Source organism: Kogia breviceps, chromosome 13, assembly GCF_026419965.1.
Source record: "Kogia breviceps isolate mKogBre1 chromosome 13, mKogBre1 haplotype 1, whole genome shotgun sequence".
In the NCBI taxonomy this organism is placed as follows: domain Eukaryota; kingdom Metazoa; phylum Chordata; class Mammalia; order Artiodactyla; family Physeteridae; genus Kogia; species Kogia breviceps.
The window spans coordinates 36,868,868-36,940,689 of record NC_081322.1 but is presented as its reverse complement, the minus strand read 5'-3'; the positions used below and the strand labels follow the sequence as shown (position 1 = coordinate 36,940,689).

Genomic DNA, 71,822 nt, shown 5'->3' with positions numbered 1-71,822 from the left:
TTCTAGCAACGGAAGCTTTTAGGGGGCTTTTCTGCTGGCCACTGAAGCATGGATACTGGGGACCTTTCTGGTGGAATCTTGTTGGGTAGAAGTGGGAGGGTGGATGGCAAGTGTCCACACGTGGATGAAATATGGCTCTTGATTCTCTTAGTTTGTGAGCTGGTTTTAGACTGTTCAGTTCTGGGGGCTTCCCTGGTGGCGCAGTGGTTGAGAGTCCGCCTGCCGATGCAGGGGACACGGGTTCGTGCCCCGGTCCGGGAGGATCCCACATGCTGCGGAGCGGCTGGGCCCGTGAGCCATGGCCGCTGAGCCTGCGCGTCCGGAGCCTGTGCTCCGCAGTGGGAGAGGCCACAGCAGTGAGAGTCCCGTGTACCGCAAAAAAAAAAAAAAAAAAAAAAGAATAGACTGTTCAGTTCTGTAGAGGCAACTTCTGAGTAAACTAGAACTGACAGACAGTAAACATGTGGCTATAGGGCTGTAGCAACAGAAATCGATGCATTTCAAGTTCCACTTAGAAGAAAACAGTTAAGATGTCTCAAGTCCTTTTTGAGTGATAAATGCAATTTACACAATAAGCAGGAAGCAGTGATTGGGAACAGATGGTGTAAGACCCCATCTAGGAGGTGGAAGAGAGGTGTCTGAGGGGGGTGATGTTGCTCACGTTAGGAACTGCCAGCAAAATTGGCTCTGGAAGCATCAGACACTTGTGAGTATAAGCCAAAAGGACAGGAAGAGCTTAGGTTCTGTGTGGCTCCACATCACCCGCATAATGGTGACAGGTCCTGGCCTGAGTGGTACAGCTGGTTGCTTGTTTTAAGCAGTACTGCCTTGCTGGTCTGAGAGAAGTGGAGCCAAACAACAGTTGTGTATAGACACAGAAAGACATTTTATGCAAGGACAGGCAAGATGAGCCCGTGTTTCCAGAGCGCCTTCCCCAGGCCACTGCCAAATCGTATACTATTTGCTATACGTAATCTGAATGGTGCATTCCATTGATGGGAGACTTTGTGGGGCACAAGATGAACTCACTGAAGTTTCATGAGGATATCTGTTATAGAATAGGCCTCCTGCGTCTCCCAACCTGTAAAGGTTGTGCATTTCAATAATCTCATTACAGGACCTTGGGAGTGAGGGACATGTCCCCTGGGGCCAGTTACCATTAGCAGAGGGGCTCTGAGCAGGATATCAAAACAGTGAAACCCTGCTTTCTCAAGGCTACTCTGTGACCCTGGGCAAGTTACCTAACCTCTGTGAAACTGGGTATCATCTGTTGCAAACGGGAATGAAGCTGTTCCCTACTTTAGAGCGCAGCTGTGAGCAGTCAGTAGGATGGATACTGCCTACGCAGTGGCGGTAGAGAGAGCCTGCATGTAATCAACACTCGATAGACGTCAGCTTTATAAAGTTACTTCTTGACTCTAAGCTTCGTTTCCTCAATCCTCGAATGGGGACAGTAAAACCCTCCCCGTGGAGTTGTTTGCGGAATTAGAGCTAGTGTAGGTGGAGAGTCGGGCTCACGCTGCATCCTTGGTGAATGGTCGCCATTATCCCTGAGCCCTGCAAAGCCAGTCAGAGGTTGGAGTTGCAGAGGATTCAGCAGTGCGATGGCTGATCCCATGAGACACACAAACCTGATAGAGATTAGTTAGGTTGATAGGATACGGTCTCTTTTCACTCTCATTACCGCATTCAATTAGGCTCATGGAGTTGTGCCCCCCTGGTTCACCAGGCTCCAGGTCAGGGCTCCAACCAGGCAGTGACTGGTCAGGATGTGCCTTGTTTCCTGCGTCCCAGGCCCAGTGGCTCCCCTAAACTACCTCCCTTTCTTGTTTAATGGCTAATAGCTAGAAAAAAGGTCTAGGGAAGGTGTCTCTACTCTTTCTTACCTGCTCCTCTCCCCTTTGTTGCATAAAAAAAGATTAAGAAGGTATGGTTTAAGGAAGTAAATCTAGTCTAGAATATTCCAGTGTTCCAGTTAACTGTTGGTTTGTAAAAAAAAAAAAAAAAAAAAAAAATGTGGCCTAAATGTAAAGACTCAGAACATCAGCAGCCGTTTTATCATCTCTGACAGTTTCTGATCAGGGATATGGGGAGGGCTCAGCTGGGCAGTCGTGACTCTGGGTCTCTCATGTGATCACATCAGACAGTGCCTGGAGCTGGAGCTGGAACTGGAACTGAGGAACCTAGAGTAGCTGGGTGCTGGCTGGGCACCTCTCTCTTCCTGTAGCCTCAGCACTTGTGGTCCCCCTGGTTGGGATAGTTTGGTTTCCTCACAGCATGGCGGCCTCAGGGTAATTTATAATGCTCATGTGGTGGCTTAGGGCTCTGGCATGCATGTTCGAGAAAACCAAGTACAAGTGCCTTTATGACCCAGGGTCAGAGGCAGGACTGTCTCTATAATTTGTGGGGCCTTGTGCAAAATGAAAATGTGGTGCCTTGTTCAAAAATTTCAAGAATGTCAAGATTGCAGTAGCAGAGCGTTAAACCAAGGGAGGGGCCCTTCTAAGCATGTGGCCCTCTATGACTTCATAGGTCCCACAACTGTGAAAGTCACGTAGTGTCACTCTCATCACACACTATTGGTGGACCCATCACTAAGGTCAACCCAGATTCAAGGGCAGGGAACATAGAAACCTGCCTTGTGATGACAGGAGTGTCAAAGAATTTGCAGACATGAATTAAAATGCTCACATCCAGATTCCTCTGATTCCACATTTTTTTGACTTTTCTGTGTTCTGCTCATCATTCTCTTCATTCTTGCTGCTTGTGTATTATCCTTTCCTTAGATCAGGGTCCTTAGTACTATTTGTAGATTTTTTTTTTCAGTTTTTATTTGAGGTTAGTCAAATATAGATTTTAAATTTAACAATTATATGGAATTACGACTCTCCAATTTACTTCATGAAATGCTTCTGGCCCACCTGGAGATGGCTTGTCAGAGTTTCCTGCCTTTCACTGAGCTCTGGGCTGTGTCCCTTTGTGCTCAGCATCTGCCAGGGCAGAGGGAGGGGTTGAATTCATTGAATTTCTCCAAGAGGAAGAAAAACTTCTTGAGTGGAGTTCAAGCTGAAAGGAAAAAATATATATGTCCCCTGCTCTCAATACACACATAAACATAGACACAGACACACACACATTGCCACTCTTTGTTTTGTTTTTTGTTTTTTTGCGGGCCTCTCACTGTTGTGGCCTCTCCCATTGCGGAGCACAGGCTCCGGACGCGCAGGCTCAGCGGCCATGGCTCACGGGCCCAGCCGCTCCGCGGCATGTGGGATCTTCCCGGACCGGGGCACGAACCCACTTCCCCTGCAGCGGCAGGCGGATTCTCAACCACTGCGCCACCAGGGAAGCCCACATTGCCACTCTTTGGACAAATATGTGAACAGTGCCCTCTACTTGGGCACATTGAACAGCTTTGCCTGCAGCCGTGGAGGGTTTTTCTATTTAATCCTCATTGTTGTGTGATCTTCATCAAGACTTTCCACATTATTGTCTTCTACTCAGGCCACTGAGTTTCTTAATTTTTAAACATTAATTTCATATTAACTAGCTTGTTTATGTTACTTTGTTTATATGGCACTGAATTCTTAGATATTTGTTAGATATTAACTAGCATGTTTATGTCACTTTGTTTACCTGTCACTTTCAATTTTATCATTACCCAATTGGAAACTCACAAGAAACCCCTACAGTATTTGTCCCTCCTGATAGTTGAGAAAACGGAGGTTCAAAATGTAAGTGCCTTTTTCCAGATCAGTCAGCTTTTAAGATATGGAGGTGGAAACTGAACCCAGGTCTTCTAACTCCAAATACTTGCTGTGCATTCGTACTGAATCATGCTATCTCCCATTGAACTTCAGACTTCACTGAATTCAGTGTTTGATGAACAATGAAAGATTATATATAGTCAGTTCTTCAGAGTAAAAATTTCTCCCATGTTTTCTTTTAGCAATTATAATGGTTTCATTTTGTATGTTGAAATCTTCTATCCATCCTTAATTTATTTCTGTGAAAGGTAAAAAGTAGAAATATATTTCTCCCCAGGTGGCTACTCAGTTGTTCTGACAACATTTATTGGACAATTCATCTTTTACCTACTGATTTAGAAGGACACTTTGATCATATCTTAAATGCCTGTATGTATTTGAGTCCATTTCAGACCTCTCTGTTCTGCTCTATTGTTCTGTACTTTCAGGCATAATACCATACTGCTTTAATTATTATAGCTTTATAGTATCTTTTCCTCTCTGGTTGGGCTTACCTTCTGATTACTGTCCTTTCTCAGAATATTCTTGAGTTTATTTTTTATTTACTTTAGGATTAGCTTGTTTCATTTCAAATATTCCTGTTGGTGTCTTTACTGGGGTAGCATTAAATGGCATCTTTAATTTAATACTGAGTCTTACAAGCTATTCATCTGAATTTTAAGGTGAGTTTTCTTTCTTTAAAAAAATAAGTTTATTTATTTACTTTTGGCTGCATTGGGTCTTTGTTGCTGCGCACGGGCTTTTCTCTAGTTGTGACAAGCAGGGGCTGCTCTTTGTTGCAGTTTGCGGGCTTCTCATTGTGGTGACTTCTTTTGTTGCAGAGCATGGGCTCTAGGCATGTGGGCTTCAGTAGTTGTGGCACATGGGCTCAGTAGTTGTGGCTTGTGGGCTCTAGAGTTCAGGCTCAGTAGTTGTGGCACATGGGCTTAGTTGCTCCATGGCATGTGGGATCTTCCTGGACCAGGGCTTGAACCCATGTCCTCTGCATTGGCAGGTGGATTCTCAACCACTGTGCCACCAGGGAAGTCCTAAGGTGAATTTTCTGAAGTTAACAAATTAATTAAGATAAGTATGAATAATATTCTCATTTTATAGAGGAAGCAGAGATCTTCTGAGAGGTTCCAAACATCCTCATTCCTCAAAGTCACAAAAATGACAAGTCTTGAAAAGAGCCTAGGACCAGATTTTCTCCCTTATACTGTTGATCTTTCTATCACAGTTCACTCTTTACACATCTAGTCAGTCTCATCTATCCCCTTATGACAGGGAGAGGCAGGTCCTGGATTACACCTGTCATGGCATACAACCATGCTCAGAAACACAGTATAGTAAAAATAGCTTTAGGGTGGGGAAGACTTCAGTTCCTCCATGACGTTTTTCTTTTTTTTTTTTTTTTTTTTGTAAATTAAAAAAAAATATTTATTTTTATTTATTTTTGGTTGCGTTGGGTCTTTGTTGCTGCGCGTGGGCTTTCCCTGGTTGTGGCGAGCAGGGGCTACTCTTCATTGTAGCACACGGGCTTCTCATCGCAGTGGCTTATCTTGTTGTGTTGCACAGGCTCTAGGCATGCGAGCATCAGTAGTTCAGGCACTCGGGCCCTAGAGTGTGTGGGCTTCAGTAGTTGTGACACGCAGGCTCAGCAGTTGTGGCTTGTGGTCTCTAGAGCACAGAGCCACAACTTTAGTAGTTGTGGCTCACGGGCTTAGTTGCTCTGTAGCGTGTGGGATCTTCCCGGACCAGGGATCAAACCCATGTCCCCCGCATTGGCAGGCAGATTCTCAACCACTGTGCCACCAGGGAGTCCCTCCTCCATGACTTTGCTATTTCCTCCCCTGTTCCTGGAGTGTACATTCTGTACATAGTGAAAAAAGTTTAAACTAGTTACTTGTCTTGAAAACTGAAACTAAAACTTATGAAAATAAGTTTCCTTATTGGAATAACATTAGCAGTAATTACAACTATAAACTTAAAATGAACAAGGAATTCATCAAGATTGATTCATTTTTGGTAAAAAAATTTTCTTCTAAGACAACTGTGTGATCATATATATGATATCATTTATTTCACATTTTTGCATCATGTACAAAAACATTTGACAGCTTTATCAGTTTGCCAAAGATTCTCTCTTAATCAGGTGGTATTTAAATAATTTTTTCTTTGCTGTACCCAGCTGTTATTATCCCTGCTGATTTTCTATATTTTTCAATTGTAAAGTGTTCTATCTCTGCTGAATTATGATTTGTCAATAGCTTTGCTCATAATTCCAGCAGTTCTCAATCATAACTTTTGTTGACTTAATGAATTCATTCATCTTTTGCGAGTCTGGCAATTTACTTTGTCTTGCATTGAATTTGTACTGAGTTTTTACACAGTTTGTGACATCTGATAGTGTGGATAGCCCCCTTCCCCACTCCCCCCACCAAGGGTGTCTGCATCCTAACCCACAGAACTTGTGAATGTCACCTTATATGGCAAAAGGGACTTTGCAGATATGATTAAGTTAAGGCTCTTGAGATAGGATCTTATCCTGGATTATTGGGGTGGGTCTGATGCAGTCACAAAGGTCATTATGAGAGAAAGGCAGGAGATGAGTGGGAGTAGTAACTGCTATGATGGAAGCAAGAGCTTCCCCTTGCCCTCCACCCCATGTGTCCTCAAATTCATTCTCTACATCTGTGTCTTTATTCTTGTCCTGGCCCTACGTTCATCAGAACCATAATTTTTTAGATTCCATATATATGTGTTAGCATACAGTATTTGTTTTCCTCTCTCTGACTTACTTCACTCTGTATGACAGACTCCAGGTCCATCCACCTCATTACAAATAACTCAATTTCGTTTCTTTTTACGGCTGAGTAATAGTCCATTGTGTATCTGTGCCACATCTTCTTTATCCATTCATCTGTCGATGGACACTTAGGTTGCTTCCATGTCCTGGCTATTGTAAATAGAGCTGCAGTGAACATTGTGGTACATGACCGTTTGTGAATTATGGTTTTCTCAGGGTATATGCCCAGTAGTAAAGCAATTCTACTCCAATAAAGATGTTAAAAAAAAAAAAAAAAAAAGAGAGAGAGAGATTGGCACGATGCAGCCACCAGCCAAGGAAAGCCTGCCTCCTTTTAGAAGTTAGAAGAGGCAAGGAACGGATTCTCCCCGGGAACCTCCAGAAGGAAGAAGCCCTGCTAACACTTTGTTGTTAGCCCCTCAAGACTCATTTCAGACTTCTGACCTCCAGATTTGTAAGAGAATATATGTGTGTTGTTTTAAGGGACTTAGTGTAGTAATAAGAAACGAATACAGCCAGATACCCCAAATCCTGACCTCAGAGAGCGTGGGAGTGATAGATGAAGTTGTGAGAAGTGTGGGATAAACAGTCAGTTCATTAGTAAATATTTTAATGACTTTAGCTTCTGCATATAGCCTGTGACTGTGGTGTATGAGAGTCTCTGTGTATCTCTACACCGAAAAATGAATATTCAAAATGTAATTTATATAAAACTTTTCCTTCTTCTGTCTTGTCAAGAAGCAAGATTCTTCCTTGTAGAACTACTGGATCTAGTTGGGGAAATGTTTGGAGATACAACCTGAAGAAGCTGCAGAAGATTGGTTGACTGAATGTAAGAAAGAGCCTGAAACTATCTGAGTAATAAAGGAAGGATGCTGACAGGTTAGTGAGAAGTAGAGCTTACTGATGCTGGAATATTTTAAGAGAGAGAATAAGAACAGGGGCAGCTGTTCCAAGAAGTAGGACTTAGGGGACAGGGATGAGCCAGGAGGATTTTTAGAGTGTTACTGTGTGTTGTATATTGTAATTTGTACCTCTGTGGCTCCCCAACCAGCTCCCCTTAATGAAAATCTTCAGAGTTAGGCTTTTGTTTGATTGTTTTAAAAATAGATCTCTAACGATGCTGGTCCTAAAGCAGGAGGAGGCACCCCTTTATTTGGGGTGTATGTTTTCAAAATAAACTCTATTTCTTACCTAAGGCTTCTAAGCCAGGTCTCTCTGATCTGTGATGTTCTAGGCCGGGACCAGGATGTCTGCAGCTTTCTGATCTTTAGCATTGCGGGTGAACCCTTCTTGTTGATTATCTTCTTAGAGGTGCCTTTGTGGCAGTTTGTGCTTTCTGAATAGCTCCTGTTGTGGGCAAGGCCTTCAGGAGAGAAAACTTTCCAAACTCAGCTTCATGCTTCTGTTTCTCATTTTCTTTGCTTTTTTGCACTTACGACAGTCAAACATCTGTAATGTTAGAATTCCTTCCTCTGGCTGCAGTTTCCTTGGCCTATCTTGTAACTGACTGTTTTGGATGAATACTCCTCTTTGGGTCAGCTCCTATACTGTTCTGATGAGCACACTTTGGGAATTTGAGAGTAAAGCCCATGAACTGTGTACATTTGCACACAAGTGCCCATGTCCTTGTACCACTTCATATGCCATCAACTAAAGTTCGGTTCTGATCAGTAACGAACATGATTACAACCGGATTCAGGGTTTGTGGTCCAAAGGACATGCAGGCTACCCAGCCATTTTCCACATTGTGCTTGGTGACTTTCAGCCTGAAGCCCTTGGAGGCTTCTGGGCAGTTTCAGTGAGGTGTCTCCTTTACTGTGTCCTCTGTCCTATCCCCAGAGAGAATCAAAGGCAGTCTTCAACTTTGAAATACCCTCTCCATGTTATCGGGCTCCTGGGTCCTGCATGAAATTATCCTATAATGTGCTATGAAAGTTGAGTTATTGTTATATTATTGTTATTTTCCCTCTCAATTTAAGTGTAGCTGAATGATTAACAGTTTTGCGGAGAGGTCACTCAGGGGGCACAGCTTACTGGGAATGTCACTACAGAGCCACATGTGTTCATGCTTCCCATTCCCAGCAGCGACCCCCTCATGGGAAAGAGAGGCTGTGTCCAAGTATTTATGACCTGAACTGATACATTCAGAGAGAACATAATAGGATTTATTTTCCTTTAGGCTCTGAAAGTCCTGTGTTGCAGTGCCCACATGGACTATCTTGTCTTGCCATTGCTGCATGAAACAGAGCCAGGTCCAAAGAACCAAGGCCTCCAACCGGCCTGTGTAACTGACAGGCAGGAACGTGGTCATGGCTAGTAGATGCATCTTTTCTGGCTCTGAGGGTATAATTAAGTCCTGAGTGATTACTGAGGAGAACTAAATAGCCCTGGAAGTGCAAGATGAGGCATGGAGTTCTTAGTACAAATGAGAAGCAAGCACTTGTGTCAGCAGATTTTTGACAAAGGTGGAATAAATGGACAAGCCTCAGTTGTCTTTTCTTCTTCTATGTGAATGTGGTGAGCAGAAAGAATCTGTTACAGACAGAAATCATTTACTAAACAAAGATGAAACTTTTTACATAAAAATCTATGTTTTGCCTGGTGCCTGGCATGCTAGGATTATTTTGACAAAAAGTAAACAGCAAGGTGATATTGAGATGTGAGAGCAAAAAATTTATATCAATCCGTATATTATTCCATGAAAAGATCCAATCAATTTTACTCCCATTGCCAGAGGAAGAAGTTACGCAGCCATGTTGGGTAAGGTTCACAAATTGCTCTCCACTCAGGAAGTAAATAATATCTAAACCCTGCAAATTGAATTTCTATTAAGAAATTTACCTCTGGCTACCCTGGGGTTTATTAAATCTTTTAGTGCTTGTGGAGGAAGGCAATATATCTCAATGTACAAACCCAGGCTGATTGGGGTGAAGAATTTTAATTTTTAGCGTCAGGGACATACCTCACCTTTTAAAACAGGTTTAATGAGAAGGGAGCAGACAAATGTTGCTTTAAAAGCCATTCTGATTCTCCGTGTGTTGTCCTTTATCCATATGACCACCCTGTTGCTAGTTTCGTGTACTTTACAAATTGGAATTAATGGATTTTTTGCATAAGAGTTTCAAGGTCAGAGTGTCATAAATTGAGTAAATAAATAAATCCCTCTCTATCATCGACTTGCTGTGTACTTAACATCTATATGTTCATTATTTTCTGCATTCATAAGATGCCAGTACTGCTATTAATAAAATTTGTATTTCCTTTACAGGGCTTGTTTAACTAGAAAATGTAAGTGGCAGTCCTTAACCTAACATTTTTCAAAGGAGAACAAGTGGAAATGTTTATTCTGCTCTTGCACTGCCCGTTTTCAGATTCTCTTCTATAAGAACAAGTAATAATAATAGCAGCTATTATTAATCTATATTGAAAATTTACTATGTAAAAGCTATTTTGCATGTAAGGTTCTCATTTAAGAAAGGTATTATTATCCCCATTTTTATGATGGAGGAAACTGAGGCTCAGAGAGTTTTAAGAACTTGCCTGTGTAGTCGAGGATAATAAGTATCAGAGCCAGATTTTGAATCTGGCCTGTCAGGATAGGCTGGATTAGGCTGGATTATGCCAAAATCTCGGTGGTTTAAGACGGCAAAGATTTATTTTTCTAACCCTTGGCATCACATGTCCATTTTGCCTCTAAGGGTCTCTGATTCATTGTTTATTCACTCAGAATCCAGGCTAGATAACTGGACAGGGTGACTGGGAGAGCGAACAGGCCAATCGGGCATGGGCTCTTATGGCCTTCTCCCTGAAAGTGATGAGCGCATGTCTTCTCTCATTTCATTGGCCAAAGCAATTCACTTGGCCCTGTCTCATTTCACTTGGGCAGGGAAATGTGTTATTACCATGTGTCAGGCAGGCAGGCAACAGGCAGTGTCAGTAGATAGCTTAATACCATGTGTATTCAAAAGAAACCTATATTGGTCTTTGTATATGTTAGCTTTAAAAAATTCCAATACATATTAGCTACAACTTAAAAAGGGCCCTAGATCTGTTCTGAGGTTCAGAAAAGATATGACCGCTCCAAAACTTGTTCGAATTCAGTTATCTGAATTAATGACTTTCTGGTAGAAGAATTCAATGGTTTTATGATTTGTTTCCCTAAAATGGCAGTATTTATAATGATTTGTTTGTTAGCTAGATTTTAAGGAATAGATAGATTTAAAAGTAACCAGCATGGATATCTTGAGAAAATAATTTAAAGGACAGAAAACATTTCCTAGTTCCTGTGAGGGTCCCCCTCAAGGATTCCCAAGTATATAATCCATAGCAGAGACTGAAAATCAGAATTTTAATTCAAATGGGATAAATCATCTGGTACCTTCTTCTGGGATTGTTTTTGTAAAATAGGAAGGTGTAAGTTAACTCTCAAGTGTCAATTTGAACAAGCCCGTGAAGCAAATGACAGGAAGATTGGTTAGAGAAATTTCTGCAGCAGAGAGGACAGTGTTGGTTGGGACTTGAGACAAGAGAAATCTTAGCTGTCCTAAAATAAAAATTCTGTGCCGTGATGGCAATTAATAGCCTGTCACACAAAAATAGAATGAGATCATCTGGAATTCTGTCTTGTAGTTTAGTCCAGAATTTGTGATTTTAACTTTGACAGTTAAATTTTGTGCTTCTTTCAACATTCAGCATAGCAACTCCATAAAGGCATAACATACCTACCAGAGCTCTTAGCTTCTGCCTTGCCATGCCGGCCGGGGCTCTTGCGTGCTCTGTGAAAGATGCCATCACACAATTAAAGTAATATTTTCCCTGAGGTTCCCTGGGGCAGACTGGTTCTGCAATTTTCCAGTAATTGTTTGGGAAAGACAGCCCTAGATTTAGTCTTTCTCTTTAATCTTTTCTCCCTCAATTCTCTGCACTGTGGCTCCTGGCTTCTCTTTTGCCAGCCTCACTTAAGTACTTGGGACTGGGGTGGAGTGGGCTGTGCCATTAATTACGGAATGGGGTTTAGTGCCTCCCTGAATGGGCTCCTACTCCAGAAATCCCCTCTATCCCTGCAGACCAGTGCCTAAAATATCTCTCCACAATTGTGATGACAAGGTTAAAGTATTCCTCGGCATCGGGACCTGTGGAAGGAAGAGCTGAGGTGACCTTTTGGGTTTAACGTACTTCTTTTGTTTTGAGTTCACAACGTGGGAAATGACTAATGTCTGTGCATATAGATTTTTTTCCTTTTACTTATCCGCTCCCACAACGAACCTGTGAGGTTGATGGGCCACAGGTGATTGGTATTGATTGTTTTTATTACTGTTTCCCTCCATTTCACTGGTAAGAAAATGGAAGCTCTGAGTTGTTGGCCAAGTCAAACAGAAAATGCTAGAATCTGGCTTTTCAGACTCCAGGTCCGATGCTCTTTTTTTTTTTTTTTTTTTGCGGTGCGTGGGCCTCTCACTGTTGTGGCCTCTGCCGTTGCGGAGCACAGGCTCCGGACGCGCAGGCTCAGCGGCCATGTCTCACGGGCCCAGCCGCTCCGCTGCACGTGGGATCTTCCCGGACCGGGGCACGAACCCGTGTCCCCTGCATCGGCAGGAGGACTCTCAACCACTGCACCACCAAGGGAAGTCCCCGATGCTCTTTTCTTATACAATGTTTACATTTTCTTGTTAGCATCTTGTTATGAGGAGTAATAACATGGAAGTAATTAATAATATTCCAATGTACTCCCTTTAGAATCCCTAGTAGTTACCCGGCAGTTACAGACCTGGACTTCCTATGGGAAGAGCTGCTTGGGGATGGAGTCCCTCTTGTGATGTGGTCTGCCGCCCTCTGCTGGCCAAGTAGCCCATTTTTCTCGTTGCTTGATTTCTTCTGGATTTAATCTTGATCTTCCTAGCGCAACATCTTTCAGCAGAGTGTGCAACTCTTATCTGAAGGTGAGAAACCATTCTGGTTGGCACTGCACTAAGGAAAATATCCGAGAAGATCAAAGAATTAGGATTTGATATTTCTTCAACCATATACTCCTGTGTGTGAAGGCTCCCTTTTCTCCTGCCATCTACTGAGGGACACTTTCATTATCCAGTTCCCAGAGTGGCCCTGGCCTCACCTTGGCTCTGGCATTCTCCTAATTCCCTTTAAAAGAGAATAAACTCTCTTCTCCAAGTCATGCCGAGGGAGGCAGCCAAGAGGACTGATGCCAGAGGTATATCACACATCTAGAAGCCTAGGAGACCAGGAAGGAATTGGGCCGAAACTCCTCAGGATGGAGAGGACCCATGACTAAGGTCAGAAAGGCAGGTTGGGTTCTGCAGGGTGGCAGTGGGGGTGTGGGTCTCTGGTGGGAAGAGGTAGGTCTTCGTGGAGTGGGTCCAAGTCCAATAGATGAACCAAGACTACAAGGCAGGCAATTGAAAATTAAGTGAAAGTGCTTACTTAGGGCAGGGACAGATGAGCAGCTTAGCTAGTTAAGAGTTGATTAATAGATAAAAGGCAGGAGTGCTCACATGCTAACTTGAGATTTTTGTTGCATGATCTTCTCTAGGACAGTAGAGAAGCAATTATATATGGTGGCCTTGACCACTGTCAAAAGGAATTGTCCATTTTCATCATCTGTAATATACTATCTGTGGGTTGTTAATTAGGATTCTTACTCTGATGAGTCTTGGAACAATTTATGTAATTACCATACGTGTCACAACATTATCTGGTGCAAATGCCAGAAGTAAGGTGGCAAATTATCTTATATCGGTGGTTCTCAAAGTGTGGTCTCTGGATTAGCAGCATCGGCATCACCTGATGGAAATTCATTAGAAATGCAAATTCTTGGGCCCCATCCCAGACCCACTGAATCAGAAACTGGGGGTAGGGCCCAGCAAGCTGTCTTTTAACAAGCCCTCCAGATGATTGTGATGTATGCTCAAGTTTGAGCAGCACTGCCTTGGATTATAAGTATAAATGACTAACATTAGATTGTTTCCACTAAGGGAGGACTATAAATGATTTGTTGGCTGAAGAGGGAAAGGTTGCAGAAAGACAAGGCAAAGATTGAAAAGACACATGTCTCTGCTGTGTTCAGAATGGCTAAGATTGCTTGATGTTTGACCACTGGATAAATGGGGGCAATAACAGTATCATACAGCTTAAGGCTGGATTGCCAAGGTCACAAAAGGGCAAGGTGGAGAGTCAAAGAAATGGTGACAGCCAGGATTGATCAAGCACACTCTGTGATTGTTCTGGGACATGGTCGTGAAGCGTTGCCCTGTGTTCTGAGTCTGTGACTGACCTTCTTTGATATAGATGCAGTAAAATGATACCTTCCTGGAAAGGGCAAGACCAAAATTATTTCAAAGAAATTAATTTTCGCAGATAAAAGGAATTGACAGTGTCCTCTGAGAATTTTATTTTAAAATATTTATTCAATTTGGGGAATAATAAATGTTAAAAGCCTCAGAAAGCTTCTTCTTTAATCCTTTATTAAAAGTATGATTCAAAAGTCTTCAGTTAAAAAAAAAAAACACAGAAGGGCCATAAGCATCATCCTAGTATTCACTTTCTTGTTATTTCTTTCTTGAAAAACCAGCGTTTGAAAAAACATGGTGTTATGTAATAAAGTGTTTCTGGAGAATTTAGTCCTTATGGCTGGAATTCCTGAAACTGCAAAATAAGTCACTGGTTGTCATCTTGTGCCAGGGAGATGAAGGGAAACCTGTTCTCAATTACTGGGCAGCTGGTATGTTTTAATTGTTTGCTTTTTATAAGCAGTAAAATAAAAGTAGTCCTTAAGTATCCTAATATACTGTTAATGCTGTGCTTCCCACAATTCTCGTGCATCACAATCCCCAGGGAACTTGTTAAAAATGCAGATTGCCCACCCCTCGAGATTATGATTTAGTAGGGATATGATTTTTTTTTTTTTTTTTTTTTTTTTGCGGTATGCGGGCCTCTCACTGTTGTGGCGTCTCCCGCTGCGGAGCACAGGCTCCGGACGTGCAGGCTCAGCGGCTATGGCTCACGGGCTCAGTTGCTCCGCGGCATGTGGGATCTTCCCGGACCGGGGCACGAACCCGTGTCCCCTGCATCGGCAGGCGGATTCTCAACCACTGCGCCACCAGGGAAGCCCGGGATATGATTTTTAACAAGCATCCAAATGATTTTGGTGCAGGTGGTTTGAAGACCACACTTTTCGAAACCCTGCCCAGGGTCTACCCATAATTTATGTGCTCATTATTTGAGCATTTCTGAAAGTGACTGACAATTCACAAAAAGCCAGTTTAGTGTATGTAGGTAAAGACTTAACAGTGAGCAACACATGCTTACTCTAATAGAGCTACGTTATTTGGCATTTGGGGCAAATGAGTATTACACACACACACACACACAATTTTAAAAATTAACAGCCTTTATTTTTTAAAGCAGTTTAGGTTTGCAGAAAATTGAGCAGGTAGTACAGAGTTCCCTCTCTGCCCTGCTCAGAGTTTCCCCTCTTGTTAACATCTTGCATTAGTGTGGTACACTTGTTACAACTGAACCAATATTGGTACATTATTATTAACTAAAGTCTATAGTTTACATTAGGGTTCATTCTTTGTGTCATACAGTTCTATGGGTTTTGACAAATGCATCATGTCTCGTGTCCATTATTACAGTATCCTGCAGAATAGCTTCACTGCTGTAAAAACTTCTCCGTGCTCCACCTATTCATCCCTTTCCCACCCCCTTCTCTGAACTCTTGGCAACCACTGAGCTTTTCATTGTCACTATAGTTTTGGCTTTTCCGGAGTGTCATATAGTTGTAATCATATAGTGTGTAGACTCTTCAGACTGGTTCTTTTCACTAAGCAATATGCATTTAAGATTCCTTTATGCCTTTTAGTGGTTTGATAGCTTATTCCTTTTTATTGCTGAATAATATTCCATTGTATGGATGTCCCACAGCTTGTTTATCCATTCACTTTTTGGAGGCTGTCTTGTTTGCTTCCAGTTTGGGGCAATTATGAATAAAGCTGCTGTAAACATTTGTGCGCAGGTTTTTGTCTGGATGTGACTTTCAGCTCATTTGACTAAATACTTAGGAGTGATTGCTGGATTGTATGGTAAAGCTATAGTTAACTTTGTAAGGATATGCCAAACTGTTTTTATAAAGTGGCTGTATCATTTTGCATTCCCATCAGCAATGAATGAGAATTCCTATTGTTCCACATCCATGCCAGCATTTGATATTGTTCATTTTTTTTTGATTTTTGCCACTTTAATAGGCATGTAGTGGTATCCAATGGATGTTTTATAATAATTTGCAATTATCTAATGACATATGATGTTGAACGTCTTTTTATATGCCCATTTGCCATTTGTATATCTTCTTTTTTTTTTTTTTTTTTTTTTTTTTTTTTGCGGTATGCGGGCCTCTCACTGTTGTGGCCTCTCCCGTTGCGGAGCACAGGCTCCGGACGCGCAGGCCTAGCGGCCATGGCTCACGGGCTTAGTTGCTCCACGGCATGTGGGATCTTCCCGGACCAGGGCACGAACCCGTGTCTCCTGCATCGGCAGGCGGATTCTCAACCACTGCGCCACCAGGGAAGCCCCTGTATATCTTCTTTAATGAGGTATCTGGTTGGATCTTTTTCCTGTTTTGTGATTGGGATTTTTAAAATTTATTTTAAACATTTAAAAAATTATTTATTTATTTATTTTTGGCTGCATTGGGTCTTTGTTGCTGTGTGCAGGCTTGCTCTAGTTGCAGTGAGCGGGGACTACTCTTCGTTGCAGTGCACGGTCTTCTTATTGGGGTGGCTTCTCTTGTTGTGGAACATGGGCTCTAGGCTTGTGGGCTTCAGTAGTTGTGGCTTGTGGGCTGAGTAGTTGTGGCGCATGGGCTTAGTTGCTCTGCGGCATGTGGGGTTTTCCTGGACCAGGGCTTGAACCTGTGTCCCCTGCATTGACAGGCAGATTCTTAACCACTTTGCCACCAGGGAAGTCCCTGGGTTGTTTTCTTATTGTTGCTTTTTTTTTTTTTTTCTCCAGTATGCGGGCCTCTCACTGTTGTGGCCTCTCCCGTTGCGGAGCACAGGCTCCGGACGCGCAGGCTCAGCGGCCATGGCTCACGGGCCCAGCCGCTCCGCGGCACGTGGGATCTTCCCGGACCAGGACACGAACCCGTGTCCCCTGCATCGTCAGGCGGACTCTCAACCACTGCGCCACCAGGGAAGCCTCTTATTGTTGCATTTTAAGAGTTCTTTGAATACTTTGGATACAAGTCCTTCATCAGATATATTTTATAAATATTTTATCTCAGTCTTTGGCTTGTCTTTTTATTTCCTTAACAGTCTCTTTTGTGTAACAGAAGGTTTTGATTTTCTTGCAGTCCAGCTTACCAATTTTTTCCTTCATAGATTGTGCTTTAGGTGTTCTATATAAAAACTCATCGCCAAACCTGAAGTCACCTAGATTTTCTCCAGCGTTATCTTCTAGAAGTTTTATAGTTTTGCATTTTACATTTAGGCCTATTATCCATTTTAGTGTTTTTGCAACATGTGTAAGGCCCGTGTCTAGATTCTTTTTTGCGTGTGGATGTCCATTGTTACACCATTTGTTGAAAAGACTGTCATTTCTCCACTGAATTTCCCTTGTTTCTTTGTCAAAGATTAGTTGACTATATTTGTGTGGGTCTATATTTTGGGTCTCTATTCTGTTCTATTGATCTGTTTGTCAGTTCTGTCACCAATACCACACTATCTTGGTAATTACTGTAGTTTAACGTATGTCTTGAAGTCAGGTAATGTCAGTCCTCAGACTTTGTCTTCAGTATTGTGTTGGTTATGCTGGATCTTTTGTCTTTTCATAGAAGCTTTAATTTATATTTTTGTCCTCACAAAATAACTTGCTAGGATTTTGACTGGGATTGTATTGAATCTATAGGTCAAGTTGGCAAGAATTGATATCTTAAGAATATTGACTCTTCCTAACAAGGGAAATAAATTTTTTGATATGTAAACATTTCTCTGTAAGCTTTAAAACTTTACATAATAAAATACTTTCACAATAATATTTATAAAGTGTAATGTTAATTTCTCTAACTTTCTAAATGTATATGAAATAAAATTTGACATTTTCCTTATGGCTTGGGGTGATCATTTTGAGTTTGTGCACTGGTTACTAACACAGTTATTTCTACTGCTTCATATTCTTTCTCTGTATCAGGTATCTTAGTTATCATTATGGCTAATTGTTTGCATATCTTTGTCACTAGCTGGATTGTGGGCTTCTTCAGGGCCAGGATCGTATTGTGGCCATTGCTGTCTCCCAAATCTGGTAGACTGTTTATAAATGTTTGTCAAGTGGATCGTGATTGTCTCTAGTATCCATTTCTCTCTCTTTTAACGTTTGCTTCTAGTCTGTTATATTAAAGAAAAACAGAAAAGTCAACTTCGTTAAGAACTGCCTGCTTAAAAAGGGTCGATAAGGCTCTTAACAAAGTCCTTAGTACAATTTTTGTGGAAGCTATTGTGGCTTTTGGTGAAGTACAGGGCTACTGCGTATTTTTTTCTTTTTCTTTTTTTTGGATGCTCCACACGGCTTACGGGATCTTAGTTCTATGACCAGGGATCGAACCCTCGGCAATGAAAGTGCAGAGCTCTAACTGGTGGACCACCAGGGAATTCCTGACTACTGTGTATATTTAAACATACAGAAAATTTGAATTCCCATGTGCTCTCCACTTAAATAATTGTTAACATTTTGCCATAATTTCTTTATCTCGCCCACTCAGTGTAGTAACACACACATATATTAACACATACAAACACATATCCTGTACCATTTGAAAATTTGTAATAAGTTCAAAAGTTATAAATACTTCAACATGTATCATCTAAGAATAAAGACAATGGAAATACTTTATTATACTTAAGGAAGTTAATAGTAATCATAAACATTATTTAGCAGCCATTCCATATTTAAATTTCTCTAGTTGTTACAAAAATGTCTTTTTATAAGCCAGTCTAGGTTCCCACATTGCAGTTGGCTGGTGTGTTGTGTTTTGTGATGTGATATGTTAGGTTGTACTGTGTGGCTTTGGGTAAGTTCCTTTACATCCCTGTGTAGTGTAGGATTATCTATAATATTGTTTTGAGCTCTGAGAGTCTATAATTATGGGCCATTTTAGGTCGATAATTTTGCATTTTATTTTTAAGGAACCAAAAAAATAGAAATGTTATGAAGGAATTTGACAGGAACTGATAAGCCACCAAATAGAAGAGCAGTGTATTTAAGTGCTCAGGTGAAGTCCATGGAGTTTTTTTTCCAGTTTTATTGAAAAATAATTGACATATGTTACATGGAGCTTTTAAATTATTTCTTCTATGTAGAACTCAGCTGTGTGAAAGTAAAAATCTATCTATGGAGATTGATGTCTTTAAATACTACTGAGAACCAGGATAGGAATTGAGGCCATGGATCACTTATTGAAGCTTTTTCCAGCATAATAATCTTCTTAACTATTGTGACCCTGCTCAGAAAATAAACATTTTAGACAACTGAATTAATTTCTCATGCCAAATAGTAATAATTTTAAAATATTTTAAAACCTATCATTTAGTAATAATTTTAGACTTTTTGAAAAATTACTGAAAATAAGAACTCTGCATATCCTCCACTCGGATCCCCCAGATGTTTATATCTTCCTTAGCTAAAGTACAATTCTCAAAATTCCTTCAAACTTTCCTTAAAAAAAAGGGTTTCTTTTTTGGCTTAAGGAGTATCTTCATTCACTTTCATATTAGACTATCCACTATGCTTGAACTTTAAAAATCCCACACCCACTTTACAGACTGGATAAGATCATTCTTTACCACATCCTCACATTTACTTTTAAAATTTCTAAGCTCATCTCCAGTATTTTTCCTTATAAGGAGCTAGAGACCCACTACAAATATGGTAGGGTGGGTTCTGAATAATTTGTCTTTGGTTTAAACTTAAGGCTTTATTCCGGAGAATGCCTTTTAGAACACAAGTATGAAAAAAAATATTAGTAAAGCACTTGTATGACAAAGCTGGCTGCAAAATCCAGAAATGAATGTTGGCATTTTAGCTTCCTTCCAGTTACAATTTTAAAAAATTGTCATTGCCCTGAAGTGCTTAAGAGATTATGGCCTTTACATTTTTTTTAATTTTAAAGGTAAAGTCCTGAGAATAATTTACGGTCAAACTGCTTATTTTTGTTATTTTTGAGATTAATATGTAATGTTTAAATAGTGCTACGTAGTGTTTCCTCTCTCTACCCTGCAGCTGTACTATACTATTATATATTTTATATCAATATATAAGCATTTCATTTAAAAACTATGTTCCAGACTAAATAAGCTTAGCGTCCTCAAGCAAAATATTTAAAATCTAATTGTAATTAACCTTGACTTTTGTTATGATTTATTTTTAGCATAGGCCTTTCAGTTGCTTTGGTTGATTTTATGAATATTGACACTTGTCTTAATAAAGCTCACGTAGAGAGACATTTGGAAGTGGTATTGGTGAAAAGATGGCTTAAAATTCAGGAATTTGGGCAGGAAGTTATGTAAATTCATATTTTATTTTTATGTGTACAATTTAATCATTTAAAAATTTAATAGAATATTTCTTACATGAAGTTCACCATTATGTTCATCTTTCTTAGAGGATTAGTGAGATTAAGGGAATAATATTAACTCAAAGCCGAGAAATTAAACTGTGAAAGCCAGAGTCAGGCTTTAAGGAGTTGCTGTAATGAAAGTCTATCAAAAAAAGAAAATTGGGGGCTTCCCTGGTGGCACAGTGGTTGAGAGTCCGCTTGCGGATGCAGGGGACATGGGTTCGTGCCCCAGTCCAGGAAGATCCTACATGCCGTGGAGCGGCTGGGCCCTTGAGCCATGGCCCCCGAGCCTGCGCGTCCGGAGCCTGTGCTCCGCAACGGGAGACGCCACGACAGTGAGAGGCCCACGTACCGAAACAAAAAAAAAAAAAGAAAAAGAAAATTGGGTTAAGAACTAGAAATCTTCCACATATAATTCAGTTTTTTCGTTTCTTTTTTTTCTTTTTTTTTTTTTTAATAGGGAAAAGAGTCTTTAGCCAAAAGGGATATGTTAGGCTATCAAAACACATTGTAGCCTCATACTGCTACTTCCATGACCTTAAGAATATTATTAGTGCCCCATGGGTATGGTAACCAGATATCTTTGATAAGATCAGTTTCTTAAACTAGATTGCCAAGGTAAAGTTTAAAACATGAGGAGAAATTTAAATTTATCACCGAAGAAAGTTAAATCTACCTGTGTCAAAATGTCAATACCAATTAAATTATGTTAAGAATGGTGGCTGGGTGGAGGAAGAAAGGGATAACAGAGAGAACTAATCTATATGGACCAGTTTGGATGTGTTTAATCTGCTAAATAACCGAAAACCCTGACTCAAAAGGGCTTGCATATGATTATCTCCCATAGCATGAAGTCCACATGTGAATGCTCCAGATTGTCGATTGATTCAAAGGTTGATTCAGTTGCTCAACAGAGCAGGAATATAAGTTCTCTGTATCTTTCTGTTCTCCCCTCTTGGACCTGTTGACTTAGCTCCCCGCATGGTTGCAGGATGGCTGCCACAGCTCCAGGAATGGTCACGAACACAATGACATTGGGCACAGGGGATGTTTATCCCCAACTAACTTTTTTGTCAGTAAGGGGAGAGAGCCTTTCCCAGATTTCCCACACATCATAGTATCCAGAATTATACCTCATGCCTGTGTCTAAACTAATCCTTGATAATAAGAACAGGAAACCAGGCAGTGTGGAGTGGGCCCCCCCCCCTCTTCTGAGCACCAGGATGTACAGAGGAGAGGAGACACCCAAACAACGTAAGCATCTTTTTAGCAAAAGGGGAAGAGAGGACTGGATTTTGGTCTCTTCTACTATGAGTAGCATCATTTTTCCATCTCTAATCAAATTTCAATATTTAGTATCAAGGGATTGGGAGGAGCTATCAGATGAATTTACCATATATGGGTCCATGTGTTAATGAACCAATGTGCCAAAACAAACTCAGCTTAAAGACATTGAGGGAAAGAAAGTGGTAACTAACTCAGTCAATGAGTAAAAGTTCAGCTGTGCTCTGAGGGCTGAAGCACATCAGTGCTGTGACCCACAAAAGAGCAGTTAACCTTCTTCATCTCAAATCTTTTTTAGCTATCTATAGAAGAGAATTTCTATTTTAAACTGAAGAGACTTCTGCAAAATATCTGGTTGTGGAGTTTATGAAAAGGATTCTGAAAAAAGGATGCATTTTGTGTTATCTTAACAATATGTCTTATCCTGAGGCTTGTTTGAAGTTGGTAAATAGAAGCATGTAGTTCCAAAAGAGATTTTGGTGTATATACCTATACGAGACATGTGGAAATTTTAAATACTTTTGAAATGTAAAAATAAAATTTGTAGCTTATCAAAGTATATGGTAGATAAGAAATGTGACTGATTATTCTAATCCTTTACTTTGAAGCTATGTTGCATGGCTTGGTCCATAACTTCCTGCTCTTCCACTTAATATAACAATAAAACCTTATAAATAATAATTTAAAAAACCCCTTAGAACCCTTTACTTCATGACCCATGTATGTGTAATGGATTATGTAATTCTGGTTAACTGCTTGTCTATCCCCACAAGACTCTAAGCTCTCCTGATGGTTTCTGAATTTTTATATAGATGGCTTTGGGACTGCACTCTCTTTGAAGGGCAAGAATGTATGGAGGGCTTGAAGTTTTGTTTTCCCAGTACTAAAATCATCATGAACAATCAGAAGAATTGTAGTGAGGGTAAGCATGGGGGTGCTGGTTGAGATGGTGGGGCCTCAGGCACCCCTCGAGCCACTCCTTGGTTTACGGTGACCAACTCAAAACTATGTCTATAGTTCATTGTCATCTCCCTAGCACAAAACAATGTGATTCCAAACACTAGTTGAATGACCGAATAACCAGAATCTATTCCCGTTTGCCAAAAGCAGAAACTAAGTTACTTGTCACATGAAGTAATGGGTGTTGCCTTTTTCTTTGTTTTCCTAATTGTAAAGCTTGCAGGAAGTGGAATGACAGAATTTTTTTTTAACTCTAATGGTCCAATTGTGCAGAGATGTGTATTCCCCCTTTCTGAAATAAATCTTCATGTGATTTTTTGTGAAAGGCTACAAAGGAAATAAAACTTATAGGTATATACACCAAAATCTCTTTTGGAACTACATGTTTCTATTTACCAACTTCAAACAAGCCTCAGAATAAGACTTTTTTTTTTTTTTTTTTGCGGTACGCGGGCCTCTCACTGTTGTGGCCTCACCCGTTGCGGAGCACAGGCTCCGGACGCGCAGGCTCAGCGGCCATGGCTCACGGGCCCAGCCGCTCCGCGGCATGTGGGATCCTCCCGGACCGGGGCACGAACCCGTGTCCCTTGCATTGGCAGGCGGACTCTCAACCACTGCGCCACCAGGGAAGCCCAGACATTTTATTAAGATAGCACAAAATGCATCCTTTTTTCTCAGTCCTTTTAATATCTGAAAATCTCTCTATCTCACCTTACATTTGAAGGGATGCTTGTGTGTTGAATTTTAGTCAATATTCTCTGCTCTCAGAGTCTGTGGCCATTGCTTTGCTACCTTCTAGCATTTATTGCAACTGGTATATAAAGTGTTGGTCTTGGAAATTGTCTTCAGTCAAAGGAGCTACCCTGGAATTCAAATAAACATCTCTCAGAGCTGATATAGTCGATAGAGAAAATGGAGTCTGCAAGTTGCTAGTTCAGAATCATAGGATGAGTACAGGCAGTGAGGTTTAGTGGTTTTAAGCATGAACTTTGAAGTCAGACAGTCCTGAGTTTAAGCCATGGCTCCCCTTCCTTCTTATTTGATGCGTTACTGTGGAAAATTACTTAACCTCTTAAGTCTTAGTTTCCTTGTGCATAATATAAAGGAGATAATAGTGTCTATAACATGATTGTTGTGATGATTCAATCGGAGTGCTCACTAAACCTTTAAGCACATAAAATGTCCTCAGTAAAATATATTTATTATTCATTATTATTGTTAGAATCAGTCATAATAATACTTATATAAATGTCTTGATAAGAGTTTATGGGGTAGCCCATTTGTACAAGAAGCACATTTTAAAAAATTATTAAAAAAAGTAAGAACATTGAAGTGGAAATTCAAATAGCATAAATGTGGATAAAACAAAAATGAAGAGACTTATTTGCGCTACAGCCTAACTTTACTTCCCAGAGGAAACCACTGAGAAATGTTTAAAAATTAATTTTTCCTTTCGGCCGGAGCTGCCATCTTCCAGTAATTTGCCAACATGACCAACACAAAGGGAAAGAGGAGGGGCACCTGCTACATTGTTCTCTAGGCCTTTTAGAAAACATGGAGTTGTTCCTTTGGCCACATACATGCGAATCTACGAGAAAGGTGAGACTGTAGATATCGAGGGAATGGGTGCTATTCAAAAAGAAATGCCGCACAAACGTTACCATGGCAAAACTGAGAGAGTCTACAGTGTTACCCAGCATGCTGTTGGCATCCTTGTAAACAAACAAGTTAAGGGCAAGATTCTTGCCAAGAGAATTAATGTGCATATCGATCATATTAAGCACTCTAAGAGCCGAGATAGCTTCCTGAAACGGGTGAAGAAGGAAAAAGAAGGAAGCCAAAGAGAAAGGTACTTGGGTTCAGCTGAAGCGCCAGCCTGCTCCACCCAGAGAAGCACACTTCGTGAGAACCAATGGAAAGGAGCGTGAACTGTTGGAGCCCATTCCCTATGAATTCATGGCATGATGGGTGTAAAGAAAATAAAAGACCTGGACGGTATAAATGTTTCTCTTAATTGAGTAGAAGTGTGTGTTGCCCTCCCCCAAACAAACATTTAAAGCACACACACACACAAAATAAAAAAATAAAAAAATAATAATTTTTATGTAAAATATTTCCCAAACACTCATTAAGGTGGTCTATCAACTTTGAACAGTGTCAGTTGACCCCATGCCATAAAAATTGGTGAATGTAGGTCTGTTTTCACATTTTCTTTCTACCTCCGCCACACTAATTTCATTTGGGTTAATTACCTTTTGGTTTTTCTATTGATTACTTTTATAACTTTAGATTATACACCTAAGCCCTATTTCTTGATCTGATTTAGACAAAATCATGCTCCCTGTGATTGACATGAGGAAAGTAGCACTCCTATCCTTTCCAATTCCCCTTCCCATATAACCAACTCCCAACTATCATCACATATATTACTTTTACATTGCCAAGATATATTTATATTGTTTGGTAATATATATTTATATCTTACATGTTGGTCTGTAGGTCGATTCTGAAAATGGAAAATAGAGTTTTTATAATATTATGATTATATAAATATTTTCTTTGCAAAGTCAAATTGTATGATTGGACTTGTGGAGAAGATATGATCTTAATGTCACAAAATTAGTGTTGTTCATAAAGAATGTTCTAAGCACAAAGCTCAGATGGACTTTCTTTTTTAACACTGTCAATTTTTCAAGATCATGCCACTGTTTATTTAGACCTCATTCTTTTCCACATTTGTTTCTCCTGACACTTTATTTTTCTTTTTTATGCAAGAAAGCATCATATCTTAAGATTGTCCAGCTGCTTAACCGTAATTTTTCTTTTATATAGATTAACCATATTAGGTGCAAGGGTACCATATTAGGGTACAAGGGAAATAAACTTTCTCATTTTTTTACATCGCAAACTATATCTATCTTACCCTCATATTTGATAGATTCTTGGGTATTGAATTTCAGGTTCAATATTACTTCCTCTGAATTTGAGACCATTGTTTGGCTGTCTTTTAACGTTTAGTGTGACTGATGATAAATCTGTTGCCATTCTGTTTCTCATTCCTATGTATGAAACTTTTGTTGGTTTGTTTCATCCTCAGGAAGGTCTTTTGGAACCTTCTCTTTATCCTTGGGATTCTTGAATTTCACAAGGATTTGTTCATGTTTTCTGCTTGGCTTTCACTGGGACTACCATATGAAGGCTCATGTCTGTCTTCAGTTCTGGGAGATTTTTTTCAGTCATATATTTCATTATTTTATCTCTATTTCTTTTTTCTTTCTGGAACTTTTATGAGATAAATATGTGTTCTTGAGGATTTATCCTCTATGAATCAACTTTTCTTTCATATTTTCTCTTTTGATTGTATGATGTGTGTGATCTTTTTATATTTCTCAGTCATATTTTTAGTTTCCAAGAACAATTTGGTTTCTATTTCCTTTCTTTTTTGGAGGGAGAAGGTTATAATACCATCTCAAATATCTCTGGGAGTACTAAGTAGCTTTCTTTTGTATCAGGTCAGTTGTTTTCTTGGCTCGTCTTGGTCCTTCTCGTGGATTCTTGCTGTTCCTCAGATACTGTTAATGCTTGATTGTCTACTCAGATTTGTGAAAAAAGAACAAAGTTCATTGATAAAGGTAGCTGCTGTGGATTTTCTTTGTGTCATTGTAGTGAGGCACTGATTTTTAAAAGATTTTTTTGATTGAAAAATTAATGCATACCAAGACTAAAAATTAAAAACAAAAAAAAGGTATACACTGAAAACCATCAACCTCTCAGAAACCCTCCCAACTGTTAATCACTGTTACTAGTTTCCTTAGTCTCCTTCTATATAGAAAGTATATACAGGAATGTTTATATTTATATATTCTCTATTTTCACAAAAAAATGGTAGTAAGCTCTTCACTTTGCTTTAAAAAAACAATTTATTTTGCAGAGTATTTTGCATGTGGATATATTATTCTTTTTCATGGCTGCAGAGTTTTACATTGAATGGAAGTGCTGGAATTTATTGAACCATTCTCCTCTTGATGGAAAGGAAGTTAGATTCCATCTAATCATTTGTATTACAAATGTTACTGCACCAAATACCCTTGTATAGACTTCTTGGGGCTTATTTGTAAATTTTTTTTTTTTTTTTTTTTTTTTTTTTTTTTTTTGCGGTATGCGGGCCTCTCACTGTTGTGGCCTCTCCCGTTGCGGAGCACAGGCTCCGGACGCGCAGGCCTGGCGGCCATGGCTCACGGGCTTAGTTGCTCCGCGGCATGTGGGATCTTCCCGGACCAGGGCACGAACCCGTGTCTCCTGCATCGGCAGGCGGATTCTCAACCACTGCGCCACCAGGGAAGCCCTGTAAATATTTTTAAAGGAGTTATTTCTGGGTTACAGAGTATGTGTATTTGAAGCATGGATTAAAATTTTTTTTGTTTAATTATTTAATTTCTTATATAGGTTATAGGTGTTCAATTGGACAAAAATCCAAAGGTACAAAAGGATATAGTAAAAATTATATCTCTTTCAACACTTCCTTGTCATCCTCTGACACCCTTCTCAATCTCAACCAAGATTTTTATCACATATAGGTGTGTGTGCGTGTGTGTGTTGAGATGATCACATATGGTGTGTGTTTGTGTGTATGTGTGTGTGTTTCCTTCTTAGGTAAATTCCTAGAAGTGGGATAGCTGAGTCAAAGATATGGGAGGCATTTCTTTTTAAAAGTGAGTAAAATATTTTTCTGTGAAAAATATTCATATTTGATTACTTTTAAATGGAGCCATTTGAGTCCTCGCCGCATTTTCCATGAGTCAGGCCCTGGGAGTTCATCCCATGCCTCCTTCACTCACTTCTGTTCCCAACCCCACATTCCATCTGGATGCCAAGGGTTTTTCCAGGGATGCATATTTATCTTCACCAGTATTAGAACAGAGTAGATTCTTGCAGTTTTATATATAATCTCTGCTCCTTTCTTTGAGTGTTAGAGTCCATGGCAAATGACAATAAAGAAATAGCATTTGGCTCGTTTGGTCTCTCTTCAGCACTATAGAAGGTAAATGGTGCAATTAGATGTTTGCATGACAACATAAAGAGGCCAGTGTTTGATGCTGGGCGGCTTTCTGTGCAGAACAGTGTAATTGCTGAAATGCTGTTTGTCTTCCTACCTTTTCATTACTATCATTTTTGTTCAATTCCAGTGCTTTTTACAAGCTTTCATTTCTCTGTCTGTGGCCAGTCTTGGGGTTTCTAATGACACTGATCTGCAGAGAGCCATATACCCCTTATTATAGCACTAAAAGAATCAGAACAGTGTCAAGAAAGCATAGCTTTTGCACTGAAATTCTCAAAGGTAAGTAGTTTGTTTTATTAATTTTCATTGTGAGTTTAGGTGAACATTGTGGGGATTTACATTGGTAAATAAAGCAAGACTGGGTAGTAGAATGTTAATGAGATTTTACAATCAGGAGATGTGGGATTGGAAACCATCTGTGCCTCCCAGAAATTGTGTGACCTTGGGAAAATCAAAGTAATATCTCTGTGTCTCCATTTTGTCATCTGTAAATATTCACAGGATTGTTGTGAGGATTAAAGAGATAATGTAAGCAAAGTGCTTTTTCAAGTGCTATCAAGTGTTATGTAAAATTATATTCGTGATGTTAAAGCGAGACATGGACAGAACTTATTAAAATCAACAAGATTAGTTTTCATTATAATTTCCAACATTGCACATTATGCTAGAGTGTTAGCTTCAGATATGTTGTGTTTTCTTAGCTTAATGGAAAATATGGAAGGCCATAGGTTTTTGGATGGGGCATCTCATGATTCACATACTTCTTGGCTTTAATGAATGTTGCCAGCAGCCTAATAGGACCAGAGCCCAGATGTAGTGGGAGACAAGGCCAGAAGGACTGGTGATGATGGACTGGGAAGGGCATGGAATGCCGGCGCCAAGGAGAATGGATCTTAATTGTTGAGTATTGGAAATCTGGGGGGCTGTCACTTTGGGAGGGTGATGTGGAATACAGAAAGATACCAATAGACACAATAAGAGGATGAAAAGTTCTTCAGTGGCAAAAGATCCAGAAACATCCCTACTTGGAAGTAACTACCTAAGGCAGGAGACTGTTTGGCATGGTCCCAAGTGGAGGCATAGGTCTCCCAAAGTTCCTATAGAGGGCACTGTGCTGCTGACTCTACTTCTGTGGGTGACCATTTGGCCAGGAGTGAGAAGTTCACCTTTGCGTTCTTGGCAGGATTTATAGCCTCCTGGCTACCTGCCTGACTGTGCTGTAGACTCTGGCTTGCGTCTGCCTGCTCACCAAGTGCAAGTAACTGTTCCAAATCAAGCTCAGCACATCTCTGAGTCTTCGCCCAAGAGATTGGGTGGTGGAGTGACACAGTTCAGCAGACCCAGGCTGTAGGCCTGTCTTAGTTTATTCCTGCAGAGTGCAACAAGGGTTTGTAAGAAGGAGGAAACACAATCGTAGAGTACAACAGATTGGTTAAGGACGAGGCTGGGAGCAGGGAGAGCGCTGAGGACCATTGCCATTGGCCAGGCATGGAGTAGCCATGTCTTAAGTTGGAAGGTGTAGTGGGAATGGAGAGGCATAGCCAGATGGCAGAAGCAGTGTGAGAGAAGAATCAATATTAGATGAACTAGAAGAATGACTATTAGAAGGGAGAAGCTAGAGGGAGGAGTCCAGGACCATGTCGAGATTTCACACTCCAGCGGGTGGGGGAGCGCGGAAACATCATAATGGGAAATGGGCAGGAGGAGAAGATGTGGGTAGTGGGGAGAAGAGAAGTGGTAATGTCCACCAGGTGGTTGGAAATGCAGAATTTAAGAGGGTATTCAGAATTAGAGCCATAGAGAACAAATTTGGAAGGTTTCCATTTATAAGCCACAGGAATAGCCTTGCTGTAATAGAAGGTTCTACAAATTATATTCCAATGAAACAAAGAGTTTACTTTCACAGAAGAGTCTACTCAGGTCATACAAGGTCTAACCTGAGAGAGGATGTTCGGCACCCATGCTGGCTCAGCCTTCCATTGCCTTCCTTTAGGCCCATGGCGCAGAACACACCTTGGCAGTCAGAAATCATGGCTGAATGAGTCTGTGGATCCGCAATGTCTGGCAGACCCTGAAAGCAGCAGTATGCACAAGGTGAGACCCACCAATTTTGAGTTATGACCCACTTACTTAGTCATCATGTATACCAGTGGTGCTCAACTTTGCTGTGCATAAGACTCACCTGTTGAGCTTTTAAAATATCCTGAGGCCAGGCTACAACCCAGATGAAATACATTCCTCTGCTCCAGGGGATTTTAATATGCATTCAAGGATCAGAAACACAGCCAAATATGCCCTCTGAGTGGGAAGCACTGTTGCTGCTCAAACAATATCATCCTGTTGAAAACTGCCCTGTGGGACTTCCCTGGTGGAGCAGTGGTTGAGAGTCTGCCTGCCAATGCAGGGACACGGGTTCGAGCCCTGGTCCAGGAAGATCCCACATGCCATGGAGCAACTAAGCCGTTGCGCCACAACTACTGAGCCTGCATGCCACAACTACCGAAGCCCATGCACCTAGAGCCCGTGCTCTGCAACAAGAGAAGCCACCGCAATGAGAAGCCCACACACCGCAACAAAGAGTAGCCCCCACTCGTCACAACTAGAGAAAGCCCGTGTGCGGCAACGAAGACCCAACGCAGCCAAAAATAAAAATAATAAATAAATAAATTTACATTAAAAAAGAAAACTGCCCTTGTGGAGTTTATGGTTCAGGCATTCTGTCCAAGTGAACCTCCCCACGCTATACTGCAAGGCAGTATAGAGGGACTGGGGAAGAAGTCAGAGAGGGAAGGGGAACCAGGAAAACACCACGGCAAGGTCACCAAGAGAGGGAACTTCAGAAGTGTGAGTTGGTCATCAGTATCTGTCACTGGCGTCAAATGCCATGACAGTTTAGGGATCGTGGGGACCCAGAAGAAGCCAGAGTGTTGCACTGAGTTTCAGCATGTGGTGTTTGGAAACCAGACTGTGAAACAAGTAAGGAGTAGGCCCCTGAGGACATGGAGGTGTGTAGACAGAGGCAATAAAGTGGGGGTGCACGTGCCTCACAAATGTCCTTTGGTTGGCCTTCACACTGTTGTCCTCCATAGCATTCAGAGACTTAAAAAAATAGTTTTCAACATTTATAAATTGGGAGGTTTCATATGAAACATAATTTTTGTCTTCTGTTGAAAAACTGGGAGATCTGACACTGCGGGTTCACTTCCTCTTGGCAACAATTGGTTGTCCGCCTTAGAAATACCGTGCTCTCCCGGTTCACCACATGGGCCTGTCCCTGATGCTTATCCTTTCCACCCAGCTCATTTCTCTCATTTGCATGACCTCCCTGGCCTCTGTAGGGAAGTGAATTTGGGACTTGTAGGGATGCAGATGTCTGTTAGGTGGTTTGAAAGGGAGAGGAGGAGCCCAGAGCACCATTGTAGGTGTTAAAGAGAAAACCAAAAGCCCCAAATGGTATCCCTTGTGCTAAAGCCCATACCAAACCTAGATTTAGCACGACCTACTGGCAGTTTCAACTTCCACAGGAAAGAAATCACTCAGCCAGTCTGGAATATTCTGGTCAGCACCAACAAGGTAATCTGTCTCGTGGGCCCTCTCCGTTTCCTACACCTGCCCCCCGCCCCCACAAAGGAAGAAGAGATAATCTGCATGATAGACCTTCACTTTTCCCCAAAAAGAAGGTGACCTGGCCTAAAACAATCCTTTCTTTTCTTTCACTAATAGCCTCCTTGCCCCACCACCCTGCCTCTAAAAACCTGCCGTTTTTGTACTGCCTTTCAGAGTGCTCTTCTGTTTAGGAGATGGGATGCTTCCAATTCATGAATGGTTGAATAAAGCCGATTAGATCTGCAAATTTACTTGGTTGACTGTTTTTTTTAACACAGGTGAGGGGGAGAAGTCTGTGTTGAGGCTGTCATCGGGGCGGGCAGCAGGGAATCGGAACAGGTAGAGGGGAAGGTGGAATAAGGGAAGAGCTTCTTGGGGTTAGTCTGGAATAGCAAGAACACAGAAATGGGGAGGAAGAAGATGTGTGAAGATAGAGAATTTGGGGAGGAGAGGAGAGAAGAGGAGAGCCTGTTAGTCTCAGTATCATAAGCTCATCACCGTGAGTTAGGTGGAGGACACAGCATTGGGTCTAAGCAATATGGAGAAGATTTGGAGCAATCATAATAGGAATAATGAGAAGAAACTTAAACTCAGGGTGGGGAGTGGGAAACTGGCCCTGAAAAGTACTCTCAGTGCGTAAGGATTTCTGATGACTTACTTAGAAACAGCTTTTCCTTATTGATCTGGAGACAACCGTTTTAAAATAGAAAATTATATTTTGTAGCTTTTGGAGTCATGTTATTTTAAAACTCATCTTTTTGTAATTTATAATTTCAAGGGCAGTAAGGGATAAGTTCCATAGACCATTAGCATAATAAAGCTTATTTACATTTTATGGTAACTCGATTGTACATTGCAAAGTTTTCCATTCTGATACTTTTCCAGTGGTAGCGCCATTTTTATTAAATCATGTAAAGGAATGGTTTAAAAGCACTTCTGCCAAAATATTCAAATGTTGTGGTTCAACGCCAATATTTCTGTTTGACTGAACCCTTTCAGATAACATAAAAGCAATTTGTTTTTATTGAATAGAACAAATGTTTGTTTCTTAGGGAAATTTCTTTTTTGTTATTTAGGTCTGCTTATTTTTAGAGATGGAAGGGATTATATAAGCTGAAATAATGTTGCATCAAAATTATCCTTCATCAATTTGTTTTACACCACTTATTTTTAATTGATGCTGGCAGCTCCTAGGTTACTCATGGGTAAATTTGTTTTGCTGATTTAAGTATTTGGAGATTGTTGCATGGAGTCTGGAGAGCATTACAAATCCTGAGCTTGTATTTGAGGAGGTCATGGCTTATAGAAAAACAGGAGGGTAAAAATTCATAGTGTTTTATTGAAGACTTTATAAGTTAGGCAGAAAATCAATTTTCATATTAAGAGTTTACATATCTATATTTTTTATACTCCACAGAATTGTGTTACATAACTTTTTGAACCATTTAATTTTCTTCACAAGGAGGGAAAAATTTCTGTGTTTTACAAGGAAGTCTCATAAATAGTTAACTAAATTATGTAACTTGAGAGATGTTGGGTGTTGGGGTTTGAAGGGGCCAGTCAGTTCATTCCATCTCCCATGTGAGTTTTGAACCAACCAATTTTTTGACCATGAAACCCTGGACAGCAGAAACCTTGACCATAGGATGGAGAAATGTGTTTCCCAAAGTCAGTTTCCCTATTTGTAACTGTCATTGTATACTTCAGGGAGGGTTACACCCTGAATTGTGAGTAAAGAAAGTGACATCTGACTAGTGTGTAGGTCCTGGGACCCCTACCCAGGAGTCCAAATTGTTTTCCCTACCACACAGGATGGGCTTTGGAAAGAGTGGGTGACCAAGACCGGTATCTTGAGCAGCACAGAGTCGGGCATGCAAGTCGCTGGGTGAGATACATGGGGATCCTTCCTCCATGTCACATTTCGAGCTATTCTTCAGCTTTATAGAATGTATTCTTGGGATTCCCTGGTGGCGCAGTGGTTGAGAGCCCGCCTGCCGATGCAGGGGACGTGGGTTTGTGCCCCGGTCCGGGAAGATCCCACATGCCGCGGAGTGGCTGGTTCCGTGAGCCATGGCCGCTGAGCCTGCGCATCCGGAGCCTGTGCTCTGCAACGGGAGAGGCCACAACAGTGAGAGGCCCACGTACCGCAAAAAAAAAAAAAAAAAAAATAGAATGTATTCTGTATATCTGTGTTCACTATTTTATTTTTTTTACATTAACCTATCAATTAATAATTGACACATTAGTAAATGGATGGTGAGGCAAAGCAGGGCCTGATCCTAATGGAGAAACTGAAGGCCAGTTCCTTTGGTCTGAGGAGGATGAAGAGCTGCCCCTAGAACAGTCTTTCATTCATTTTGTGGAACTTTCATGTGCCCTATACTCAGAGCTGTCTCATCCAACGCGTCACCCAGATACACTTTGAACTGCCTTTAGTTCAGTGCTACCCATTAAAAAAAAAAAAAAAAAAATTATTTATTTATTTTTGGCTGCGTTGGGTCTTTGTTGCTGCGAGTGGGCTTTCTCTAGTTGTGGCGAGCGGGGGCTACTCTTCATTGCAGTGCACGGGCTTCTCATTGCAGTGGCTTCTCTTGTTGTGGAGCTCGGGCTCTAGGCACATGGGCTTCAGTAGTTGTGGTTCGCGAGCTTAATTGCTCCGCAGCATGTGGGATCTTTGCGGACCAGGGCTTGAACCCGTGTCCCCTGGATTGGCAGGTGGATTCTTAACCACTGCGCCACCACGGAAGCCCCTGCTACCCATTTTTTTTTTTTTTTTTTTTTTTTTTTTTTGCGGTACGCGGGCCTCCCACCGCTGCGGCCTCTCCCGTTGCGGAGCACAGGCTCCGGACGCGCAGGCTCAGCGGCCACGGCCCACGGGCCCAGCCTCTCAGCGGCATGTGGGATCTTCCCGGACCGGGGCACAAACCCGCGTCCCGTGCATCAGCAGGCGGACTCCCAACCACCGCGCCACCAGGGAAGCTCCCTGCTACCCATTTTTATACCCTTTACTAAGATCTTAAATGTTTTATGATGTTCCTCCAATATTATTTCTACCCCAGGTGACGATGTTTGTGGCAGTGACTTGTGTCGTTGGGTTATGTCTTAGTGCACCTCCTCTTCGACCCTCTGCAGTGGCCTACGAAGTGCGCCTCAGGTGCAGTGAGTCAGGGGAGCGTTATCAGCAGAGAATTGAAAAACAATAATAAAACCAGATAGGTCTGCTTTCCATTGTTATCATGCTCCAGTGATTTTAAACAATACAGTGTAATAAAAATACTCCTATCTGCAGAGGCAGGTGCCACCCCTAACCAATGCTCTAGATTAAAAACTTGTGTTGAAAAAACTAAGCATACTTTATTTTTACATGTTATGCTTTCCCCTCCTAATCTGTTTTAAGGACAATTTAATCTCTCTTAGTTGGCAAAATGGAATTATTTAAAATTAGGAATCTTACCCAGAAACATTTCAAACCAGTTTCTCATTAAGTTGCTTCTTCGTGATTACTTTACTGAAAGAAAAAATGCCTATGTAAGAAAAAGTGCTAGGCTTAAAATACATTAAATCCTAGGCTTTTATTTGTTTTAAGAGAGGAAGCATTATATTGATGCTCTTGATGCAGAGCCCTTGCTTGTAGTGGTGGCTCTGAAACTGCATAACCATTGAGACCTGACATAGAGTCAACTCTCCAGGCCTCAGTTTCCCTCTTTTAAAGTCAGGTTGGTGCTCCTAAAAGTCATGAATGAAGAAACTAGGAAGATAACTCAACAACATGGTCATTTCAACTAAGTATGCCAAAGTAAAATGGTTTTTAAAAATCTGGATTAAAGGAATAATAATTGATTATACAGCCATCACAGCCTTGCTCATTTTTAGAAAAATGAATATGTAAGGTTTACCAACTCTCAAATACTAAACTCTGGGCATTTAAAGATATTCTCTCAAACTTCTAGAACTCTTAAAATGGGAAGGGAAGAAATTCCTTTATGACCCAGAAATTCTGTTGCAGACAATAGGAGGTGAAAACAAAATCCAGAAAGGCATAATGTCTGCAGATGGCATATACTTTATAATCAGACTGAAATTACCCCGCTATGAGGATTTTGGTACTCCTCCTGCCTCGTTGCCTTGCCTCATTGTTTTCTTTAAAGTTTCTTCCAGGTGTCTTCCCTATCTTGGAACCCTCCAGAGTATACAAAAGCATTCAGTATCCACGGTGGACATAAGTTAATTTTTTCGGTCTTTACCTGGGAAATGGGTATTTTAGACATGGTTCCCAAATATCTGTGAATGTCGGCTGCTTTTTCCAATGATCGAAAAGACTGGTTTTACTTCATTTGTTTATGCATTTATTAAAAAAAATGATTCCTTGCGTAGTCTGTGCTAACACCATTGTAGGGGCTGAGATTGAGCAGGGAGTGAGTTCTCTGCCTTCAAGGAACTTGCCGTCTCCTCATGGGATGGGGGTAGGAGAAAACAGATGGAGTCAAGATGTGCAGATGTAGTTTTCTGATTCATGTAGAGTCCTTGCATAGTAATTCTTTTATTCTAAACATTGAGCCCAGCAATGTGAGAGTAATGCATTTTGGGGGTGTCAAAAGTTCCTACAAATATTTCCAGATGTCAGTTAGACCTTATAGTTTTGACTTAGACTAGCAGTCTGCCTGTCTTTCAGGGAGGCTAAACTCTCCCTAGGCCTGGCCCTGGTCACATTTCCTAAGCCAGTGCAGTCAGCGACTTTCATTTCATCTTCTATAACTTCCAAATCTGGCTGTGCCTCAGAATCACATAGAAAATCACTTAAGGTACGAGTTGAAAAAAAATCCATTCTCTTAGGTATAGTCTGTATTTCTAGGAATGAAGGCATGCGGGACATGGGATCTGTATTAGTCCTAAAGTGCCTCAGGTGATACTAATTAAGCCAGCTGGCACCATTTTTCAAACCAGATTTTACAAACTGCTACCAGATTAGTCTTTCTAATGCGGGGACTTCTTCAACATTTTTCTTCTGAACACTCAGGACTTCACAGTGTAAAGTATAAGGTAATTGAGGAGTCAGTCAAACCCACCTACTTTCTCCTTGATGCCATCCGCACTCCTGCTTCCACTTCTCTGTGCCTTTCCTCACAGCCTCAAGGTCCAATTCCCTCCTCTCCAGGTGTCCATTCTTTCAAAGCCCGGCTCAAGTCCCACGTCTGACATGACAACGTCCCCACCCTGCCGACCTCACGGCTCTCCGTTTTAGACTGTCTTAGATTTATCATTTGGGTCACTCATTTGTCAACTCTTGGAAAGGTTTCTAAGTGACTGGGACACCTGGTATGTCATTGATAGTATTCATTAATGATAAACAAGTAAAGAACATTCACCAACGCTCTTTAGAAACTAATGCTGCTACTTTGTATTTCAGAAGACATTTTGTATAATAAATTCAGTGAAGGCGTGAGCCTGTCTTTATCACTAAAACCATGCTCAGTGCCTGGCACAAAAAAGTCTATAATTATTTGTTGAACAAAGTTAGGAAAAAGCCTATATTATTGTCTCAAATCCTTTGGTGTAGCTTTTTGTTAACTGTGTGGTGCCTGCTGTAATGAGGGTTTGAAGCTTTGCTTTTCACTCCTGTGTTCTCATTATTTCCTTTTTAGCACACGGCGGGAGTTTAAGCAGCCCACTTGACACCATGCCTGGTTCCTGTCCCAGGATGAAGCTCTTTACCATGACTTCAGAAGGCAAGTAGAGTAACCTGAATTACCCTGTTATTAAAGTAATGTGTAAACCTAGAGGCTACTCCACGGTGAACATTCTGTCAGCTCAAAAACTCTCTCTGCTCCATGAAAGTGATTTTGTTGGCTCTCTGGGCTTGTTTATTGTTGTGGAGTTTAGGGCAACTCTGACCCTAGTTCACTAGAGAAATTTCTATGTTACATTCTTTCTAAGCGCACTAACTTCAATCTTTCTGATTTTAATTGTGTTCATGCTTCATAATATACTTCATCTTCATTGCATATGATCTTTCTGATAGCTATCAGAAATAGCCCTTGTTATGCCTGGAAGTAGACCTTCCATCAGTTCTCATAGTAAATCTTCAAGGAAAAAAAGAAAACAATTGATAAAGCAGTAGCCTATACACATCTGGATTTAGAAAGCATCTTTTGCTGTCAACTCTGCAGTTGTAAATAATCTTTGGTAACACAAATACTTTGTGTGAATGGCAGCCAAACTTTGCTTATTTTGGTGTAGATATTTATACTAGAAGCTGAAAAATGGTTCCTTGACATATTTTCACTAAACTACACAGTGAATACAGTTGATTCTAAATGGGCCCTTGAGATTCAGGCTGTTTTACCCTGAGCTGAAAGCAGAAACCTGGATGTTTCTACTGGCAGCAAGCAAAGGCTTCATTCATTCATTTATTCAGTAATTATTTATTGAGCATCTTTTATAGGTCAGATACCACAGGGGGACCTGGGGTACAAAGATGAATAAGACAAGTACATCCTTGTTCCATGGAAATCGTAGTTTATTCAGATGGATGGACATTAAGTGGAGGATTAAATAGTAATGATTTAGTTACTGTTGTGACAGTGGTATAAAGTAAAAACCTAGTGTATAATGAAAAGATGTAATTACAGCCCCCAACCTCATCTGAGGTGGTGAGTTGGGGGGGGAGGAGTGGAAGAGGGAAATGTTCAGAAAAGCCTTCCTCAATGGGTATTATTTAATAAAAGTTCTAAAAAGAAAAGTGGGAATTAACAAGGCAGAGACAAGAGTTACTAACTCCACAAATATAAGAATAATGAATGCTTATAGCAATGACATTCTTATGATAAAATCTCAGTTATACACATCTAATCCTATTTCATACTTGTCCAAACACTGATACTAGGTAAGAAGGATTGTATGATCTGTAAAACCAGTTAAAATAACTATATTATGAAGGAATAGAATGCTATTAAGGAAACTTTGAAGGTCAGGAGTTGAGAAAGATTGTAAAGGTTCTCAAGGAGAAAATGCCTGTTTGAAGCATCACGTGAGGTTTCTAGCCCATTCTACTAATCGTTTACACTAAGCGGAAGAAAACTTTTCTTTGATATGTTTCTTGACATATGTGAATTATAACATATTTTAGCATACTAGATAAAAGTGTGCCTGATTTATTATCTAGCTATAAGAAAATACTAAGCATTTTGGGTGTTTAATAAAGTAACTACTGCTTTCTCCATTTGTTGAAGATAATATAGGGAAAGAAAGAAAGAAGATAAATCAGACAGAAAATAAGCTCAATGGGTAAATTTAACACACATTATTTTATGAAAAATATGTTTAAAATTAAGTAACTTAATTTTTCGTTCTCCTTCAGAAAGTTAAATGCTCATTTAAGAACTGGAATCATTCTATATTGACAAGAGCAATAGATAAACATGTTGACTGGAAAATGGTATTGAATTTTCTCTGTCCCTCACTTTGGAGCCCCTGGTATTTTAGGTGAATCTAAAATGCAGATCTTTCGTGAAATTCACTTGTGTTTCCTTTCAATATTGGATGCTGTACTAGGTTTAAGGGCTAAAAGAGAGAAAAGGAAACTAGCACTGCAGTTGCAGGCCGAGGTCGGCTGGGGTAGCAGTCATCTGAGCTAGTCACTTGACTGGTGCTACTGAATTTAATTCTAAGAGCAACTTTTTTTTTACACATGGGAAAGCTAAGACTTGGAGAGCCTAACTAATTTGCTGAAGTATTTGAACCAGGATTCAAATGCAGTCCAAAGCCCATTTTATTTCTTCTCAATTAAAGAAAAAAAGTTTTTTCCCCCCCTAGAGAAAAATGCCTGATTTTCTTTATTATTCTGGAGTGGTGGTTGTCTACAAAATGCTGAAAGATCTCATAAAGGTAAACTTATAGCTGGTGTATGGGTCAAAGATAAGGTGATCATATGTGCGTGGGTTTATCTCTGGGCTTTCTATCCTGGTCCATTGATATATATTTCTGTTTTTGTGCCAGTACCATATTGTCTTGATTACTGTAGCTTTGTAGTACGGTCTGAAATCCAGGAGCCTGATTCCTCCTGCTCCGTTTTTATTTCTCAAGATTGCTTTGGCTATTCTTAGCTAGATGGTAAAATGTTCCTTGAAAGGGCTGAGTGTAGAAATAGAAGTTGGATTGCTAATGACTTTCTTGTTCATATTTACTTTAAAGTTTTACTTTCTTTTCTTACAAATGTAGAGATGTTTATTCTAGAAAGATGGAAATACTTAAGAGCATAAAGAAAAAAATCCGAACATGCCACCAAAGACAACTATTTTATTAACATTACCGTTTTCTGCTAGTCTATTTCCTATGAATGTGTATTCCCAGCCATGTATTCATACTAAATATAAAATTTTGTGTCATTTTTCACTTAAAACTATAGTATAAGACTTTTTATCTCTTAACCAAAAACTATTCATAAAGCTGATTTTAATAGATGCATATTATTCCATTGTGTAACTTAGAAGCAACCAAGTGAAATATTCATGTTACAAATCAATTATTATGACTCATGTTTAGAACTATTGAGGGAAATATAAGGTGCAATAAGATTTAATATTTTCTTTCTGTGAAAACTCTTCTAAAAACCAATTAACTTGCTTCAGGTTAAGACATTTGCCAAGCAGGATAAATTCACAGTAAACTTTGTAGGTCAGGTTGTGTATCTTTTATCTAGACTTTTGGAGAAAATTTTGATCCAATTCCTTAAACTTTACTGTAATATGGGACAAAGCATTTCCTCCTATTTCCTGTGTCTGAAGGTGTGTTTGGTAGGAAGGCTTTTTATTCTTTGCGTTTTGGTTGGATAAAGCAAATAATTCAGTAGTTATAGAAAATAAGCACATTCCTTTTCTTCACTTTTAATCAGTAACTATTTTTATCCCAGAAAACCTGAAGCATTAAGATCCACTTCATACACATAATCCTACCCATAGTCTGACGTTTCCTTACCTGGCTACTGAGTTAAGAGCGTAGATTCTTAAATTATATATCCTGAAGTCAAATTCTGATTCTAGTACCTAGGCATTGTGCAGTTTGGAGCAAGTTACTCAACCTTTGACCTCATTTTTCTCACCTATAATGTGGGCATAATAAACATTACCTACCTCAGAGGGCTCCTTGTGAGGATTAAATGGGTCCATACATGTAAGGCATTTAGAATAGTGCCTGGTGCACTGCAAGTGCTGAATAAATGTCATCTATTATTATTGTTGTTATTATGCCCTCATCTCTAGTTTGGTAACAAAGATTTTGTTAACAAGATCTTTGATTAACATGCCATTTTCACAGTAAAGCCTGATCCCTTCTGTAATGCCTTTGAGGGCATAGAATCTAGATCCCTCAGGAAGGCTACCTGTAGTTTTAGCTCATTACGGGTCAGGAGTCTATTTCTAGATGTTTATTTCTGAGATTACTCTTTCATTCAGTTGCTAATTTGATTATTGATAATATAATTTGGGACTTTGGAACTCACTGTATGGTGCTGGAAAAATCCCTCAAGTAACAGAGCTGATTCTGCCACTACCTCCATCAGAATTTCTGCCTGCTCCAAGCTGTGCTGGGAGGGAAAGAGGAAAGCACGAACCGAGGACAGCGATTGTGCTCATCTCGTTGGAGTGAAGGCTTTGTTATGGGGCAGGTGGGATACAAGTTGGTGAATGTAGGTTGGCATTTAGATTACAGAAGGCCTCGAATGCTTGGATTCTCTTCTGTAGGTTATCGGGCGTGATAGGTTGAAAGAAGGACATCTTTCCAAGGAAGCCACAGTATGAGCCACCAATCTGTTTATGCCACAAATCCCCCAATTTCTGTGTTCTTAAATTTAATTCATTTCTTAATTAGAGGATGTCAGAGGGCATCGTTTTTACATTCCCACTAATAACCAAGTAGCCTAATCACGGAGGAAGATATTTTTTAGGGTAGATAGTTTTTCTGCAATCCTCAAGTCATCACATGCACATGACTGCCTCTTCTGTTCCTGCAGAGCTGGCCCGGGGCCCCAAAGATTTTGTGTGACATTTTTATCCTTTGGGAGCTAGAAAAATTGAGATTCAACTGGTTTAGAAGCATGATTGTGAGGATTATTGTTCTTTAATCCCTTAACTATAATAAAATTTTATTCTTATGAATTGTTATTTGCTAGGCTATGTACATACTCATACAAAATCGATGCTCTGTGTTTCCTAAGTGATCAAAATTCCTGAGTGTTGTGTCCAGCAGTAAGTGGCTGCCTTAGTCTAAAAGGTTAATTCTTTTATCAGTTAAAGAAGTTCTCAAGCATCTTCCAGAACACAATTGTCTATGTAACAAAGTTGCTGGATAATGAGGGGAAACATTTCCATTAATAATATGGTGCAGGAACTGTGAGGCAATTTCAGTGAGGTTAATGGATAAGAACAAAATGCCAGGAGGAATTTGTTAATTGAAAGGCTAATTTTTATTGTGTTTTGCAACACATTATGTGGAGATTTTAGATGCCACCCCTGGACACCAATTAATTATACCCAGCTCTGCTTTCCACAATTTATTCTGTTGTAATTAATCAGTTTATATCTGTCATCCCCACTAGACTGCTGATCCTTGACATCAGGGATGGGCCACTTATTCTCCAGCAGCTGATGTAGGCATGGTAGGTAGTACATGCTCAATAAATGCTTGATTCTTGTTGAGTGACAATCTGTGTTGAGAAAAGTCAGGCTAAGCAATAGACAACTGCCCCCATCAGCAGCAGCTTAAAAGAAAACAAACCTCATTACAGAGTCAGGCTTAGAAACAGTATTCTACCGGGACATGTCAGCATCTATAGATACTAAAACAGACACTTGATCTATTCTCTATGACCGAGAAGATCTACCAGATAATGTTTACAAGTTATGATATGCAGCATTTTTGGTGAAAAGTAGGTATAATTAACATAAAAGATTGATAGATGCCTTTACAGTTGATCTCTGACATAGACCTAGGAGTGGATCTTAAGATCAGGGCTGATGTTTTTTGGCAGGTGGCAAAGAGGCAGCAGTGGGAAAAGAACAGCTTTGGCCTTGTCCCATTTCTAGAGTCCCCTGGGTCCTCAGAACTCCTGAGTGACAGGGTGGCTCTCTGCTCTGGCTGGGCTGGTGTTGGTCTATGGAGTCCATGTGAAAACTCGCCTTCAAGAGTGCTTGCTGCAGAGGACGTTCAAGATGGCGGAGGAGTAAGACATGGAGATCACCTTCCTCCCCACAAATACATCAGAAATACATCTACATGTGGAACAACTCCTACAGAACACCTACTGAACGCTGGCAGAAGACCTCAGACTTCCCAAAACGGAAGAAACTCCCCACGTACCTGAGTACGGCAAAAGAAAAAAGAAAAAACAGAGACAAAAGAACAGGGGTGGGACCTGCACCTCTGGGAGGGAGCTGTGAAGGAGGAAAGGTTTCCACACACTAGAAAGCCCCTTCACTGGCATAGTTGGGGGGTGGTGGTGCGGGGGAAGCTTTGGACCATGGAGGAGAGCACAGCAACAGGTGCAGAGGGCAAAGTGGAGAGATTCCCGCACAGAGGATCGGTGCCGACCAACACTCACCAGCCCGAAAGGCTTGTCTGCTCACCCGCCGGGGCGGGCGGGGGCTGGGAGCTGAGGCTCAGGCTTCAGAGGTCGTATCCCAGGGAGAGGACTGGGATTGGTGGAGTGAACACAGCCTGAAGGGGGCTAGTGCGCCACGGCTAGCGTGGGGGGGAGTCTGGGAAAAAGTCTGGACCTGCCTAAGAAGCATGAGACCATTGTTTCGGGGTTCAAGGAGAGGGGATTCAGAGCACCGCCTAAACGAGCTCCAGAGACGGGCGCAAGCCATGGCTATCAGCACAGACACCAGAGACAGGCATGAAACACTAAGGCTGCTGCTGCAGCCACCAAGAAACCTGTGTGCAAACACAGGTCACCATCCACACTTCCCCTCCTGGGAGCCTGTGCAGCCCGCCACTGCCAGAGTCCCGTGATCCAGGGACAACTTCCTTGGGAGAACACAGGGTGCGCCTCAGGCTGGTGCAACGTCATGCTGGCCTCTGCTGCCACAGGCTCGCCCTGCATTCCGTACCCCTCCCTACCCCGAGCCTGAGTGAGCCAGAGCCCCATAATCAGCCGCTCCTTTAACCCTGTCCTGTCTGGGTGGGGAACAGATGCCCTCAGGCGACCTACACACAGAGGCAGGGCCAAATCCAAAGCTGAACCCCAGGAGCTGTCGGAACAAAGAAGAGAAAGGGAAATCTCTCCCAGCAGCCTCAGGAGCAGAGGATTAAATCTCCACAATCAATTTGATGTACCCTGCATCTGTGGAATACCTGAATAGACAACAAATCATCCCAAAATTGAGGTGGTGGACTTTGGGGGCAACTGTAGACTTGTGGTTTGCTTTCTGCATCTAATTTGTTTCTGGTTTTATGTTTATCTTAGTTTACTATTTAGAGTTTATTATCATTGGTAGATTTGTTTATTGATTTGGTTGCTCTCTTCCTTTTTTTTTTTTTTTTTTCGGTACGCGGGCCTCTCACTGTTGTGGCCTCTCCCGTTGCAGAGCACAGGCTCCGGACGCGCAGGCCTAGCGGCCATGGCTCATGGGCTTAGTTGCTCCGCAGCATGTGGGATCTTCCTGGACCAGGGCACGAACCCGTGTCTCCTGCATCAGCAGGCGGATTCTCAACCACTGCGCCACCAGGGAAGCCCCTCTTCCTATTTGTTTTACATATATATATTTTTTCCCGTTTTCTCTTTCTGTGAGTGTGTATGTGTATGCTTCTTTGTGTGATTTTGTCTGTATACCTGTGCTTTTACTATTTGTTCTAGGGTTCTGTCTGTCCATACTTTTTTTCTTTTTTTTATTACTATAAAATTTTTTAAATTTTTAATAATTGTTTTAATTTTTTATTTTAGTAACTTTATTTTATTATTTTCTTTCTTTCCTTCCCTTCCCCTTCCTTTCCTTTCCTTTCCTTCCTTTCCCTTCACTTCCCTTCCTTCCCCTCCCCTCCCCTCCCTTCCCCTCCCCTTCCCTTCCCTTCCCTTCCCTTTCTTTTTTTCTCCCTTTTCTTCTGAGCCTTGTGGCTGACAGGGTCTTGGTGCTCCGGCCGGGTGTCAGGCCTGTACCTCTGAGGTGGGAGAGCCGAGTTCAGGACATTGGTCCACCAGAGACCTCCCGGCTCCACATAATATCAAATAGTGAAAGATCTCCCAGAGATCTCCATCTCAGTGCTAAGACGCAGCTCCACTGAATGGCCAAGACACATATTAATCAAACTATCAAAAGTTAAATATAAAGAAAAAATATTAACAGCAGCAAGGGAAAAACAACAAATAACATACAAGGGAATCCCCATAAGGTTAACAGCTGACCTTTCAGCAGATACTCTGCAAGCCAGAAGGGAGTGTCAGGACATATTTAAAGTGATGAAAGGGAAAAACCTGCAACTAAGATTACTCTACCCAGCGAGGATCTCATTCAGATTCAATGGAGAAATTAAAAGCTTTACAGACAAGCAAAAACTAAGAGAATTCAGCACCACCAAAGCAGCTTTACAACAAATGCTAAAGGAACTTCTCTAGGCAGGAAACACAAGAGAAGGAAAAGATCTACAATAACAGATCCAGTACAATTAAGAAAATGGTAATAGGAACATACATATCAATAATTACCTTAAATATAAATGGATTAAATACTCCAACCAAAAGACATAGACTGGCTGAATGGATACAAAAACAAGACCTGTATATATGCTATCTACAAGAGACCCACTTCAGACCTAGGGACACATACACACTGAAAGTGAGGGGATGGAAAAAGATATTCCATGCAAATGGAAATTTAAAAAAAGCTGGAGTAGCAATTCTCATATCAGATAAAACAGATTTTAAAATAAAGATTTTAAAATAAAGACTATTACAAGAGACAAAGAAGGACACTACATAATGATCAAGGGATCAATCCAAGAAGAAGATATAACAATTGTAAATATTTATGCACCCAACATAGGAGCACCTCAATACATAAGGCAAATGCTAACAGCCATAAAAGGGGAAATCGACCCTAACACAATCATAGTAGGGGACTCTAACACCCCACTTTCACCAATGGACAGATCATCCAAAATGAAAATAAATAAGGAAACACAAGCTTTAAATGATACATTTAACAAGATGGACTTAATTGATATTTATAGGACATTCCATCCAAAAACAACAGAATACACATTTTTCTCAAGTGCTCATGGAACATTCTCCAGGATAGATCATATCTTGGGTCACAAATCAAGCCTTGGTAAATTTAAGAAAATTGAAATCGTGTCAAGTATCTTTTCTGACCACAATGCTATGAGACTAGATATCAATTACAAGAAAAAAATCTGTAAAACATAAAAACACATGGAGGCTAAACAAGAGATCCCTGAAGAAATCAAATAGGAAATAAAAAAATACCTAGAAACAAATGACAATGAAAACATGACAACCCAAAACCTATGGGATTCAGCAAAAGCAGTTCCAAGAGGTAAGTTTATAGCAATACAATCCTGCCTCAAGAAACAAGAAACATCTCAAATAAACAACCTAACCTTACACCTAAAGCAATTAAAGAAAGAAGAACAAAAAAACCCTAAAGTTAGCAGAAGGAAAGAAATCGTAAAGATCTGATCAGAAATAAATGAAAAAGAAATGGAGGAAACAATAACAAAAACCAATAAAAGTAAAGGCTGGTTTTTTGAGAAGATAAACAAAATTGGTAAACCATTAGCCAGACTCATTAAGAGAAAGGGAGAAGACTCAATAGAATTAGAAATGAAAAAGAAGTAACAAGTGACACTGCAGAAATACAAAGGAACATGAACAATTACTCAAGCAACTGTATGCCAATAAAATGTACAACCTGGAAGAAGTGGACAAATCCTTAGAAAAGCACAACCTTCCAAGACTGAACCAGGAAGAAATAGAAAATATGAACAGACCAATCACAAGCACTGAAATTGAGACTGTGATTAAAAATCTTCAAACAAACAAAAGCCCAGGACCAGATGGCTTCACTGGTGAATTCTCTCAAACTTTTAGAGAAGAGCTAACACCTAATCCTTCTCAAACTCTTCCAAAAGATAGCAGAGGGAGGAACACTCCCAAACTCATTCTATGAGGTCACCATCACCCTGATAGCAAAACCAGACAAAGATGTCCCAGAGAAGGAAAACTAAGGGCCAATATCACTGATGAACATAGATGTAAAAATCCTCAACAAAATACTAGCAAACAGAATACAAAAGCACATTAAAAGGATCTTACACCATGATCAAGTGGGGTTTATCCCAGGAATGCAAGGATTCTTCAAAATATGCAAATCAGTCAATGTAATAAACCATATTAACAAATTGAAGAATAAAAACCATATGATCATCTCAATAGATGCAGAAAAAGCTTTTGACAAAATTCAGCACCCATTTATGATAAAACCCTCCAGACAGTAGGCACAGAGGGAACTTACCTCAACATAATAAAGGCCATATATGGCAAACCCACAGCCAACATTGTTCTCCATGGTGAAAAACTGAAACCATTTCCTCTAAGATCAGGAGCAAGACAAGGTTGCCCACTCTAACCACTATTATTCAACCTAGTTTTGGAAGTTTTAGCCACAGCATTCACAGAAGAAAAAGAAATAAAAGGAATCCAAATTGGAAAAGAAGAAGTAAAGCTGTCACTGTTTGTTGATGACATGATACTATACATAGAGAATCCTAAAGATGCTACCAGAAAAATACTAGAGCTAATCAATGAATTTGGTAAAGTAGCAGATACAAAATTAATGCCCAGAAATCTCATGCATTCCTATACACTAATGATGAAAAATCTGAAAGAGAAATTAAGGAAACACTCCCCTTTACCATTGCAACAAAAAGAATAAAATACCTAGGAATAAACCTACTTAAGGAGACAAAAGATCAGTATGCAGAAAATTATGACACTGATGAAAGAAATTAAAGATGATACAAACAGATGGAGAGATATACCATGTTCTTGGATTGGAAGAATCAACATTGTGAAAATGACTATACTACCCAAAACAATCTACAGATTCAATGCAATGCCTGTCAAACTACCCATGGCATTTTTCACAGAACTAGAACAAAAAGTTTCACAATTTGTATGAAAACACAAAAGACCCCGAATAGCCACAGCAATCTTGGGAAATAAAAACGGAGCAGGAGGAATCAGGCTCCTGGATTTCAGACCGTACTACAAAGCTACAGTAATCAAGACAATATGGTACTGGCACAAAAACAGAAATATATATCAATGGACCAGGATAGGAAGCCCAGAGATAAACCCATGCACATATGATCACCTTATCTTTGATAAAGGAGGCAAGAATATACAATGGAGAAAAAAGAGCCTCTTCAGTAAGTGGTGCTGGGAAAATTGGACAGGTACATGTAAAAGAATGAAATTAGAACACTTAACACCATACACAAAAATAAACTCAAAATGGATTAAATACCTAAATCTAAGGCCAAAGACTAACTCTTAGAGGAAAACATAGGCAGAACACACTATGACATAAATCACAGCAAGAGCCTTTTTGACCCACCTCCTAGAGAAATGGAAATAAAAGCAAAAATAAACAAATGGGATCTAATGAAACTTAAAAGCTTTTGCATAGCAAAGGAAACCATAAAAAAGACTAAAAGACAGCCCTCAGAATGGGAGAAAATATTTGCAAATGAAGCAACTGGCAAAGGATTAATCTCCAAAATTTATAAGCAGCTCATGCAGCTCAAAAAAGCAAGCAACCCAATCCAAAACTGGGCATAAGACCTAAATAGACATTTCTCCAAAGAAGATGTACAGATTGCCAACAAACACATGAAAGAATGCTCAACATCATTAATCATTAGAGAAATGCAAATCAAACCTACAATGAGATATCATCTCACATCGGTCAGATTGGCCATCATCAAAAACTCTAGAAACAATAAATGCTGGAGAGGGTGTGGAGAAAAGGGAACCCTCATGCACAGTTGGTGGGAATGTAAATTGATACAGACGCTATGGAGAACAGTATGGAGGTTCCTTAAAAAATGTAAAAATAGAATTACCATATGATCCAGCAATCCCAGTACTGGGCATATACCCTGAGAAAACCATAATTCAAAAAGAGTCATGTACCACAATGTTCATTGCAGCTCTATTTACAGTAGCCGGGACATGGAAGCAACCTAAGTGTTCATCGACAGATTAGTGGATAAAGAAGATGTGGCACATATATACAATGGAATATTACTCAGCCATAAAATGAAAACGAAATTGAGTTATTTGTAGTGAGGTGGATGGACCTAGAGTCTATCATACAGAGTGAAGTAGGTCAGAAAGAGAAAAACAAATACCGTATGCTGACAGATATATATGGAATCTAAAAAAAAGGTTCTGAAGAACCTAGGGGCAGGACAGGAATAAAGATGCAGACATAGAGAATGGACTTGAGGACACGGGGAGTAGGAATGGTAAGCTGGGATGAAGTGAGACAGTGACATGGGCATATCTACACTACCAAATGTAAAATAGATAGCTAGTGGAAACAGCTGCATAGCACAGGGAGATCAGTTCAGTGTTTTGTGACCACCTAGAGGGGTGGGATAGGGAGGGTGGGAGGGAGATGCCGGAAGGAGGAGATATGGGTGTATATATATATATATATATATATATATATATATATACGTATATATATATTATATATATATATATACGTATATATATATATATATATATATATAGCTGGTTCCCTTTGTTATATAGCAGAAACTAAAACACCGTTGTAAAGCAATTATAAAGATGTTAAAAAAAAAAAAAAAAGAGTGCTTGCCGTAGCTTGCTCCTGTCATTCTACTCTTTCTTTCAGACCCAGACCATCCTTAGGTCACATCCCACTCCATAGCTAATCATACATGTCTGTCTGTATCTATGCCCTCGTTTTAGGTACAGGAGAACTGTGCTAGGCAATGATAGGCAAAGAAAAGGGAGCTAAGTGCCACTGTGCACTCTTAACAGACCCCAGACTAAATTCACTAAATGTTCCCATTTATTCCATCTCTACCACCAGCTCTAGACCCATCCGCCATAGCCTCCTAACTGGTCTCCTGATTATATTTATGCCTGTGTCCAAATCATTTATCGGTCAGCAAGATCTTCCTAAGATGCAAATCTCATCATGTCACAACCCCTTGCCTTCCAATGCTTAAATTTGTGCAAAGTTTCCTTATCTCTTAGGATAAAATCCCAAATCCTCACCCAGGCCCCAGAGCCCTGCAAGATGTGGCCCCCGCATACCTTTCTGGCCTCAACTCTGGTCTCCAGTCATTTCCTCTCGTGCAACGTGCTCCCTCACAAGACCTTTGCACATACAGCTCCTTTTCCCTGCATCATTGTCCCCTGTCCTCTTTGCCTAGTTAACTCCTCGTCCTTCAGCTCTCGGCTCAAATGCCTTCTCCCCAGTGAAGACTCCTGTGTTTAATTATGCTTTCATAAAACTGTTTGCTTTCTTCCAAGCACATATCTCATTTCATAAGTAAACATTTGTCTATGTGACTATTGGAATAGTGTTTATCTCCCCATTAGACTTTAAATTTTATAGACACAGGGATCATGTCTGTTTTTTGTGTCCTCAGTGACTAGCACAGTGACAGATACACAGTAGTTGCTCCATAAATATCTCATTACTAAATGAAAAAATGGCAGCTATCATTATAACTTCCAGACACATTTCTGGAAGTTATTTATAACTCATTCAGTGCTCACAACAGCCATATTAGGCACATTCACTCCACTATGCCCATTTTACAGGTAAAGAAACTGAGTCATAGATAAAGAATGCTCAAGCTTACACAGTAATTGGCAGCACTAGCATTTGTACCCAGTTTCCATGCTCTGTATTTGTCTGCTATCCTGCCTCTTGGGGTGAGGAGTTTTATTATCCAATCCTAACACCAAACCCATGAAATAAGTATTACCACCTCCGTTGCACGGATAAGTAAACTGAAGCTCAGTGAGTTATAGTAACTTAACCAAGGTCACATGCTTGTTAAGTGGTGAAGCCAAAATTTGAATGCAAGTCTGCTAAAAATCATTGCAGTCCTTTGTGGCAGTTCTTCTCTGGGTGTGTTACAACATTTTGAATGAGAAATTCTGATCTAGAGAAAATAACTAGAAAAATCACTAATTATGATAATACCAAAAATAACACGATTCAATGAGTGCTTGATATGTGTGTGGTGCTGTGTGATGTTTTTTAAGGAAATTGCTGCCTTGAGTCCTGACAAGGACCCTGTGAAGGAGAAGCACCCCAATCCTTTTAGGAGCTTGGTAAAATTGTACTGTGTGAGTCCAGGGAGCAAGTATTTCCCCAAAGAATCAGAAGATACAAAGCTAGCATGGTCTGTTTTTCGTGTGGCTGGATGCTGATGTCTGGATTTGCTTTTGAAGCTCACTTGAGGTTACAGAGAATGAAATACCCATAAGGGATGTTTAAGCTGGAGAAAAAGCATATGATTTATGTGTTTTCCTCTTTTCATTTAAACATTGCAGACACTGATCAGGTTGGAAACCATGCAGGGAAACCCTGGTCTGAAAATGTCATTTCACTCCAGTCTCTTTAGTGTTATGCGGTGTGGTTGCAAGATATGCTGAAATGGAAATTTAGCGCTGCTGTATTCTGAGATGTATTTACATGGTGTTTTTGTAGTCTGTGCATGTACCTTCTGTTTATTACTAAAAAAGCTCTATATTCATCATTATTGATTTAATTGAAGACTGACGTACTGACATTGAAAAGATGAAGCAAGACTGTATCTCAGCGTGAAACATAAGCTTAGAAACTGGAAGCTCAGAAGTAAATACCAATGTCTGTGAATAAGAAGCAATTTTCAGAATTTGCTTTACATGGCTTTTAAGGAGCCTATCACATTTATATCTGTATACATTATTTCTCACTACAAAACTAGTGAATGCTCATTTAATACTTTCAGATAAGGGTGAGGTTTTATTTATTTTATTTATTTATTTATTTTTTTCTTTTGTGGTATGCGGGCCTCTCACTGCTGTGGCCTCTCCCGTTACGCAGGCTCAGTGGCCATGGCTCACGGGCCCAGCCGCTCCGCGGCATGTGGGATCTTCCTGGACCGGGGCACAAACCCGTGTCCCCTGCATCGGCAGGCGGACTCTCAACCACTGCGCCACCAGGGAAGCCCAAGGGTGAGGTTTTACTGAGAACTCGATTCTTCCAGAAAAGCAAAGAATGACAAGAAAAAAACCATCCCAAATGTAACAAATTATTGCTTGCATTGATTACAGTACCTTTTACCCCCCAAGAAGGTTTTTGGTTGATGCGATTCTAGTATCAAAGGAGTGATTTGCTCAGAACTGTCATTTGTGGTGTTTGCCTCCAAATTATGGGCTAAACATATGTCAGGGCATGAATGGAAATGTCTCTTTTTGAGAAATGCACATTCATGTTCCTTCTGTATGTGCTATGAAACATGCCTATTGTCCTACAGTTTCTTTTCCTCCATTAACCTCTTCCCTTTGCTTCAGAATAACCTATAGAAAAATGAAATGCAGCTATATTTTATATTAAAATAGTGGGAATTTCTCTTTTTCTTTTACAGCGCTGAGAGATTTTTTTCCAGACAGAAAGATTTGCTGCTACCTGTATCTTTGGGCTTTACCTAGCTGATAAACAGCCCATGAATTTCACAAACATAACTGCATTTCCATTATCTCTCCCTGACAAATTACAGCCTGCCAGTGGAACTGCCATAGCAGAGAGCAGGCATTTGGTTTTAAACTGTCTCCTTTTTCTTAAATCCTTAAAACAAGGCCATGATTCTTCATATTCAGTTGAAATGGAAAATGCTCAGGCTCCGTGCACACAAGGAAATTGCAACCTAACTCTCTCTCTCTCCCCCTTTCCCATCTCCTTTCATTTACTGTTAACTCTTTACTGCACTGCAGTCCTGCAAAGCTCTCAGGGAGCTGGGACCACGGGTTGAGGGTGGAACTACCTGCCCAGTACCACCACCTCTTTTATAGCCAAACCACTGAGCTTGCTTGAGGTCATCTTTTACATTGTATTTCGATTTATAGAGCTGCTTTTTTTTTTAAAAAAAAAATATATTTATTTTTGGCTGCGTTGGGTCTTTGTTGCTGCTCACGGGCTTTCTCTGGTCGCGGCGACCGGGGGCTACTCTTTACTGTGGTGCGCAAGCTTCTCATTGCGGTGGCTTCTCGTGTTGTGGAGCACGGGCTCTAGGCATGCGGGCTTCAGTAGTTGTGGCACACGGGCTCAGTAGTTGTGGCTCGCGGGCTGTAGAGCACAGGCTCAGTAGTTGTGGCGCACGGGCTTGGTTGCTCCACGGCATGTGGGGTCTTCCTGGACCAGGGCTCGAACCCGTGTCCCCTGCATTGGCAGGCGGATTCTTAACCACTGCGCCACCAGGGGGGTCCCTATAGAGCTGCTTGTGATAGGGAGAAGACAGACACATTGCTGAGATGTGTGCAGCAGGATGGTTTTATAAGAAGAAAAAAAATGCCAAAGGTTATTCAGTTACCTGCCAGTCTCATCCAGTGCTCCAGTTTTGGAGGAGATGGTGGTGGGAGAAGGAAAAGTCCTCGTTTCAGTATGGAATGGTAGATACAGGAAGCTGTTTTGGCCAGATTAATTTTCCTTGAAGAAAATAGTCAATAAAAGGGAGAGAATGTGCTCGCTGCTCTGTTCTCTAAGTTTTTTATGTTATCATGAAGTTACATCATATTTTGAAATAATTTTACCTGGTCTCTCTCTTTTTTTTTTTTTTTTTTTTTTTTTTTTTTGCGGTACGCGGGCCTCTCACTGTTGTGGCCTCTCCCGTTGCGGAGCACAGGCTCCAGACGCGCAGGCTCAGCGGCCATGGCTCACGGGCCCAGCCGCTCCGCAGCATGTGGGATCTTCCCGGACCGGAACACGAACCCGCGTCCCCTGCATCGGCAGGCGGACTCTCAACCACTGCGCCACCAGGGAAGCCCTCCCTAAATGTATTTGAAGCTTCTGTCCAGGCTTGAAAAATTCCTTCCCAAATTCTTCTTCCTAGCCATTATCAGAAGGGTAAATCAAATATTTGGTTTGTTGTCTGCCTTTCCTACTAGGTCTCAACCTTAGGAGGAAGGTACTAGCATATTGTTTGTCTCATCACTGTTTCCTTGTAGCCTAGTGCCAAACACATATGCATTCAGCAAGTATTTGTTGAAGAACAATGGTGAGTGCTCAGAAAGTTCATGTCCACCGTTTGGACCTCTTTTGTTCTTCTACTTCCCCCTTCTGGGAGGGTCTTCCCTCCTGGGGACTATGAAGATATGGAGATATTTTGGGCAAGTGTGAATTGTAGTCTGGACTAGTCTAATGATTTTACATTTCACTAAAATATCCCCCACTTACATTATGGCTTGATTTTCTGAGCACCTACACTTCTTTTAGGAAAGCAGGCCAAATGCCTTTACTAAATTATTTGGTTTTAAAAAAATCCTTCAAGGAATGAAAGAATGAGTTCTATTTTTTTTTTTTTTTTTTTTTTTTTTTAAGTGGTACCTGGGCCTGTCACTGTTGTGGCCTCTCCCGCTGCGGAGCACAGGCTCCGGACGCGCAGGCTCAGCGGCCATGGCTCACGGGCCCAGCCGCTCCGCGGCATGTGGGATCTTCCCGGACCGGGGCACGAACCTGCGTCCCCTGCATCGCCAGGTGGACTCTCAACCACTGCGCCACCAGGGAAGCCCCAAGAATGAGTGTTTTTATACTTGTTCATTGAAACCAGACCTCTAGCTAAAAACGCTTGCTTGTTTTATTGCTGGCCTCTCATTTAAAGCTAGTTCAAGTGAAGCCTAGATTGTTTTTAGAAGCTTACAATTAACCTCAAGTCATGAAAGTGAGAAGAAAACGATGCGAGTGTTCATTTTATTTCAGTGCATGCTCATAACTTCTGGGCATCAGTGTAATGGACTATAATCTACAAATGTAGTACATTTATGATTGAATGGATTTTTAAAATAGTTATCTTTACTAACTGATTTATGTTGAAATCTTAATAAAGTATACAACTTTTATGAACTGGAATTACTGCAATGTTTCGAAAGTTGTTCTTTATTCTCTCTTTCACTGATTCAGTGTGATACTGCAGAGAACTTTGTGATTTTTATATTGAGTACTTAAAACTAAGATAACATGCAGTACGTTTTAGCTGCCTCTTTGAAGGACTGCAGAATTAAAAGGAAATATCTTCTGAAAGGTGATTTTGGAAGAGCAAATATGAAAACTAATATATATTGTTTTATATGTGTATATATATGCATACAAATGTAAGTATATATATAAATGACAATTTAGAACTTTCACTAGAGTCCTTTTTAATTCTGAAATATTTATACAAAATAACATCTGTAATATATATCCAGTGTTATTAAGTATAATAATGGATAAGCAATCCATAACATGGATAAATCTCAAAAAGTTCTCTTTAAAAATGAACACTTCAGGGGCTTCCCTGGTGGCGCAGTGGTTGAGAATCCGCCTGCCGATGCAGGAGACATGGGTTCGTGCCCTGATCCAGGAAGATCCCACATGCCGCGGAGCGGCTGGGCCCGTGAGCCATGGCCCCTGAGCCTGCACGTCCGGAGCCTGTGCTCCACAACGGGAAAGGCCACAGCAATGAGAGGCCCGCATACTGAAAAAAAAAAAAAAAAAAAAAAAAAACACTTCAGTATGCTCCTGTGAGCCCGGTGGCAATTGCTACTTCATTTAAAAAGTAAAATGTAGCCACACGAGTGACATTTGGTTTGTAGCACCCAGAAACAAGTCTTGTTAGAGTAGCATTCTATATTGGAGGGTGAGTGTCAGGTCATCCTATTACCTGCCTGCCCACCTGGGCCCCTCCAGGCACAGAGAGAACACATTGTCAGTGTGGTCACTCTGTCCAACAACCAGGCAGGATTATAAAGACCTGGAAAGTTTCTTTAAGTCAAGTTTAAGACAATAAAGTTACTGAGAATGATAGAACATATACTGTGGAATCTGAGTTGCATACACTTATATAGTATTGGTTTAAGTGCAAGTATATTAAACAAAAATATCAAATGATATACCAGGACACTCAGTGATTCATTTCTGGCCCCTCCTGCTAGGAATCGATGACTCTTAATTTGTATCTCTGATTACCATGGGAACTGTTTCACTTATGGTCTGGTTCCCATTTTTCCTGTTTGTTGTTCAGTTGCTGCATGCCCTCCTCTCTCTGAGCTATTCTGTCTTGTCCCATTATTCATTTGTGCTGGGATCAAAACCCTCCTGTTATCAGACATTTTTTATTAATTGCAGAGAATTTTCATTGTATCTGCTGTTACTCAAAGTAAAGATTTCATCTCTTGTGCCTCCATCGTCTGTATTGCTTCTGTGGTTTGCTTTCTTTGATACACTGTGAAATGTTTATATCTGTTATTATCAGAGAATAACAGAAAATGACATTTTCTCAGTTATGCATTTTTCCATTTCCATCTGAGTCATTTTCTTGTTTACCTCTGTGCTAATGTGGAGAGGAGGGTTATGGGTTCCTTCGTTTTCTTCACTAGGAAGAGTCATTTCCACATTGGGTTTTGAGCTGACAATGGGTTTCTTCATTGGACAAGTGTGTCGACACCATTACACTTTGGTTTAATGAGATTTCACTATTACTAAGGGATTACATAACATGTTGGCCAGTCACAGAGGCTTCAAAATTCTCATGAGTTAAGATATTAGTTTTGAATGTAACATTTCCATGTAAGTAATGAACATAGACAGGTAAGTTCAATATTCTGCTCTGTTCCATGAATACAGAATTTTCATAATATGTGCTTTTTAAAATGCTTTACTGGTTTGGATAATTTCATTCTGGAAATAACTGCTTCTCTTACTTTTCTGTGATTGAATATAGATCTTGATTTACAGAGACTTTGAAAGGCTGTGGTCTGAGTGAGAATGCAAATATGTTGTGCTCATGTTGGAGTGGTAACCCCTTTGCCTTAGTGTGGTCTCTAGAACTATAAAATAGACTTAATGTCAGAAGTCAACTGAGAACACATGTTCTTTTGTTTGTTTTTTTTTTGCGGTACGTGGGCCTCTCACTGCTGTGGCCTCTCCCGTTGCGGAGCACAGGCTCCGGACGCGCAGGCTCAGCGGCCATGGCTCATGGGCCCAGCCGTTCCGCGGCATGTGGGATCTTCCCGGACCGGGGCACGAACCCGTGTCTCCTGCATCGGCAGGCGGACTCTCAACCACTGCGCCACCAGGGAAGCCCCACATGTTCTTTGTTAATTGCATGTTTATGAATAGGTTCCAAATAAAACCTTGGAAGTTTTTCTTCCCCAATATCCTATCTTAAATTGAAATTCAAAGGATGCTTTTCTTAAAAATCTTTTATTTTTTGGAATTTTAAATATGCAGAAGACTTGCAAAGATAGTACAGAGAGTTTCTGTACACCCTTCACCCTGCTTCCCCCCATGGTAACATCTTATATAACCATGGTACATTTTTTTTTTGTGTGTGTGTGTGTGTGTGTGTGATACGCGGGCCTCTCACCATTGTGGCCTCCCTTTGCGGGACACAGGCTCCGGACGCACAGGCTCAGCAGCCATGGCTCACGGGCTTATCTGCTCCGTGGCATGTGGGATCCTCCCAGACCGGGGCACGAACCCACGTCCCCTGCATTGGCAGGCAGACTCACAACCAGTGCGCCACCAGCGAAGCCCTAGCATTTTTTGTTTGTTTGTTTTGTTTTGTTTTGTTTTGTTTTTGACCATGGTACATTTATCAAACTAAGAAATTAACGTTGGTAGAATACTATTAAACTACAGAATTTTTTTGGATCTCACAAGTTCTTTCTCCTGTGAAGGACAGATTTTAAAATCATTTTTATTGGGCTTCCCTGGTGGCGCAGTGGTTGAGAATCCGCCTGCCGATGCAGGAGACACGGGTTCGTGCCCTGGTCCGGGAGGATCCCACATGCCGCGGAGCGACTGGGCCCGTGAGCCATGGCCGCTAGGCCTGCGCGTCCGGAGCCTGTGCTCCGCAACGGGAGAGGCCACAGCAGTGAGAGGCCCGCATACTGCAAAAAAAAATAAAAAAAATAAAAAAAAAATCATTTTTATTTATAGAGTATAGAATTATTTTATAAAAAACTTAATGAAATTATACCTTTAAGGGATTAGGCAGTCTAATGTAGATATATTTTGGGGAGCTTCTCAGGAAAGGTTAATGAAGAATGTTAAATAATTTTATAAGATGAAAACATTAAAGCATTCAGCATCTTAATTTGGTACACCAAAATCAGAATTGATTATTCTGACCAACATGTTCATTGTTCTGTATCATGAATAAAGTATTATTTATATGGATATTTCTTTCAAATGAATGTAGTGTTGCTTTTCTTAACAGTCAGTAGTGTGGATATAAGGAAATTTCTATAACAGTTTCTCCTTTCATCCTGTAATCTTTAAATTCAGTGACTCTCTCACAAGCTTTTCCCTGTAAAGATAAAGAATATTGCACATTATGGAGAATACTGCCAGTTTTGATGAAAGCTGGAATAATTTTTATTTTTAGAGTGCATAAAAAGCACAACCAACAGTCTGATTAGTAAAAAGATAAGTACTACAAAGGTGTACAGGCAAATAGCATAATTAATTTTGTCTTCAGAAAAAGACATTACATCAACCCTCTTATTTTTTCATTTTATTTGATAGCTTAGCAACTTTAATACATTTGAGAAGACCATTGTCTCTGTCTCACTTTGTCCTTTTGTGCTCCTTGTGCTTGGTATAGGCATGATCCCTTGGATCACTGACTTTTCAAGCATTTTGTTTTCATAAATTCCTGAGCACTAAGACTCAGTAGAACACAAAGCAACTATGTGCAGCATTCAAACATAAAAGAAAAGATGAATTCTAGCTTAAAAAACTCCTAATGACTCAATACACTAGGGAGTTGGAGAAGGTAGTCTCTGGGGCTTCCGCTAGAATTTGAGGCTTTGCTGTCATCTTTTTTCAACAAAACAAATGCTGTCTAGCAGTATTGATGTTAAAGTGGAATGTAATTGTATGTGTGTATATATATATATATATATATATTTTTTTTTTAAAGTGGTTCCCAAACTTTAACCCAGGAGATAGTATTGTGATTTTCACTAAAAAAGAGATTTAAAATCTAAATGCCGGAAAGAATTCTTAGAAAGGTGAGAATGAGGGTTATCAATATAAATGTAAGGGGCATAGATTAAAAAGTATATGCCTGAACTTCTTTTGAATCTGGTAAAGGAAACCTTAAAATTGAAATTAGATTTCTTCATTCATAAATGAAATACATCAAGGGGAGGTTTACAGGAAAAGAGTTTTCCTGTTGCTTCCCATTAGGTTCCATTTATGAAGGTAAATTTTAAGTGGTGGCGAAGAGGATCAGTATTGTTAGGGCCAAATTCTAATTTAGGTATTCGTACTTGGCACTCAGTGGTGCTGCAGAGGAGAGTTTGGGCTTAAAACTATGGCTGTTCCCAGAATGGAAGCCTATTTAAGAGAACTGTTCATGTTGAAAGGTTGGCGCATGTATTGATTTTTATGTAGGCCAATGTTGTGGAAAGGTTAAAACAAAGAGGTGGAAGTAGAAATGTTCTCTTAGGCTTTCCTCCTTTGGATTGCCCTTGTTGGACTGTTTCCCTCCATGGTGAGGCCATGGGGCAAGGGAGAAATGCTTTCCAAAGTCTTTTAAGTGTATTTTTTTTTGTCTTTTTATTTGGAAGTTCTTTGTAATCCAGGACTGTCTCTCTGAATTTGAAAAGCCTGATATCACTGTGGTTGCTGTGGTCAAGAAGACCTACTGTGTAGCACCTTGTTGCTAATAGCCAGTGGCAGTACTATATAGGGGCTGTCTCTTTTAATCAGTATTGTATTTGTTTTGGGATTATAGGAGCAACCTTGTACAGTGTTCTAGAGAAATTCCTTAGTTTTTCAAAGATAAGCAAGGAGGGTGTTATTCACTTAGATATAATAAGAGCTCCTCTTTGGTTCACCCAAATAAACTTGAGTTTATATTAAGAGAAATGATGGTATTTAATCCAAAAGTAATTCAATTCAAATTAAAAACTCTTAATAATCTTAATTGATTTAATTTTCTTTGCTGTTGTTAGCTGGGGGTTTATCACATTTTATTTGTCTCTGTGTGTGTCAGAGTCAAGCTGGGAACTTCAGGGGGCTACCAGGAAGGAGTTGCTAAAGGAGAGATTACCTGTAATACCCTCAATTGGTGGGGGGGCTGCAGATGTGTTTCTCTTTAAGTGGAAAGGTTATCATATCCCTTGGTTACCTGAACTTAGGGATGCCCCAAACTAACCCCAGGAAAGAAAATCATCAAGTTCTGACTAGTTGAACCAATAATTTAAATTATAGACAACAGATACTTTGCTAGGGTTTGTTAATATCCCATGCAATGTTATGAGATTATATGAAGAATGACATGGAATTTAATGGCCTACTGTTGTTATTGTCCTTTAACTTGCTACCTTTGCATGCAGCCTCACCCCAGTCCCAATCTTCAGCAGATACTCAAGGGGGCATGGGGGAAGATAGAATTTTACAGTATAAGTAGCATTGGGTGAAAGTAGAAAATGTCAAAGGGAGACAGAACACAATCTGAAAGTGCTTTCGTGGTGTACATATTAGTTATCTATTGCTGTGTAACACATTACCCCCAAACTTAGCAGCGTAATATAATAAACATCTATTATCTCCCAGTTTCTGTGAGCAGGAATCCATACATGGCTTAGCCGGAAGCCTCTGCCTCAACTTCTCTAACAAGGCTGCAATTAAAGTGCGGGCTGGGAATGCAGTGTTATCTGAAGGCTCAACTGGGAGAGGATCTGCTAAACTCGCTTATGTGGTTGTTGGCAGGATTCAGTCCTCCCTCAGTTTCTTGCCCCACGGGCATCTCCATAAGGCAGCTCACATCAGGGTGTCTGACTTCTGGCAGAGCGAGTAAGAGAAGGCATGCACCATGGAAGCCACAGTCTCTTTGCAACTTAATCTTGGAAGTGGCATCTTACCCCTTTTTCTGCATCCTATTTACAGAAGTGAGTGTCTAGGTCCAACCTATACTCAGGAGAAAGGATTGCATAAAGTCACGAATATCAGGAGGCTGGGATCAATGAGGATCATCTTAGAGGCTGTGCCCATGGTATTCTACAGCTTTTCCTATTTCAAAAGAAAATTGAACCACTATTAGTTTATATAAGTTAAACTATGTAGAAGTCACTGATTAGATGAAGAAAATGCCATTTCTGAAGTAAGATTGTTATTGAGGAAAATGTGGCTAAATCTAGTGGAGCATGCTCTGATAATTGCTTGAAATCTTTCTTGAAATCTTTCTATCTTTTAAGCTTTCTATCCCTTTCAGTAAACATTGTCCCTTGTTTTCTCCTTCACCAAGGTTGAGGACCTGCTCCTTAATCTGAATCCTGTGTTCCTAACCCATTGTATCCTTCTCCCATATTAAATATAATCTATTCTCGTTTTTTTCTTTTTTTTAAAACACAGTTTTACAAGGTGATTGGATTAAGAAAATCTGCCAAATTAATTCAGAATGAAATTTTAGCAAATAATAATTTTTTTCAATGCCTTAACCTCTTCGAGTCATAATTGTATTTTGTCATGGAGTTTCCCTATGGGCTTCTCATTCTTCAAGTCCTCCAGTCCTTAGATGTCACCTCCTCAGAATGGTCTTTCTTGACCATCCTCCTTAGCTTGTCCCCCTCACCCCTCTCTGGGTTTTTTTTCCATGTCATCCAGTTTATTCCTTCCTAGCACTTCCCATTACTTGAGAGTGTCTACCTCATTTCCATGTCTATTTGTTTATTGCTTCTCTCCTTTCACTAGAATCTAAGCTCAATGAAGACAAGGGTTTTGTCCCCTTTGTTTACTGTTATATCATCACTACTTAGAATGGTACTTAGCCCATAGGAGGGATCCAGGAAATAGTTGTTGAATGAATGAATATGGGATTTCAGGAACCACAGCAAGAGTAGGGAGAACTGTTTTCACCCAGGAAAGCCTTTAGGTATTCCGTCTATCACACCTGTCTCCTTCAACCTCGTGTTGAGTTTGTTTGACTCGAATAGTTCTAGAGTGGACTGAAATGTGGTTGGCTGACATGACTGGACCCCTGAGTCTGAGACGTTCAGGTGTAATGTGGTGCTAGTAATAGCGGCTATCGTTAGGAGGCTCATAAAGGTGTGCTTAGAATGCCTTCTAGCTTTAAAAGCTATGAATCTATGATTCTTGTTTTGACCAAACAATTAAAAAAAAGAAAAAGGAAAATGTAAGGCTTTGGCAGACACATGTCTTCTGATTTTTTACACTGATGGCTCCTGCTATCAGGTATGATGGCCGTATTCTGCGGACCCTTGAATAATTGTGGAACAGCATAGAAAATGACAGAGAATGCCAGCAAACCACAAAGTAAATGTGGTTTGTAAATGTGCAGAGGACAATAGCTGAAGGTTGAGATTAAAAAAAAAGATCATGGTCCTGCCTTTAACAGAATGACAGTTTAAATTAAAAAAAAAAAAATCTTATTCTTTCCTTGCTTTGGTTTCATTTTCACCCAATGTGGAGCGTGACTCGATAGTCGTGTATTGTGGTTTAATATAGCTCATCATCGTGTTTCTTTTCCATTGCGGCAAAGTGGGTTGAAAGCTTGAGGGATTTCTCCTGTAATAATTCCCCAGATCTCATTCCTGGTCAGCACCGTGCAGCTCATTTCCATTAAGCAGATAGTCCTCCTTTTTCTTCTTTGCTTCCAGACTCATAATTCTGTGCTTATCTGCACTGAACTTCATTTGCATTTATTAGCTGGGTAGGTCCTTGAAATATCTAAAACCCTTTAATCTGCCTGCTTTGTTTCTCATTTTTTGCTGTCTCTTCCAATTTAGTATTAACTGCAAACTTGAAATGTTTCTTCTGAAACTGTTGTTCAGATTCTTTGCATACCAGTGTAGGGCCTGAAACTGATGTCTGCTGGGATCCCAGTCAATAACCTGGTTCTGCCTTGGTTAACTTCTCACATCTTACTTTTCCTGCTTGACTGACTGAGGTATGAACTCTTTATGTAGATTTGTTCATTTGGTGTTTGGTTGGACATTTGAACCATTGAGCCTCTCCACTATAGTAGATGGTGCTCCAAGGAGCAAGACAATGAACAAGACAGGGGCTGCCTGCCCTCATGAAGCACGATTGAAGAGTAGATCCTACCCACCTTTCTGTGTTGGCTGCCAAGTAGCTTGCAGGCGGATTTGTAATTCACTCCCAGAAAATGCACCAGATCTAATAGCAGACCTTTAAATACTAATCTTTCTAGGTGTTTTAGCCTGTCTCTTCTCGGCTTTCATACAACCACCCAACCTCACAATCTCTGTCATCCACCGTTGTAGGATTCCTTCATTAGCTGTAAGAAAATGCAAGTCTTAATTCCTTTTAAGTATTTCTCCAAACTGTCCAAGAGCTTTTCTGTAACATGACAGATTAGAAGTAAATAAATTATTTACGTAAGCTTGGAGGGCAGTTGTGTTCTAGTTTGAGGCATAGGTTTGGATCACTTACCTTGCCCAAACTGGTGTTCAGGGATGAACCTGGACTGTATGAACAGCTGTAGGAACTTGAATAAGTCACGTAACCTTCCTAAATTCTCTAGTTCTCCTTTGCCAATTAAAAGGATTTGATTAGACATGCCAAGTTGTCCTCAGCACTCAAATTTTGTGTTTGCGCAGACATTTGTAATTATGCCACCAACATGTCTACTTTTCATCTCAGAACTTAGTTGCCTTCTTAGCAGAGTTTCACTTGTCAGGTGCTTCTCAGATACTGTCCTGATGCTGGTTACAGACGTTGATAAACTCAGCTCAGGAATCATAGAGTCTAGGAAGTGACCCTGAGCAGCGAACCAGCAGTGAGGGTCCTCTGTGAAAGGGCTAAGGGAGAGGCAAGGGCAGGCTGTGAGGGCCACCCAGAGGAGGATGCCAAACAGACTTCAGGAGCTGTTGAAAATGTGGAAAGAAGCATGTATGAGCGGCACTTAGAAGGGCAGGAAAGAGTTAGCCAGGAGGGCACTTTCAACTCCCGGAAACTGCATTTGCCAGCATATTAAAGCATAACAAACAAGTGTCTGTTCAGGGTGACAGTTTTGTCTCTTTGGGTTATGGAGGGGGTGGGAATTGAGACTGGAGAATCAGCAGAGACTGGATATTGAAAGGTTGTATGTGGTCTGCTGAGACATTTGCACCTCATTCCAAAGACCGTAGTGATCCACTGAGGGAGTTTAAATGAGGTGGGCGGAAGTGAACAGATTTGAAATTTGGAAAGATACCCCTCTTATACAAGTATGGATGATAGATTCTAGAGTTAGATTTTAAAATTGGGGCAATTTTTCTTCTAACTCCTAGGAGAGTGCAGGAGTTGCCCAGACTTCTGATTTGAGTGAGCTGGTGAAGAGTGGCAGCACCCTTCAGCATAAAAGAGAAGGCAGGGGAGGGGCAGCTCGTAAGAGGAAATGAAGCCCCTGTTGCAGACGTGTTGAGTTTGAAGGGGTGTTGGGATACTTAGGTTGGGATGATCCAGACAGTTTGAAATAATAATAATAATAGCCAATATTTATTGAATATGTATTAAGTGCCAATTGCTTTAACTGTACTGTCTCATTTAACCCTTGGAATCAGCTCTATTATCCTATTTCTAGATGAGAAAATGAAGCCTGGAAAGAGTAAGTACCTTGTCTAAGGTCATGTAGCTGGGAAGGGGCTGAGCCAGTATCACTGGGCTCCAAATCCCACGTTTCACTACAACTAGGTACTGGCTGGAGCTTAAGAGAGAGGTTGGAATGAACATGTACAGTTGGCATGTTAGGCTCACAGTGACATGGATGAAGATGGAAGGCTGGCAAACACCAATATGTTGGGGTCCAGCAGCAGAAGAGGGGCCTGTGAAGGAGGCAGAAGGTAGAGGAAACAGAGGAAGGAAGAACACTGAGAGAGAGGGTATTATGTCAGGAACACTGGCACCACCAGGCATTGGCAATGTCCTTGATGGCAATCTGTTTATCGTCTCGGAGCCTCTGCTGTTTTCCTCTGTAAAATGGGGATAATATTACTTTCAAAGCTTCTCTTGTGTATTAATCAAGATACATTTATCAAGCACTTGACCTACTGTGTGGCACATAGTAAGTGCTCGGTAAATGGTGGCTGCTGTTATTACAATGAAAAAGTTTTAAGCAGTGAAAGAGTTTTAAGAAAGAGTAGCCATTACTTTTAAATGCAGCAGGGAATTAGAATAGTAAGAGAGACAGCATAGCATGTGGGATAGAAACACAGAGTAGAGTCCAAGAATTTTTTTAAAAAATATTTAAAAGTTTTATTACATTTTCCCTTCACTCTTTATGCAGTTATATTTCTATGCATGTATTGTGTAAGAGAAAAACTTAATTTTCTTCTATAGGAGTACAGTTGTCTCAACACCATTTATTGAACAGTCCACAAAAGTTGCGGAGCACAGGCTCCGGACGCACAGGCCTAGCGGCCATGGCTCACGGGCTTAGTTGCTCCGCGGCATGTGGGATCTTCCCGGACCAGGGCACGAACCCGTGTCTCCTGCATCGGCAGGCGGATTCTCAACCACTGCGCCACCAGGGAAGCCGTCCACAAAAGTTTTGATAACTATGAAAACAGCAGGAAAAAATTTCCCTCAATCATACATCTGCTATTAATTTTACAGGACAGAGAACAAATACCTTGGTATCAGTTTTCTTCAAAATCAATCACAGTGAATTCTGTGAATTCTGAATGCCAATACAAGTGAAAGGAAATGTTGATCATTTATAATCACTTGAAAATAACATTGCACTGAAAAAGTGTTAAGGCAGTCTTATCATAGAGTATTAAAACCTGCTGTACATCGATAATAAATGAGAGGATTTGGTAAATGACAAAGACAAGTATAGTTTAAGATTTAAACTTTTGTTCGTTATGGCATTCTTTCCCCCACCCTCCCTTCATGATATCATTTTACAGAAGCAAGGAGGTTCAGGAACCCCCAAATCAAAAGAGGTATTCATATTTGAGTGACCATTTTACTCTTGATGGAGTCCTTGACATTGGACAATTTCCTTTACCCCCTTTCGGATTTGTATATAAAATTTGTATATAAAATCTCCCGATTGGCAACTGATGACAACTAGTTAACAAAAATTCACTGGAGGCCAAACAAATCATATTTGTGGATAGAATTTGGTTCCCAGACCACCAATTTGAAAAATCTGGTTCACACAAATTCTGAGGTTTTAGTTAGAAAGCATTTCGAGAGCCCTCACTGTGTGCTTAGCCTGCAAAATGATGCCAGGCATAGTAAAGATAAAGGGGTGCACTAAAGATGGTTTCAGACAAAGCTTTTGTCTCTAAAGGAGTTATAATCTTCTTGGAAAGATAGAATTTACCAATGAGAAACATAGAACACAGAGTTATGAAAGAGTGGCATTATATAGGTAAGAAATCTGAATCTCAAAAAGACCCAGTGAATAGCAGAGCTGGTTCTTGAACCAGGCTTTCTGAGCCCTTGCCAAGGTGCATTCCACAGATGTTGTGGCTTCTCGTGGTAGTGATACTGTTGGAATTCAGAGGGAGAGAATGGTTGGAGCTGAGGTCTTCATCAAGGACACATGAGTAGAGTCCTGGAGGATGAGAGGAGGGGTAGCTGCTCATTTGGCTTGAGGGGAAAACATGGAAGAAAAGCAAAACTGAAACCAAATCAAGACTGAAAAATAAATATGCTGTATGAAGGTGTATCACTTGGGATCCAGTCAGGTAACAGGAACCATACCACTATTTGGCAGGGAGAACGTGCTATAAAGAGTTACTAACCAGGTATTAGAGAACTGAAAAGGCAAAAGAGAATGAACAGGTGTCCCAGAGGTGGTAACTGCAGGAAGCAGCAATCACCTCTAGGGTTGTGGAACAAAGAGAAAAAGTTGGGATTATTAGAAATTAGAAGTTTGGAGGAGTGACCCCAAGAATGTAGGACTCAAACCTCAGAAGAGGGACTGGTGCTGGTATCTCTGAGGAAGAATGCTAGAGTTGGCTCTGAGAGTCTAAAAAAAAAAAAAAAGCAGCAAACTAGAACTGCAACTGCAACTAGAACCAATCTATTGATCCTTCTAGGGTAAAGAAGTCCTCCAGATGCTGACAGAAGCAGGGAGAAATAGGAAGAGCAAGATTCTTTTCCTCTCCCAGTCCCTTCCCCTAATGCCCCTTATTGGCAGAGCCCAGCGGGCAAAACAGAAATGTGATTTGCAGAACACAGTTCCAGCATCACCCGGCCAAGTTGAGAAGGGTGAGTGAGAGGCTCAGAGACAAAAGCTTCCTTTTTTCTGGTGGGGGGGATATTTATTATTTTTTTCTTTCCTTTTATTTTATTTTTTAAAATTAATTTTTATTGGAGTATAGTTGCTTTACAATGTTGTGTTAGTTTCCACTGTACAGCAAAATGAAACAGTTATACATATACATATACCTCCTCTTTTTTGGATTTCCTTCCCATTTAGGTCACCACAGAGCATTAAGTAGAGTTCCCTGTGCTATACAGTATGTTCTCATTAATTATCTATTTTATACATAGTATCAATAGTGTATATATGTCAACCCCAATCTCCCAATTCCTCCCACCCCACTTTCCCTCTTGGTATCCATATATTTGTTCTCTATGTCTGTGTCTCTGTTGCTGCTTTGCAAATAAGATCATCTATACCATTTTTCTAGATTCCACATATATGCGTTAATATACAATATTTGTTTTTTTCTTTCTGACCTACTTCACTCTGTATGACACTCTCTAGGTTCATCCACCTCTACAATTGACCCAATTTTGTTCTTTTTTATGGCTGAGTAATATTCCATTGTATATGTACCACATCTTCTTTATTCATTCCTCTGTTGATGGACATTTAGGTTGTTTCCATGTCCTGGCTACTGTAAATGGTGCTGCAGTGAACATTGGGGTGCATGTGTCTTTTTTTAAAAAAATAAATTTATTTATTTATTTTTGGCTGGATTGGATCATCGTTGCTGTGCATGGGTTTTCTCTAGTTGTGGCGAGCAGGGGCTACTGTTTGTTGTGGTGCACGGGCTTCTCATTGTAGTGGCTTCTCTAGTGGAGCACAGGTTCTAGGCATGTGGACTTCAGTAGCTGTGGCACACGGGCTCAGTAGTTGTGGCTCGTGGTGTCTAGAGCACAGGCTCAGTAGTTGTGGTTCATGGGCTTAGTTGCTCCGCGGCATGTGGGATCTTCCTGGACCAGGGCTCAAACCCGTGTCCCCTGCATCGTCAGGCAGACTCTCAACTGCTGCGCCACCAGGGAAGCCTGTCATTATAGTTTTGATTTGCATTTCTCTAATAATTAATGATGTTGAGCATTTTTTCATGTGTTTGTTGGCCATCTGTATGTCTTCTTTGGGGAAATGTCTATTTAGGTCTTCTGCCCATTTTTTGATTGGGTTGTTTGTGGTTTTGATATTGAGCTGCATGAGCTGCTTGTAAATTTTGGAGATTAATCCTTTGTCAGTTGCTTCATTTGAAAATATTTTCTCCTATTCTGAGGGTTGTCTTTTTGTCTTGTTTATGGTTTCCTTTGCTGTGCAAAAGCTTTTAAGTTTAATTAGGTCCAATGTGTTTATTTGTGTTTTTATTTTCATTACTCTAGGAGGTGGGTCCAAAAAGATCTTGCTGCGATTTATGTCAAAGTGTGTTCTGCCTATATTTTTCCTCTAAGAGTTTTATAGTGTCTGACCTTACATTTAGATCTTTAATCCATTCTGAGTTTATTTTTGTGTATGGTGTTAGGGAGATTTCTAATTTAATTCGTTTACATGTAGCTGTCCAGTTTTCCCAGCACCACTATACACTAACAATGAAAGATCAGAAAGAGAAATTAAGAAAACAATCCCATTTACTGCTGTAACAAAAAGAATAAAATACCTAGGAATAAACCTACTTAAGGAGGCAAAAGACCTGTGTGCAGAAAACTCTAAGATACTGATGAAAGAAATCAAAGACGACACAAGTAGATGGAGAGATATACAATGTTCTTAGTTTGGAAGAATCAATATTGTGAAAATGACTATACTACCCAAAGCAGGCTACACATTCAGTGCAATCCCTATCAAAGCACCAATGGCATTTTTCACAGAACTAGAACAAAAAATTTTACAATTTGTATGGAAACACAAAAGACCCCGAATAGCCAAAGCAATCTTGAGAAATAAAAACGGAGCTTGAGGAATCAGGCTCCCTGACTTCAGACTATACTACAAAGCTACAGTAATCAAGACAATATGGTACCAGCACAAAAACAGAAATTTAGATCAATGGAACAGGATAGAAAGCCCAGAGATAAACCCATGCACCTATGGTCACCTAATCTATGACAAGGGAGCCTAGAATATAAAATGGAGAAAAGACAGCCTCTTCGTAAGTGGTGCTGGGAAAACTGGACAAAAGCTTCTTCATAAGCAGCTCACTCAGCACAGCAGGGCAGCAGTGAGGAACTTGACAGGGGTGGAATTCTCTTGTTGGGTGTGGGAGGAGATAAGAGTGTAGGGGTTCATGGGGGCAGGTGATGGACACTTCTGAATGTTGAGAAGAGCCATTTAGATTTGAATTTCATAAGGGACTTACAGAGTAGGAGGAAGGAAGGGATTCTGAGTCATGATTGTATTATAGTCCTTCAGTTGTGTTCTCTTAACAAAGCCATTCTTCTGGTGAAGTAAAAGATGGTGAAATGGGTGTTGGTTTTGGAGTGACTCTTTCTCAGGAGCCACTAGAAGAAAGTTGTAACAAGTCAAGTGCTGAGGCATGAAAGAAAGGCTTTGGTTAGCCTCGAGGCATTGCCATAATTCATGAGATAGAATTTAATGTCAAACTCCCCTTATTCTACACATTAACATGTACAGTTTTCCTCACTAGTCTATTGGCTTCCAAAGAGAGAAATTATGTCACATTCACATTTGTGTATGCTGGGCTCAGAAGATTGTCTGAAACATAGTTAAGTCCTAAATAAATTTTAAGTAGCTGTACTTATGTTTTGTAAATGATAAAATCTCTGCATCAGAGGCCAGACTGTGTATCTGTCCAGGTGAGGATCAGGTAATGTGTATTTGTCATTGGTAGCATAAATGGATTGGATACAATGCCATAGACTATCAAAATATGGCAGGCATCACAAAAATGTCTTGTATTAGCTTTTGCTAGTGATCTTTCTGTGTAACAATCAATCCTCAAATCTTAGTAGTTTATTATAGAAATAAGGGCTTATTTTCCTCATTTTACATGTCAGTGGCTGTGGGTTAACGATGGTGGCTTTGTTTCATGCTTCATCTCTGATCCAGGTTGGGGGTTAAATTTTGGTCTGCTCCAACGCTGTCTTAATTCTGGGGTCTAAAGTAAAAGAGAAACCTTTCTGTAGAACAAACCCATTCTCATGACAGTGGGGAACAGCCAAACTGAGCTAAATCAAACCACAAAATCACACTGCAGTATTCGTTGCAGAAAGAGCATATGTCCCATTTGCTAAAGCAAGTCATGTAGTCAATTCATAGAGCAGGAAAATATATTCCTGTCGCTGGGGCTGGAAAGAATGAATTTTTGTAACCAAGAATACCATCTGTCAGAGTCTTCGTGATGGTTAATTTGATGTGCCAACTTGGCTAGGCTATGCTACACAGGTATTTGGTCAAACACTGGTCTAGATGCTACTGTGAAGGTTACCTTGTGGGTGTGATTTAAATGTACAATTAGTTAACTTAACTTTTAATTTTTTTAAATTTAAATTTAATTTTTATTTTATATTGGAGTATAGTTGATTTACAATGTTGTGTTAGTTTCAGGTGTGCAGCAAAGTGATTCAGTTAACTTTAAGTACACTCCATAATATGAGAAGGCTGCATCCAAGCATCCAGTCGATTGAAGGCCTTAAGAGCAAAAACTGAGGGCTTCCCTGGTGGGGCAGTGGTTGAGAGTCCGCCTGCCGATGCAGGGGACACGGGTTTGTGCTCCGGTCTGGGACGATCCCACATGCTGCGGAGTGGCTGGGCCCGTGAGCCATGGCCGCTGAGCCTGCGCGTCCGGAGCCTGTGCTCCGCAACGGGAGAGGCCACGACAGTGAGAGGTCCGCGTACCACAAAAAAAAAAAAAAGAGCAAAAACTGAGGTTTTCTGAAGGAGAGGGAATTTTGTCTCAAGTGTGTAACATAGAAACCCTGCCTAAGCTTCCAACCTGCCTGCCGTCCTATGAATTCTGGACTCGCCAGGCCCTACAACTCAGGGGCCAGCTGACCTATTAAAGCAAATGAGCCAATTCCTTTAAATCTGTCTATCTGTCTAGGTATGTATATGTGTATGTGTGTATGTCAGGCTCTGGTAAGCCTGAGGTCACAGAGCAGGTCATCTGATCACTTCAGGACACCAGCCTGGAATACCCTGGAAAGTGAAGCAGGAAATGTTCCACTGTGGGAAAGGAGAGGAGAAGCTGCATCTCAGACCCCTCCTACCAATCCCCTCTATTTCTTGGAAAAACCAGAATGAGCCAGTCTGCCCATGCACAGGTGCTGTGACATGGGAGTGGTCTGCTGGGTGTTTGCAAAATGATCATACTTTCCAATATCTGAATCCTGATTGTTTCAGAGCCAGCTGACAAAATAAAACATGGTTACCATTTAAAACATATGTATGTATATGTATACATATACATATTTGGATATTTGGATATTGCATGTGTGTATATATATATATATATTTGGCGAGAGAGAGAGAGAGCGAGAGAGAGAAGTAGCTATATCTTTTGGTGGTGTTCCTCTGAGGATCCCTGACTGACACAGTTTTGTTGTTCTTGTGCCGCTTTTTTTCTTTGTCACTTTGCCGGCTATAAAGCAGAGGTAAAGTGCACAAGAATATTTCTATTGTACTAGGAGGACTTACTTTTAGAGAGTGAAATTCTAGTTATTAATAGAGTCAGAGAATAGACCAGAGCCTTGATTATTGAGTTGTTGGTGTGCCAGCTGCTCAGAGAAGGAGAGGGTGCTGTGGGAGTCTATTGTGGGAGAGCCTGACCCCACACCAGTGCCCTGTGCGGAAGTGATGGTGAGCTAAGCTCTAAAGAAAGAGTGGGGCTGGGGGACAGGAGGGGTGTTTCCGGCAGAGGGAATGTATGTGAAGCACCTGAGGCAACAACAAGATGGACTTATTTTGAGGCCCTGAAAAAAGGCAGGGGCAGCCAGAGGTTAGAGAACCAGAATGGAGGGGTGAGATATGAGGCTGCAGGGGTGGGCAGGAGCTTTGTCACGCTCTGTGGGCCCAGTGGAGCCTGTGGAGCCTGTTGTCTGTTTCCCATGGCAACCAGAAAGCCACTGCAGGGTGGTAAGCAGAAGTGGGAAGTATTTGTTGAAGGAGTGAAGGGCCGTTTGAGTTACAGATATGATAACTGTGCTAAACAATACAGGGAGACTGGAGTTTTTTATTTTTATTTTTTTTACTGGTACGCGGGCCTCTCGCTGTTGTGGCCTCTCC

General features: G+C 40.6%; 1 long non-coding RNA gene and 1 pseudogene across 1 annotated transcript; both read left to right on the top strand.

Annotated features, from left to right (window-relative positions):
- The first annotated feature begins 23,915 nt into the window (after nucleotides 1-23,915).
- On the top strand, nucleotides 23,916-24,448 carry LOC131768080 (large ribosomal subunit protein eL21-like; annotated as a pseudogene).
- Nucleotides 24,449-27,616: 3,168 nt separating this feature from the next.
- LOC136792422 (uncharacterized) lies at nucleotides 27,617-36,765 on the top strand. The gene is made up of 3 exons (XR_010836205.1): nucleotides 27,617-27,764; nucleotides 29,479-29,579; nucleotides 36,734-36,765. It is a non-coding gene; the product is annotated as an uncharacterized lncRNA (long non-coding RNA).
- The last annotated feature ends 35,057 nt before the right edge of the window (nucleotides 36,766-71,822 follow it).